General features: G+C 37.2%; 1 protein-coding gene across 3 annotated transcripts; it reads left to right on the forward strand.

Annotated features, from left to right (window-relative positions):
- Nucleotides 1-9,076: 9,076 nt before the first annotated feature.
- Nucleotides 9,077-36,743, forward strand: VSTM2A (V-set and transmembrane domain containing 2A). Of its 3 annotated transcripts, none has more exons than XM_005609150.4 (5): nt 9,077-9,933; nt 11,716-11,882; nt 13,078-13,128; nt 16,278-16,614; nt 34,848-36,743. In XM_005609150.4, the coding sequence occupies exons 1-5, from the start codon at nt 9,855-9,857 to the stop codon at nt 34,934-34,936; spliced, it is 723 nt and encodes a 240-aa protein (XP_005609207.1). In that variant the 5' UTR covers nt 9,077-9,854; the 3' UTR covers nt 34,937-36,743. The 3 variants fall into 3 exon arrangements, with proteins under 3 accessions (XP_005609207.1, XP_001498695.2, XP_014594479.1); XM_001498645.7 differs by having other exon boundaries at nt 9,299-9,933; nt 34,726-36,743; XM_014738993.3 differs by having other exon boundaries at nt 9,312-9,933; nt 34,588-36,743.
- The last annotated feature ends 35,346 nt before the right edge of the window (nt 36,744-72,089 follow it).

The raw sequence follows: 72,089 nt of genomic DNA on the forward strand, positions 1-72,089 counted from the left end.
TTTTATTGGCAATGCATTAGCAAGTACCTCTAGTACAATGTGGGATGGTAGTGAAGATTGTGGGCATCTTTTTCTAAGTCCCAAACTCAAAGGTACACATTAACATTTTGCTATTATGATATCTAATATTAGTATTTAATAGATGTCCTTTATAAGATTAAGGGAGTAATTCTCTTATATTCCTTGTGTGCTAAGAGATTTTTTTACAAGAATCATAAATGGATATTTAATTGTATCATACTTTTATCAATTCATCAAAATGGTTCACTAAATGTGATCCAGAAGTTAAGACGCTAGAGTTAGAAATTAAAAGTGATTTTAAGAATTTATTTGGCTAGGTGGCTAAAACTTGGATTTAAAGATGGCCTACATTCAATGAGGTCAAAATGATGAACTTCCATAGTGTGATGTGGAGGAAGCTATCCAACGTTTAGGAACATAGGAATGCTGTATGTATTTATTATGTGAAATACATTAACCTTCCTACTATCCCCTGGGAGGGGTCAGAAGACACCCCATTCACTAAGACATTGAAAAATACCTTAGTCCTTAGTGAAGTGTCGCCATCTTCCATGGTGTGGGTCTTTTGTAGGGCACCATTGCAATGAGCTCATTTGTTGATGGGAATGATTATGTAGTGGCAGCACTTAACCACAAAAGTACAATAATAAGCCAAAGGAATGCCATGGCAAGCAGAGGGCTTTGACCTCCAGGGAGCTCTGGTTGTGACCAATAGATCCTGATGCTCCTAAAAGTTAAATAAATGACTACAATTTCAAAGTATTACTCAATCTATACAACTAGGGAGGAGCAAAAAAAAAGAAAATCTTGTGTCTGTTGAACAGAAACATGACTTAAGTCATTACGAAAAACAAACAAACAAATCCTCTCACCAAGTTCCCAGACACAAGGTAGATCACAAGTGGGATTGCCATACATATTGGAGTCATGCCAAAGCCTTTTCCCTAATATAACTCTGTGCTAGATAGAACATAGCTAAACAAAATCAGAACTCTGAGCTGTTACATTGGCCCCCTTCCCATACATGTCTTATGAATACAGTTTCAAAGCTCTAGTGTATTTTTTATTTAGTTTTCTTGTTTCGAAATAACTCTAGTTTTTCTCCAAATATCAGTTCTTTATTCCTCCAGATTATACATCACCACTCAAACCACTTGATTGTAGGAGTCTCTGGGTCCCCTTGTGGAAGTCCACTGACTCCTCAATTCATGGGGACCTAAAATGCCACTAAAGTTCACCAGATTTAAGGCTTATGGAAATCAGGTCATAAATGGAATCCTGGATCTGGTGAGTCCATAGAACAATGCTGTGTTTTTTTCCCCTTGTTTCTAAATGAATGTTAGGATGGATATACCCAAAAACTTGCAGAATCCTTATATTGGCTCCCTGACATAACCAAATGAGGCCAAGGCTGGTTAAAGTGATAACACATTGAATTTAAGTTTGAGAGGAAAAGAAGTGAAGACAAGAGTAAGAGGATATATGTAGAAATGTCAGAAGAGAAACTGGCATGGATTTTGTGAAATAACTGGCCAACTAAGTGGGAGTAGAGTAATAAAATAACTGAAAGAATAAAAGAGTTTGGTAAGTGATAAGGTGTCTAAATTAATTATTTCCAAGGTGCAACAATTCTAGAAAATGTCAAAGTCCATAACAAGACAATGGAAGTGTGCGATTGAAGTAGAGTGAACAATATTTTTATTTTATATGAAACAACAGATCTGACATATCGGTATTTTGAAAGCATCATCCAAATGAAGGTTGAGGTAACTAAGGGATGAGGGCAGGTCATGCGTTAGAGATTAAGAGATGAAGTGCTGAATCCTCAATAAATTATGGAGACAGTCTGTAAATAAGAAGAAAAATATGTTCTAAGTTGAATGACATGAGCTTCAAAGGGACATGGTTAAGTTCAAGGTGGAGAAATCAGATTGGGAAGTTCTGATCTTTAGTTACCTTAAGTGTGAGAGGAAAAGTGGTCTTAGGCAAAGAAAGCTCCTGGGGTTGGGATGTCAATTGAGAGAACCAAGCTCTTATTAAACACTGAATGTGTGACAGAGAAAAAAATGAAGAGTGAAGAAGAGTGAATTCTAAGGCACAATGGAGAGAACCAATGGAGATTGTTGGTAATAAGACTTCCTTAGAGTAGAGAAAGCTGCCTACATCCTCTGCAGGGAACAAATGGACACAGCCTGTGTGATCTAGTAAAGTCATCCAGCTGAAAGATTACAAGAGAATGAGTGTCAGCTGCAATTTTCCCTTTAATCCTATATTTACTCAACTTTCCCCGGTTCCATCCCATCCCTGAATTTCACTGCTGTAGCACACCATGTATGCATACGCACACACATGCACACACATACACACACACACACATACACCTCTACTCTCAATATGAAGTAGTTAACACACCTTTCACAATTAGTATTCAAAGCCTCCAAATATAGAAGGAATCCCAGAAATTCTATAGACTTCCGTTATCTTTTCTCCTTTTTAGATTGCAAAGCATTTTCTAAAGTATAGTTTCCTGCACTCATGTTTCCTTAAATCTAAAGCCTTTTTGCTCCTTTATAACAATTATCAACATTAATTGATGATTCAGCCCAACCATCAGGGGCTACTCCCACAGAGCCAATGGCTCTCTCCAAAGAAAATGTGAGCTGACTCCTATTCTCTGAATTTAGAACACTGACTTGGGATCAAAATTTTCCATAATCTAACCTCAAATAAACTCACAATTAAATCCTGGCCATTTAAAGGAATCTTAGACAGTCTTCCATCTTATACTTTGCAAGTTATCCAGTCATGATCCTAAACTTGATACTGATCCAAGGGCTTCATATCCCTCTTTAACTAGGGTGATCATATCATATATCATACTTTGAAAGCAAAAGTATGTGCTATTAATAATTGTGGTGAGACAACTGACATGAATCAAGACCATTCCAGTGTGGTCAGTGTATTTTAACCAACTTAGGACTTGTGTGATGATCCCTTAAAAGGCCTAGGATTCTCAGTTGGGGGGATACACTAAGTTTTTATAATGATGGAGATCCCATATCTAAGACATTAAGCCCTTCATACTACAGTCTGACTAACTACAATTGAGCTTATTACCATACAGAATCACTTAATAGCCATTTATTGACATACTTGGCTTAGTTTACTTGGGGGTGGGTGGGATTTCCATGTATACTGGAGTCAGACCAAAGCTTTTTCTGCAGTATAACCCCATGCTAGAACACAGCTAAATCAATTATAGAACTCTGATGGTTGCCTTGGCCCCCTCCTCATAACATCTCATGATTACAGACTCAAGGCCCTTGTGTATTATTTTTATTTAGTCTCCTTGTTTTGAACTAACTCCAGTTCTTCTCTCAATTTTTTATTCCTGCACTACAAATGATTATAATTTACCACCATTTGCCTCTGGAGAAGCTCAGAATATTCCCATACATTCCTCCTAAAACATCACTATAAGGTTTAACAACATTTCCTTTCGCATTCAATCTTAATTTTATAAAATCTCAAGCTCATGAGTCAAAAATAGGAATAAATGACAATAAAATAATAGCTAGTTTTTTATTAAGCACTTACTGTATACCTGTCATTGTCCTCAGAGAGTATGAAAGAGGAGCGGTTATTTATGGAGAAATTGAGTGACATCTGGGGAGGACAAGTCACTTGCTTAAGGACATAGAGATAATAAATGCTGAAGAGAAACTTGAACTCAGGCTATAATATTTAATAACTGGGAAACGTATACTTAAAGGTGTTTTTAATTGGGAAACATATTTTAAAATGTAAGTCTGGTTATATATTTATAAATTGCTTTATTTCTTGAAAGATTTTCAACAGCATTATCATAATCTATTATTTACTTTCATTCAAATGGTAAATATAAGCAAAGAACCATAGACAAGCTTAAAAATTATATACTCTACCAAAAATTACTTCTTTTCTTGTATTTTGGTCTTCTTTTCCCAAATAATTATCTATTGCATAAAAATAAATATAAAATGTAGTTATTCATGTCTATTCTAACCCAAAGGATTTTTAATAAAAAAGCATATATTGAAATTACTAAAACCACAAATTCTGACTTACAACTGCAGCATAATTTTTTTTTTTTTTTTTTTTGAGGGAGATTAGCCCTGAGCTAACTACTTCCAGTCCTCCTCTTTTTGCTGAGGAAGCCCCGGCCCTGAGCTAACATCGTGCCCATCTTCCTTTACTTTATATGTGGGAGGACGTCTACCACAGCACAGCACGCCAAGCGGCACCATGTCCGCACCCGGGATCCGAACCGGCAAACCCAGGGCGCCGAGAAGCGGAACGTGTGAGCTTAACCGCTGCACCACGGGCCGACCCTGCTGCATAATTTTTAAGCAAGAAGAAAGGCTCTAGAGATAGATTCAGCTACAACATCCTCAGCTTTTCTTACTTTGTGGCTTCTAACTATAGGTTATTTACTAGGTGATGAACACATAATATTCATGTTAACTTTTTGCTAGTGGAGAAATTAACAGACACAACTTATGTTTGATCACAAGCCCATTTTAATCTCTCATAAGAGAAAAAAATGAATGTAAGGGCCCATGAGATTCGTAGAGGGCATCTAAGCAGATCGGAATATTAACTTTCATAGAAAATGTGAAGCTTCCCTTTGCCATTTCCAGAGGTCACCTCTAGGACACCTGTGATAGTTTTAAAATGACATAACATGACCTCATGAATAATTTGACTTCTAACTTTGTGAACTTCAGTTACAAAGTTACATAGAGTTCCACAGAATACGTGCTAGATCTAACTAATTTACAGTTTAGCCGTGTATAAAAGGAAACGATAAAGGGAGAAATGCCATCTGGAAGATTAAAATGAACAGTAGCCATGTAATGGGCAGTTAGAGTCCACATAGGCCACCTGGCTATTTAAAATGTTTGATCACTTCCAATGACCACCAGTTGTTCTCGCTCTCAGAATTGTTTTCTCTATAAGACACAAGATACGAGACAAGAAGAAGTTGTGTGGAGGAGATGCAAAAACTATTCTCCAAGTCTGGCATTTCAAGGGGCTTATTTACTAGTGTCTAGGAGAGCTTGGTTTCAATTAATTTTATTTTTAATGATCACTTTAAACAAGTTATGTTTGCTTGCCTTAAAATATTTACTCTTCTACTCTCCATTTTAAGCAGTTTAGATGTTAGGAATTTGAAGAAATAAAGTCTTGATTCTCTTTTGTGACACACATGACTTGCTGTCACTAGCAGCCTCTGGTCTCTCACACGTGGTATGAGTGGTTTGGATTAATTGCTTCCTAAGCTCTACTCCAGCTCTGAATTTCACTAATTTTACTGACATCAGATGTACATGTATGGAAAGAGATATTATTCATGTATTCATGTTGTTTCTTCTGTTATTACCACGTGTCCTTGTAATGTGACATGTAGAGAAGACTGGTAAACCCAGCACTACGAAGGCATTAAGTCCTATAATTCAGTGGAAAACAAATTTTTGAAGCTCACTCAGCTTTGCTTGATATGATTTAGTAGCTTTCTCCTAAACTCTTATTTTCTTCAGTTGAAATAGTTTCTCTGTGGATTTTTAACACTGTTTCCATATTTAAAGACTGTAATATTTCCTTTTATTTCCCCATGTGAGAAAAAATTAATAAACCAGGCATGAGGTTACAGGTGAAAATTTTCTTCAATACTCTGAAATAGTCTCTCTAATGCAATTTTGAGCTTCTCTAAAGAACATGTTCAACAACACAGTAGGATGCACTTCTGGTGCATGGATGGAAAAGCACGTGAAGCTCAACTAACCCAATGAGATGCCTTCAAAAGAGATAAAGAAATAAAGCTTATGCTTCCAGATCTATAAAGATGATTTTCCAAATCTTTAGACGGTTTTATTTTAAAGATTATTTCTTAATAAAATACCTAATTTTATGCCTTTCAATTATTCAGAAAATAAAAAATTTACATTGGGTATGTAAACCTCAATTTAGGACAGATTATGAAAGTGTAACATGGAAAGTCATTCTATCAGGAGCCTATGTGAGTGAAATATTGTGATCCCCATCAAACCCAAGATGCACAAATGTCCAAAGCCCTCTTAGAAGAAAGGGAGGATGGAGTCTATCATCACAGAACTTGGAGATTCCCCTCTCCAGATTGGTCTTGGTAGATCAATGATTCTGAAAGCTTATGTAAAAGTCTACAGACATCATAACGTAGCAGTGTTTGAAAGACAAAGTTAAACACATTTTCATGTACGAAAAAGAAGTAAAATGCAATCTGAATAAGATACTAAAGGAAGACAATGGAATAAATTCAAACAGATTGAATTATTCCTGAGGAAGGAGCATATTCAAGTAAGTATTCCTATTATAAATTTTAGAGGAAAGGTAGCTGTGGTGATACATATATTTAAATTTTTTAAAAGTAAACAAAAAATGACAAAAAGCTAATCAGAGAGCAAGAAAATAATAAGAAAAAATTAGATGGTAGTATTTTATTTTTGAAGGACTAATTCATAAGTTTTTTAAGAAGAAATTTGCAATTATTTTTATAGGATAAGGCACCAGCAATTATTTGGGGGAAGAAGAATTGAATAGGAAACATGGCTCCCATATCTGGATGCAGAAATGTTGTCTTTTCTGGTAAGTTAGCTACAACTTTATAGGAGAATACAGTGTTTTACAAGGCTTATTAAAAATAATGAGACTTAGGGGCTGGCCCCGTGGCCGAGTGGTTAAGTTCGCGTGCTCCGCTGCAGGCGGCCCAGTGTTTCATTGGTTCGAATCCTGGGCGCAGACATGGCACTGCTCATCAAACCACGCTGAGGCAGCGTCCCACATGCCACAACTAGAAGGACCCACAACGAAGAATATACAACTATGTACTGGGGGACTTTGGGGAGAAAAAGGAAAAAAAAAATCTTTAAAAAAAAATAATAATGAGACAGTCTCAGAACTACGTCATTTGATATATTGGATATATTTAATTTTTAATTAAATTCTCTTATCATTTTAGGGGCTGGTCCCATGGTCTAGGGGTTAAGTTCCATCTGCATTCTGCTTCAGTGGCCCAGTTAGTTTCCTGGGCATGGACCTACACCACACATCACCTGTCATGTTTTGGTGGAGACCCATATACAAAATAGAGGAAAATTAGCACAGACATTAGCTCAGGGTGAATCTTCCTCAGCCAAAAAAAAAAAAAAAGGGAAATAATGCAAATGTGTTTACTGGCACTATTTATAGTCCGTGAGATGATACAGCAGAAATTTAAGAAAAAATTTTTGGTCTACATTAGCAAAACTGAAAGTAAAATATCTATCAGGCTCTTTTCTTAAGAAAAAGAACATAAATTCTTTTGCAGTTTTATCTTCCTTCTTCATTTTTTATTTCTTCTTTTCTTTGTTTCTTTTCCTTTTCTTCTTTCCCTCCTTTCTCCTTCTTTCTTCTTTTTATTGATTAAATGCTTCTAACTTCTTATTTTAAAGTAGTTTGATGGTTTATCTGTCCTATAGAAGCTTTTCTCACACTCTACTTTTCACACTTCTAAGCTTATTTTTATTGTACTTCTGCAGTTATGGTGATCAAGTTCTCCTTAAAAGCAGTTGAAGTGCTTTGCTAAAATAACACAGAACTTCCCTTGCTTGAAATGGATGCCCTTTTCTTTATATCGGAAACTGTTCTAACAGCAGATAACCTTGAAGTCAGGTCATTTTCATGACATATTAATCTCATGTTTATGTTAAATGTTCAGATAAGACTAAGGCCTTGTGATAAACACTGAGCTATGCTTGTTAGGCACAATATTTAAAGCTGGAGATGACTAACTACTGAGGATCTAACACTGAAAAGTTTTCTTTGTTTTCTAAATAATGTTTAGTATGGGGAAGGTGCATAACTTGGATTTGTTTCTATATTCTGAACACATTCTCCGTGAGAGAGTGTTAGAGCATAAAGAGACTTATTTTCTTGGAATGACATACCTCAGAATCCTTTGCTCAATACGAAAAGGATACAGGATCTGGTTAGCCTAAACATGAACAAACATAAAATGTCCCCCTTGCTTTCTCCAAATCTTATGTTCTGTCTCTACCTGGAGTGGCAAATGAATACATCTTCAGAAAATAAATATTGGTCTGAAGTTATTGTGTCTTTGTTTCCTGATCTTTTAAGTTATTGATGCAGTCAGCAGTAGAGGGATAAGTGGTTTAAAAATTCAACATCCATGTTAAGGTTGATCTTTTCTAGTCAGAGAAAGAATTAGCCAACTACAAATCTTTTATCAGTAAAATGAAAATACGTATACTGCTTTGGTTTCCTGACAGCGTTATTAAGACTGAGTCATATTTCCAATTCATACTGAAGATTTATAGTATAGTTGCATAGAAATAATAATAGGAATAAAATATCTGGTAGTCTGCTTAGATGGCAAATGATTTTAATTTTGTTAAAAAGACAAATTCACTGACTAATGGTTGGGCTTCATAAGGGCAGAATCTTTAACGTGATATACTGTTTTCAGACTCTTACTAAGAAATAGTATGTACATCTCAAATCTTCTCCAGTGCAGATAACTAGATTTGTTCCAAATTCTAAATCTTGTGCTTTTTGGTCCCAAAACCATATTTCTTATTCTTATAATCCTAGGGAGCATTAATTATTGTTATGCAAAAGAAAAGCAAATTAACAAAACAGAAACAAATCATACAATGAAGACCATAATGGTATTTAAAACCCCTCCTCCACTCCTAAATACCTGTGAGATGGAGGTAGGGAAGGCAGAGGGATACATGAATAAAATAAAATAAAAGCAAATGTAGTATGGTGGGCTTTCCGTTCTGGAAAATTCTCTCAATACGTGACTTTTTGTACTTTTCGTCTTTTCTATTGCCAGCGAGAGTGGTATGGTGCCTGCTGCATGAGCTGCTTCTCTTCCACCGACTGTTCGGCAATAAATTCGTAGGGAATAATAGCATGTGATCATTCTAGTTAGAGCAGTTAATAACTGGTTAAGCGACATTTCTCTCAAATAGCTGTTTTCATCGCCCCAAGGCAGTCTCTTTCACCCTATTCCCATCGTGCCCCTCCTCTTCAACAATGCCCCAACTTCTTCCTCAAATCTCTAGCAACTAGCCCCCAGCAATCCTGCACGGCAATCCTACAAACGTGCTGTCCTCTTAAACACAGAGCAATCCGATCCGCCAAGGCAAGAAAGAGTCAATTGTTGGGGGGAAAAGGCAAACTGGAAAAAATAGATGCTCTTGCTCTCCAGAAGGAAAATGTAGACGGAGCCGCCGGGCCCGGGCCCTCTGCCGGCTGTGCGGCCGAGTTCCCGGCGGGTGGGGAGCTGTCCGGCGCGCAGAGAGTTAAAGGCATCATCGCAGCCATTAGAGGGAAAAGTTGCGGCGCGAAGCCCGGCGGAGTCCTCCTGCCCGCCCCCCTTGCCCACTCCCCACTTCCCGAGCCAGCTCGGCGTTTAGGGAGGGCAGTGATCACGCCAGCCGCAGCGGCAGGCTGACGTTGGACGAGTTGCCAGGTAGCTTAGAGCAAGCATCGAAGCAGCGAGGACACTTCCCAGCGTTGCAACCCGGGTCTGGACTCGCAGCCTGATCGAATCCGAGCCAGCTGGTTTTCACCTTCGCGAACTGCATTCCCCTCTCCCAAAGCCAATCCTCGCCCAGGAAGCAGCAGGATGTTTGCAGTGCCGCGACCAGGGCGCTGAGACGAAACCTCTGATACATTTGCATTCCTTTCTTTTAGGGCTTTTTGGCTGTTGGCAACACTGATGTGACCCCCCCCCCCTCACTTTTGGAATGATGGGGATCGTTTTGGCATACGTTGGATTTGTTTTCTTTTCCGTTTTATATGTACAGCAAGGTCTTTCTTCTCAAGGTAAGTCTGTGCTCACTGGCAAAATATATATGGGCTTGTGGTGTGTTGTGCGTGTGTGTGCAAATTCTCTACATTCAAAGAATGGCCAGGCAAATGTAGTGAGGTTCCAAGCAAGCAATAGTGAAATAACGTTTTGTTTGGAATTTTTCTTTAAAGTTTATTAAATAGTAGGCAAGCTAGATTTGAGAGCAAATCTGGTGCCTGACAATAAGGTGGGTTCCTCGGTGAGCACAACACAGGGTTGTGTGTGTGTGTGTGTGTGCCTTCTATGTGTGTGCATGCACAGGGTAACCACTCACGCATACATAATCATCGCAAACAAACACGGAGCTGGGAATGGGGGACTCTCCATTGCCAGTCTTCCTTCCCAGTGTCGGCAGGATCGGTTTAGAGTTTCCTTTTTCTGGGTCCGTGTGACTTCGTTTGCATATGTGTTTATCAAAGGACAGACTCCTCTGAGGATCCATAAAAAAAGCACGACTTGCATTACAAGCAGCAGGAGCCTGCTGAATCCAGTTTTTCAGGACTTTGCAGGCTGCAGTGAACATTTCAGCACCATGAACAGATCACATCTCTGCTGCCAGAAGACTGCATCACTTCTGCAAGCAGAAATGCCGTAAACCTCCTTCCAGCTTGAACAGAAAAGTCCTTTTCAGATCGGAATGTCTTTTTAAAATCTCCTGTTTTCTCTAAGTATAAGTACAGTTCCATTTCAATAGGTCATTTTGGGATTTTACAAAATTATGAAAAGAGACACTGATGGTGTCTCTCTCTAAAAATTGTAGGAAAGTGCACCCACCCTAAATCAGTCCCGCAGCCCCCTCAGTTCTGCGCTCCATGAGTGTACACTGTAGCTGTGCACTTCCATCAGCCAAAAATCTCTCTAAGACTCGTTTTAGGGAATCATCAGCTCTTTGCAAAGTGTTCCTTAGGCAAGACAAGAACAACCATCCAAAGCATTCTATGTTCAAGTGCTTTTGGGAGAAAGGGAATATCTTATTTTTGTGACTTTCACCGTGACTCCACGAATCCAGCAAACTAGCAGTGTCAAGGTTGGTAATGAAGAGGCTGAAAAAAAATCTGTCTAGAGACTTCAAAACAATCTTTAATCTGAACTAAACCCAGGTGTGTGATTCTTACATCCCATGATGTATGGCAATTTACAATACAATGGCTTGATGGGAATAAATGTGAAGATTAATTTCGAAAGAAAGAAATATTCACAGCTGAGAAAGTGTGCAACTTGTTTCATTGCTATAGCCATCAAATCACAATTGCTAATAATCCTTCTGATATGTCAAGAATGTACATTTTGACAAATAATCATGATCCATTCACTATTACATGAAAGTCATAGATTGTTTAGAAACTTGGAGGCAAGAGGCTATCCTCATATATCAACTGGACAGATTTGCCTAAAATGTACCTCACTGAATCCCTCTGTAAGTTTTGGGGAATACTGCAATCTGACACAAGGTACTTGGATCTAACTGGACAGCTTGGCTAACAGAGGGTAATAATTGGCAAGCTTGTTAACCTTTCCACTATCTGGGCTTGATCAACAACAAAGTGGTTTAGGCATGACACCAAAATTGAGATAGGAGAGAGGCAAAAGACAGGAGGTTGGGGAGCCAGGCAAAGTCCGGGATGTCACAGAAGGATTTTGTTTCTGTTTTTTTTTTTTTTTTTTTAAGTCCAAAAAAAGTGTAGCGAGCTCTCAGGGAAAGAGATGCTAGCAAGAATGGTGTGGATATTCCAAAAGGATGCGTTTCTATTTTGTAGCAAAATTTACCGAGTTCCCGCGGAACGTGACGGCGACCGAGGGGCAGAATGTGGAGATGTCCTGCGCTTTCCAGAGCGGCTCCGCGTCGGTGTACCTGGAAATCCAGTGGTGGTTCCTACGGGGACCCGAGGACCTGGAGCCCGGGGCCGAGGTGGCCGGTGCGCAGGTAGCGGAGTCGCGTAGCCCGCAACATTCCCTGCATATGTCCCACTCGCTCCCTTAGTCCTTTGGGTGTCCAGGCAGTGGGTCTAGGCCCGAGATGGTGCCTGGGCGCCGCTGAGGACCTGCCTTGCTCTCCTGGAGTGAGTGACGCCTAGAGATGCCAGGGAGTGAACTAGAACGCGTCCTGGTGCCACGACGTTAAAACCCAGGAGGAAGTCCATTGTTATCAAGTCTTTCTCGATTTAAACTGGGAATGGCCTCCTCCCTGTAGCGCTGGTTATTGTCAAGCCATCCGTGATGGCACCGCTGTGTTGGTACATCCCAGGACACGCGCTGTCCCCTTTCCAGGACCTTGGAGCAGGGGAGAGTAATTCTGTCGGCGTCTCCATCACCCCTCCCCCAAAGTCAGTTCCTCTTGTGTCTGAGGTTGGCAGAATAGAGATTGGTGAGAGGGAGCGGGGATGGGAGGGAAGGAGAAAGAGAGAGAGAAAGGAGGAGAGAGATAGAGCGGGGAGAGACCAGGGGGGAAGACTGAGAAAGAGGGAGGAGAAACAGGGAGCAGGGTAAGAAGGGAGAAGGGACTAGAGACTGAAGGCGGGGGGAGGGGGGAGGGCGACTTGAGAATAGACCGGAGAGGAGGGTGGAGGGGGACCGGAGAGGAGGAAGGGAAGGGGAGGAGGGGAGGAAAGGAGGAGGGGCCGAGAAACGGGGGGAAGAGGAAAATGGAAGTGGAGGCAGAAGAGGGACAGGATAAGAGGGTCAGAGGGGAGGTTGGACACAGAGTTCAGCAAAAGGCGGCGGACGCGTCAGAGCAAGAGAAAGAAAATCAGCCTAAGAGCCCGGGGGAGGGGACGCAGGCCGGGTAGAGACGCGGAATCCCGTCCCAGCAAAGTCGCCCCGCGCGCCAGCGCCCGCGCCCGCCTTCCCCGAGTCCCTGCCCTCCCGGGAACCGTGCGTCCGGGACCATCAGAGCGCGACCGGCAGCGCCCCCGCGCGGTCCCGTGCCGCTGCAGGGAGTCCCCGGCCACCGGACTGGGTCGGGCACGTTCCTCCTCCTCCGTCTCTTTTCTAAACCGCTCCAACTGAGATGTTTCCACAACAAGCACTTGGGTCGTGTCACGCAGGCTCTGCAGAGTGCGCCCGGGGCCGGACCGCGACCGGCCGGGCTCCAGTCTGAGGTTCGTCTCCTCCTCCTGCAGGTGGAGTTGGTGCCTGACCGAGACCCGGACAACGACGGAACCAAGATCAGTGTGAGTATCACAGCGACAGGCGACAGGGGGCGCGGGCCTCGTCAGCTGCCAGGCAGGCCCAGGTGAAAATCAGTTAACACGAATCTGAGGTTTTTAAAAGCCTTTTCATGTGGTCCCTAAAAAGGCAATTTCGCAAGTGCAGGCGAGGGCCGGTTTTCCTTTCTTCTTCACTGGTTACATGAAACTTGAGGCAGATTTGGAGTTGATAAAATAAAATTACTTATTTTAATCACGTAAATATTTAAACAGTTACTAGAGAATCATTTTGCCACCCAAAGCGGTGTGTGACACTTTTTTTTCTTGCTCTTTTTAACAGTTACATAACTGTAAAAGCAAGGGGCTGCAATATAGAAAGAATTATCCTTTAATAGGAAGTAAAACACTAACATATGAAAATCTTCCTAGGCAGATTAGGCAGAAAACATTTAAAGCATCCAACAGGATGTTGAAAATGTAATGAAAACAACTCAGTTTTCAACGTCATTCATAATGCATGCAATGTATTTCTAATACCAATGTTCAAAATCATATAAATATAAAACCAATAGCCAATATAAATATAAAAACATAATTGGAGGAGGTTAACCTATTGAAAATAAGAGAGGTGGGTTTCTACTCTACTGGTTATTACTTTTTACAATGTGTGTGAAATTAGAAAAAAGAAGAAAATCTTGCGTCTTTACTATACCTCAAAGGGAGCCACATAGAAGCACTTTATATTAATAGAACTGGTTGACTTGTTGATAAGTAGTAAACAAGTTTCCATTACTAGAAATGAAATAGTTATATAATAAGAAAGGAGAAGACCTACTAAGTATAAATGTATTATATATAATATAGAAACACACATGTATATGTCTTAGGAATCTAAAAATCCAGTGACGCATTTAAAAAGGAAATTTATTCTGAAGCTTTTAAAATAGGGTAAAGCGGTGTAAGATTGGAGTTACATCATAACTAAAAGTGTAAATATATATTGTAACTAATAGAATCAAATTCTGTAATCTAAATGTATAATCTCAACATGAAAGAAAATATCAAATGAAAGCAAGATATAAACCAGAAACTCAAATTTATATTCATAAACTCATTGACATTTTAGAACATTTCAATTCAATTATTCTTATGTCACAGAAACTTGCTTTCAGACAGGGTTAGAAAAGCTTGTTGGTAAGATCAATAGTTTACAATTTTTTCTTAAATATTTCACTTTTCATACACACATATAATTGGATAGATTGTTTATTGACTATTTGTCTTTGACCTTTCACCCATGCCCACATCCTCCAAAGACCAGCAGTGAAATAGCCTCACACATGCTGACCTAGAGAAGCAGTCAGGTAGATAATCATGCACACAGCTGCTGACAGTACTATCTAGGCCAATAGTTCATAAAATGTAGTGGATTGGAAAGAGTTCTAGATACAAACTGAGGTAGAAAGTCATTTGTTCCCAGTTTACCTACTGTGTGACCTTGAACATAAGTCCTAAACAGGCAGTTGTTGACTTAGAATTTCCAGGAGACCTTGTATAAAATACTGATATGGGCTTCATGCCCCAGAGATCTAGACTTAATGTCTCGGCTTTAACCAAGTGAGAACATTTTCTAAGAGCTCCTCAGATGATTCTAATATGCAGTGTTAAGAATCACCAGCCCAGGGGCCAGCTTGGTGACATAGTGGTTAAATTTGCATGCTCTGCTTCATTAGCCCGGGGTCCACAGGTTCAGTTCCCGGTGCAGACCTACACGCTATTCATCAAGCCATGCTTGTGGCAGCATCCCACATACGAAATAGAAGAAGATTGGCACAGATGTTGGCTCAGCAACAATCTTCCTCAAACAAAAAGAGGAAGATTGGCAACAGATGTTAGCTCAAGAGCAGTCTTCCTCACCAAAAAAAAAAAAAAAGAAAGAATCACCAACCCAAACCTCCTAGGCCTCAGTTTACTGTAAAATGGGATCATAATAATATAAGTACTCTGACTACCTCAAACTTTATTAGGAGACTCAACTAAGAATATATTTGAAATTATTAATTTCCATTATTTTTATACTATTAGTATATTTATATGTAATTTTTCATACACATAAATATATACTTATGGTTATGGTTAAAATGTTGGAATCTATTTGTATACATGGCTCTATATGTAAAAACAGATGAACACTTGCCACGTTTTCTTAATTATTTACCGCCATTTGAAAGTGTAATGGCCGGTAGCAGAGTAACTTTTGGCCTTCTTCACTTCTTTTCTCTATATTTCAAAATCACCCAGATCTTTAATTCCTGAATGACTTATGCAACCCATCATCCTGTCAATCATGGATAATATATAATATATATCAAATCTAGCTGTTCTGATAAAGATGCTTATGGATATGTATACAACATATTATATAAAATTTTATGTTATACATAATCTTATATGTTAAATATAAATATTATCCTGCTATTAATCTGGCATAAAAATTATTAGAAGAAATATAATTTCAGTTTTGAAAATCAAACCAGTGTTTAATTAACGGTGTCTCAAGTTCCAGTAGCATAAAGACCCTGGAATGTCAGGGGTGTGTACTCTGGGCTGTGCGACTTCAGGTGGTAGTGGTCTGTACCCTGAGCCATGGCCCCCATGACTGCAGGTCAGATCACACCAAGTCAATGCAGTCAGTACCTTAGGAGTCATCCCAATGTGGGGATAAAAGCACGTTCTCACCTAAGCTCTATCGTAGCCAACAAAATATTTTTGTGATTGCTCAGAGTCGTAGCTGCAACATAGAGAAGAAGCTATATAACTATACATTCGACCCCATTAGGTTCCTGTGTCATTCGGCTGAGCTAACCAGGAGAGGCCAGTCCCATGACTGGAAAGTGGCAGAGCTGCTGCCAGAACGTGGGAAACGGGGGTCACAGGCTAGGCTAATGGAATGGGCACTGGCTGGATTGAACCATGATCTTGGGAATCCAGTTATTCATAGACTAGAATACATAAGATCTTCAGATTTGACTGCTAAGAAAATAAAAAGCTCTCTCACTGTGGCTATGAGGCCATTAAGACCCTTTAATTTGCCAACATTAGCAAACACAAGACAATGTATGAGAACAAAATCATTTGATGTAGCCCTGTATTTTTTAACTGCAATTTTTCAGACAGTGAAAGTCCAAGGCAATGACATCTCTCACAAGCTTCAGATTTCCAAAGTGAGGAAAAAGGATGAAGGCTTATATGAGTGCAGGGTGACCGATGCCAATTACGGAGAGCTTCAGGAACACAAGGCCCAGGCCTACCTGAAAGTCAACGCCAACAGCCATGCTCGGAGGATGCAGGCCTTTGAAGCCTCGCCCATGTGGCTGCAAGATATGAAGCCTCGCAAGAATGTCTCTGTGGCCATTCCCAGCAGCATCCACAGCTCTGTCAACCAGCAGATGCGCCCCACCTCCAGCCCTCAAGCGGTAGCCAAAATACCCAAACAAAGTCCACAATCAGGTATGGAAACCCATTTTGAGCTTTTCATTTTACCACTCACAACCCCTCCACAGGAAGATCAGTCAAGTAGAGTAGACAGATGTATGTATGATGTTTTTTAAAAATGGAGACCTAGTTCAGTTGAAGTAAGAATAAGACAGGAGACATGGAGCCTGAGGCTGGCTTCACAGAGGATGTGAATTGGCCTGTTAGTGGCTGGCAGTGCTTCATGTCCAGAGGATCTAAGAGCTGGACTTTTTCTTTTTTCTTCTTCTGTATTTACACATTATAAGAACAGTAAATCATGTGACGTTGGTTGCATTATAAAATTCATGTTCATTTTCTCTGCAGATTTATGTATTGAGAATGACCCAAATTAAGCAACTTTCACTTAATCAAAATGTAAATGAAAGAGAAACACCACATTTTCAGCCACCCATAGCTTTAGGCAGGACTGTTCTCCAAGGGCTTTTGATTTAGAAGGAGAAACTTCAGCTGCCTGTGAGGAAAGTGATGATGATAATGGGAGGAAGTGAGGGGGGATAAAAGGCAATAAGTAGTGGAGAGATAAGGCAACTCCTGTAAATGTGCCTTTGATGCTGTTTCAGAAGCTTAGTCACACATTTCCTAAGTCAGCTGTGCAAGTTAAAGCTGTTCTGAATAACATTAATTTATGCAATCATTCAGCCAATGGAAACTCTGGAAGTTTTAACCTTGATGTGGGGTAGCGGCTTCTTGGAATGAGCAATACTCTGCATGACCCCAGGAATATTCTGTATTTTGCTCAGACACTTCTCATAATATTATAGGACAAAGGGAACATAAAAATATTTATCATTCTTTAACTTTTGTCTTTACATTTTATCATTGAAGAAGTATTGATACTACTATTGGTAATAGAAAATTATATGGCCAACATTCAAAGTATCTTTAGCTATTAGATTAAAAAGTCTGGTCACTTTATCAGGATGATTCATAAGGATCTTGGCTTAGGGTCCCTGCAACTTGGCACTGCTTTTAAATGCAGGTGAGCAACTATCCCAGCATGCCTTGGTCATGGCAGTTTCTGTCAGTCTGCTAAGTAGAGAGCTTACCCTCTGAAGCCCAGTTTGTTATGGCTATGTCTTATTTTTCTTTTTATCATCTCCCTGGTTTTACAAATTAAAGAACAAAAAAAGCATAGCTATAAAACGTGTATGTGTGTGTGTGTGCATGTATATAAACATATACCTATATAACAAACACATATATATGTATGTACCTAATGGTTATAATTTTTGTAACCATTATTTGATAAAGATTTAATGTCTTCGAAAGCGTTGCCCTCTCCACTTCAAGCTGTTAAAAGAAGAAACTAGACACTATATGCAAAATTACAGAGTAAACTCATCAGATAATTTACGACCTAATTAATGAGAACTCCAAATCATGGGAGTGAAATTATTAGCCTACATAGAATATTCCATTCTGTGGAATAAAATCCCACAGATTACATATTCTAAATGAAGATTCTAAGCATGGAATGAAATATTCTATTTCTAAACTATTTATCTTTTTGGATTAAATGTACTCTAAATGTACTCTAAAAATATCTTTTATTTTATTTTAATACCTCTTTCTTAGCACTGTGATGGGAACTAAATGGTAAGCTCTAGATATCTTCTAACAATTTTCAAATAAAAATCCCTGCTCATTTTCCACCCTGCCACCTGTCTCACTCATTGCCTTCTCTAAAGTGAAGGTAAAAGGAAGGAAGGGGTGCTGACTCATGGAAGCCTGTGTTCATTAAAAGCCCTTTCTACTAAAAGTTGTCTGCTTATAACAAAGATTAATCTGAAATATATCACGATTTTTAATTTCTATTTTTTTCTGCCAGTGAATTCTGGAAAATATTTCATATACTTTTCACAACATTTTCTAACTTTTAGTTCAGAAGCTGGGGTGCCACAGTCACCCTTTCTGTTCATGTGTAAGTGTCTGTGCTTGCACAATGATTGTATAAAACACAGTATCTGGGATGGATTTTTATATATTATATTTATATTATATATTATATTAAATATTATATATTACAGTAAATATTATATAATTATACACACATTCTGATTTATAATTTTGCTTTATAATTTCTCAGGTTATATTCAAATAAATAAAGCTGATTTCAATACCCATGCTTCATTTACTCACTCATTTATTCATTCTCCATCCTCTCAAGAGCTTATATACCAGGTATAGTGGTGCAAAAATGGAAGATACATTTCTTCTCTTCAGAGAGTTTATATTTTAATTTGTGAGAAAGCAAAATATCTATAAATCCCATTTATCATGCATCTTTTCTTACTCTATTAAAGGCAAGATATGTTGAAGACGCAGGGATTAAAATCTTGCTTATTTTCACTAATACAAGGTGGCATGCTTCATCCTTGGAATACATGACACTGTTATATCAACCTGTGTCACAAAAGACTGGTCTATCTGGCCTATTGTTTTCATCATAGCCTTTCACTTCGTTGACTAAATTATACTCAACTCTTAATTCATAGTATTTTCCTCTCAAGAAGTTCTGTGTCTCTGTAAAGTATTAGCTGAAAATAACTTTGTATACCCTTATATAATGTCCAAATTTTCATACAATTAACCAGTTTTACTAAAGCAAAAGTTTTCATGGAAAAAGGTAGTCTATTGCCATCTACATATCACAAGATAGAGAAAAGATTTAGCTATTATTTAATATAGCCAGTCCTATATCTTTTTCAAATATTTTTCCAAAAGTTAGTGAGCATGTGATGGTCCCCTCCTGCTTGAATCTGTTTTTCTTTATAACATCTATTTTTAAATTCCTTTAACTCTACCTCCATTTCTACCTCCAGTTAGAACCAAAATAATGAAGAAAAATTATAAAGCAAACAGATAAACAGAACTTGGCTTTTGCAATCCCTTAAGAGTTTCCCATGCCTGATTCTTTTGAATTCTCTCCAGTTTTGTGTACCCATAACTAACGTTGAAGATGTGAGGAGGAAGAATTCCTGATTCTAGCATGGAGTGGTTTAGTTCCATCTTCACAGAGAGCACAGAGACTTACTTGAGCTTCCTCACCTCCACCACATCCCCAAATACCTCCATGTACTACACCATTCTCTACTCATTTCTTCCTTTCTCATCAAGTATCTCTGCTCCTTTCAGAAGCCAGACATCCCCTCCATACACCACTTCTCCAGTCCTTCCTTTGTTCCTCTCTGTCTTCCTTCCCCTCTACTGGTCTCCTTCCTGTGCTCTTACAAATAGGCAATCAAAACTGTGCAAGGAGGCTCTTGCCCCTGCCCTCCCTCAGCCTGGCATTACACGCCTCCCCCGCCCCAAGGTGCACACCCTCCTGCAGAGGGCACCGTACATGTGCACTCATCTCTCTGTCCTTACTCTTTAGTCCCTGCATCTCTCCTTCCCTGTCAGCCCTGCTGGAAATGCTCTATGGCTGGTCATTGGTCTCCCAGTCTAGGCACCTCTCAGGTCTTGTCCTCTCAGTTTCTAGGCAGCATTTGCCCACTTGTCCTCTGGTTATTGGTGGTTAGTGTTTCCCTCTCTCTTTGTTGGCTTCTCCTCTTAAATTCCTCTCTTAAATGCAGTTCTTTTCTCATTCTTAACTCCCTAACCTTCTTATCCATTTCTGTGGTGTTTACTGCTAACTTTTCCTTAGAAAACTTCTCCGTTCACATTTCTAATTCTGATTTCTTTCTGGAGATGCAAACTAAGATTTGCTGTTGTCCCCCAAACATCTCCACATTCTTGTCTACAAGCACTGTGGCAGAGTAGAGATGGCTGCACATTTGTTACATTCCACTCATTGAACTGTGGTGCCTCTTTTCTGCCCTTGAAACTGGGCTGGCCTGTGTCCACTTTGACGGTAAGCTATAAAGAAGTAATGCCAGGCAAGTAATTATAGCCTTTAACAGGACTGGCAGCTTCTGGGGTGGCTTCTTAGAAGCCAACCACCATATAAGAAGTGCAGCTAGCTTGAGATCACCTTACGGGGAGCAAAGCCCACACATTGTTAACTTCAGCCGCAGCTGCTATTTCCTAGCAGCAGGAGAGATCCCAAGCAACACTGCCCAGCCAAGCCCAGCTGACACACAGACTCGTGAACGATAATAATACATTTTTGCTTTAAGGCGGTAAGTTTTAGGGTGGTTTGTTTCACAGCAATAGATACCCAAGTCAGGCACCTAAACTCAAATATTCAAAACTGAATTTATCTTAGTTCTCTCACAGAGAAGAAATGTTCTTCTCATGTTCCTGAACTCTTTTAATAACATCATCATAATAATAGATCTGATGGAAACCTTGAAAATGTTCCTATCTTCTCTTCCCTTGGCAGTTCCACACTGAATTAGTCATTGATTTCTACTAAATGTCTCTTTAAAATATCCTTGAACAGCTACATCTTTTGCATCCCACCAACGCTGGCATAGTTCTCAACATAGGCCCTCTGCACTATTCCAACATCCCCAATAGTTTCCTTGTTTTAACTCTAATACAAGGACCAGATCACAGCAGAGCAAGTATTAAATAATTACTATCTCCAAAGCACTATCACTAACTTTTATTGTCTAATTTCCAGCCCTGTTTCACAGAGTTCCTAATCTTCACACATAATCTTCCTAATTGGTATTTCCTGAATAGTTTCAGAGACTTCTTACCTCTATGACTTTGCAAATGCTGCTTTCTTTGTGTGGGTCTTTCCCTGTTTGGCGAGTTCCTACTCAAATGCAAATTATTTGATGAAGCTTTCTTCTGTTGTCTTAGAAGTGGTTGTTTCCTCCTTCAGATCACCACAGCAATTTGTTCACACTTACTTTGAAGCTATCGTCGTGCCTCATTATTACAGTAATTTTTCCCTGGGGCTTTCCTCCTTCTGGTGCTGGAGTCCCACATTCTTGGAAACCTCCTAGTCTCAGGCACAACATGATAGTTGGCCGCCCTACTGGAAACTTCTTGGCTACAAATATTAGAACTTGCATTTGCAATTCTCTAAGTGCCTAGAACAAGTGGAGCTCCTGTTTGGGGGAGAAAAGGAAAAGAGAGAGGGACAGGATGTCTCTGTTTTGATCTCCTTTTTTTTATAATTACGTTTGCATAAATATATAATATTGCCACTATTTCAAAATTGATCAAGACTCGTGAACGGTGTTTCTCAAAGTGTGTAGTGCAGATGACCTATGCCAGACTCACCCGGGAGCTTATTAAAAATTCATATTCTAGGACTCCACCCAGCACCTGTTGAATCCAAATCTCTGAGTCTAGAAACAGAAATAGATATTTTTATGTGAATTATGAGAATCATTAGCTCTAAAAAGTTCTTAAGAGTGAGAAAAGGTTTTTTTTTTCTCATTTACTATGAGATATATGTGCATGTGTGCATGTGTGCGTGATGTGACAAAATATGTTTACAGAAACTGGCCTTTTGCTGTTATTTCTTTTGCAGTATGGGGATGGACTTTTGCAAAGCTGTTCTCTTCACTCCTGTGATAGACAGCTGACACTTATGAGAAACTGGCCATGGTTAAGGTGTAGTTATGTTTCCACGTGTGGAGTCTCTAGTTGCTCAGCAGGAATGCTGATTCTCTGAACTCTGAAATATGATTGTTGTGTTTTCACCATGAGGTGAACCTGAGCGGTGAGAGGCAGCTGCTGCTACAGCTGCTGGAAGCCAAGAGCTCCAGAAGCTCCTCTGCTGCTGATCAACACGGCAGCTTTCCAAAAGTGGCCAGATTTAGCAGGAATGATCTTAAACAGAATTTGAAGCTGGTAGAGGGGAGGGAGATGACGAGCTGAGAGTCCTGTTTTCCTGACTCAAAATATGAGGAAATAGTGCACTGCACCTGGGTATGGAGCCAATCACCAATTGTACTATTTAGACCTTAATGTTGATTTTGGTTTAAATGATCCAACTTGGCTGCTTACACAGATTAAATGAATTTGATCATTGTAATTCTGTCAGTTAAAAGACTGCTATGGAAATCAAGTGTCTATGAATAAGATGAAAAACAGATTTGAGGCAATACTTTGGATAATACAGGCCAAGGAATCTGCTAGAGCTGTGTTTGAACCAGAATTATGTATATTAAGAGTCTATACTGGCTAAATTCTCCGGCAAACCATGTTTAACTTAACTTATTGAAATGCAGTAACTAGCTGGGTCTGTAAAAACAAGGCCCAGCTGTATGCTGGAAGAACTTTTCAATATGTGATTGGCCACATTAAGGTTCACTTGTGATTACCAGGAGCTCTGTAATTGAGGAGACATGAAGCGGAATTTGCCAGTGTTCTAAGTCTTTAATGATTTCATGATCCTTGAAATCTCAGGAAGCTGCCAGAGGAGCAGCTCTCTGGATAGATGACCAAAGGGTTGAGAAGTTGCTGGAAGGACTTCACTCTGTTGGTGAAAGTGACACACATCCTAAAAGAGAAAAGAAGGACAAGGGCTTATTCTCCCAAGGAGCACTGTAGCCACCTGTAGCCTGACACAGGTATATTCACCTCAGCTGCAAAAGGCAGAAATTAAACAGGAAGATGCTCCTTAGACCTGCCTCTTGCTCTGGCCATTCACAGGTAGAGGCAGTAGGCATAGCAGTTAAGGAGGAAAACTGTTCACATCTCATCTCCATCACTCATAGCTGTGTATGTCTCTGTTTTGTGTGTTTGTCTTATTTATCAAGCAGGAATTGTAGTACAATCCTCACAAAGATTTGAGAATTAAATGAAATTATATACATAGAGGGCTTGTCACTGAATAAGCCCTCGATAAATGGTGACTAGTTGTATAAATATTACTCTTATTGCATGAGCTTATGTGTTATTATTATCGGCAGCAATGAAATGATGAGAGTAAATGGTCTACACTATCGGCTCTACTGTAGCAAATATTTTCCTTGTTGAGTGCATGTAAGTGCTGAGTTAAGAAAGATTCAGTCTTCGTTCCTGGCCTATGTTTTATTGTTTATAATTTCAGAGCTGTCTTTTTTAATTCTGTCACAATGCCATTAATTGATGATAAGCTTCCTCTATATAACCATACCATATTAGCCACCAGCTGTCTTGCCCAAGGTTGAAAATAGATCCGTATTGTAAAACATATTAAGATTTCAAAGGATTTTTAAGAATTTGAACTGTGTGACCTGAATAAACAGGTATTTGGAAGCCACAATTATACAGACTAGCTGCTTTCTTAATTAAATTCAAGTTTTCAAAAAAACCCTCAGAATTTTTAACATCATAAAATAATTATAGATACATCTAAAAACATAAATGAGTGAGAATGTTGTTTAAAGCTTTCGAAAGAGAGAAAAATAAAATGGATTGGGACCCCTGTAATAAGATCAGCCCAGTTTGTGGTCGTCGATGGACACATGTGACTCCTATTCACTCTCTACCAGCTTGTGTGTTGAGTGAGCTGCGCACAACATCTCTGTGAACCTCAGAGTCCTTATTTATAAAATTGGGGTAGTAACAGCAACGCCCCAAAGGCCATTTTCAGCATTTCATGACATAATGTATTTTAAATACGTAGCAGAATAAACCTGGCTCAGGGTGAGCACAGCAGTCGTTGGTGCTTGTCCTCTTTACCTACCAGATGTTAAAGTATATTATTAAATAACCATCACTTAAGAGGATCGTAAAGGAACATAAATATGAGTAGAGATGAAAGAAAATAAGAATCCTGGAAAGCTCTAAAATTATATAAAATAAGGTAACATCTGATGGATTGAAAAATATAATATTTAAGGAAGGATTTATTTAATTAATAAATGACAAAATGAAATGCATTATCACAATTTATAATAAATACCCCAATGAGTTCCAATTAATTAAAGAACTAAGCAGAAAAGAAAATTAATATAAAGAAGATTAGCATAAAATCTAAAATCTTAAATTTACAAAATATACAAATGAAAATAACATTTTACTATAAATAATTGAAAATATTTGTTTAATTAAATGTAACTAAAAAGTGATACAACGGATGAGGAAATATTTGTGTCTAATACTTACCAAAAGAAGGAAAAAAATGTCAATTTTACAGATGCTAGGATTATGTAATCCACTTCAAATGACTTAGAGATATCAAAAGTGATCATGTAGTATGGATAAAGGAAAGATAGATATAAACTTAAGACCATTCTCTGCATGACAGCAACACCCAAAGAGAAAATATTTGGGGCATAATATACAATCCACAATAGTAACAACAAGCAAAAGGTATAAAATATCTAGGTTTTTTTTTTTTTTAAGACAATAACAAATAGTGGTATAAATATGAAGACCAGAGTTTAGGTCTGAATAAATGAGTAAACACGCTATGTTTTTGGATGGCCAATGTCAGTATTGGAAATATATCAGGTTTTTTGAAAGTATTTATAGACTTGATGCGGTCCCAGTCAAAACCCTAGTCACTTTTTTAAATTTGACACATATAATCTTGGCAAAGATTTTTAAAATCAACACGTGTCATCAAGGCGACAGTGACTCAGGCATTCTGCTGTATTAATACTTGCACAGTGAATTGGTACTTTCTTCTGGAAGAAAATTTGGTAGGAAAGATAAATCACAGAGCTTTGTCCTTGAAGTGAGCCTCTTGGGGGGCAATTCCATGGAGGTCAGTCCTGAGGCAGACCCAGACCCATGCGCAGGGATGCTGATCACAGAGGTCTTCCCATAACTGGAAGTACTCAAACGGCTGAGAGTAGGAAAGTTACCTAATGAATGTTCTAAAACTAGGCAGTGAATATCAAGCAGCTTCGTGTTTTTAAGCTAGAATCATGTTTTTAAATACTGTTTAATGAAGTTTAAAACGGCTCAATACATACTATATTGTGAAAAAATATAGAATACAAAACTTTAAATCAATCTGAGATATGTGCATAGAAAAATAACAAGAAGTAGTATATAATGTGTATCAAAAATCAAGATGTTATGACTTTTAATTATTTTGTTTGTATTGATAACATTTGTACAATGATAATTTTTTACTTTTGTGACCAGAAAAAAAAACATTATTTAAAATTTCCCAAATTTAAAAATAGACCAATAACAGGCCAGCTCATGAGAGACAAAGCAAACAAACAAATAAATTATAGTCCACAAATAAAGAAAAGCAAAGTAAAATAATGGTGTGTGATTGTGTAGCTTCTGACAAATTTAAAAAAATACACCCATGTACCTGTGTGTACATGTGCACATACGTATTCATGCATACATGTACACATGTGTACATAGGTAAAAAGCACTATTATGAAAGTGATGTACTCAGAAATTACTAGAGGCATTAAAATTAAGAACATTACACCTTATGTTCTGGGAGCTAGGGGGAGAATCTGACAAATTACTCTTGTTGTTTTTCTAAACATAATGGATATGATCTTGATAAATTTGTCTCGAATAAATAAATCAGACGCATTAAAGCCTATAAATAAAATATCATGCAATCATTTTTCTTCTCAATAGTATGACTCATTTGGCCCCCATTCGGAGGGAGAGCAAAAGTGATGAGCCATGGTACAGTCATTGAGAGTGTCCGGGAAAGTCAATACACTGGAAGATTTATAAATGATAGTTATGTTTTATTAAATATGACTGCTTCAAAAAAATCTGAGAGAGCATTTCTGCGTAATTCAGAATCCTATATGTATAAAATAGACCCAATATAGGTTAAATTCTTAGTGTTTAAATTAAAGCAAATTGTAGAAGCTAGGAGTTATGATTTTTTGTTCCATGAACAATGACTGCAAAGTTATCGAAAAAATAAAAAATAAGAAATTAGGTAATTTTATCTTCACAGACACAAGCAGTTTAATGAAGATTAAATAATGCGGTGAGATATTCCAAATTTGAGAATGTAAAGGTCTCAAGCGCTGTGCAATAGGGAGTCTATTCTGTGAGTGATTTTTTTCTTGTTTTATTTAGATGTCTTATAGTTACATCTTTGGCAACATCTCCAGTCATTTAGAAAATATTTTATTTTTCATTTTTCTGCTTAAACAAATTTATATATTCTGAAGGCAATTTTTTCACTTCTCTTAACAATGTAAATAGTTAATTGGGAAAATTACATTTAGGGAGCAAGCAGTAGAATCATAACCACTAAATAGAAAAAGAGTACTTTAGAATTTAAAAACTCACTCTATTTCCAATGATCTGAAAATATAAAGGTTGTGACGATGTAAACTGTGTCCTGACACTTCTGGTGTTATTGCAGTACCTAGCACTGTGCTAAGCACATAATTACACTTAAATAAATGTTTAGGGATTGAATGTTATGTTTTGGTTTATGTATAGTGGAAAACACTTATGAGGATAATACCGCTGCTAAGAAGATACTTGAATTTTTATGTAATTTGGTCAAGCTTTAAAAAAACAACCCCAGATCACTATGTATTAGTGGAGAAAGAGCACTGGAAAATAGCACTTGAACCATCCTCCATTACATGCCCAGAACAACAGTAATCTCCATTTATTTAAAATTATATTTAATAACAAATTATATCTAGGAAGTTTGATGAACAGTCCCTGGCAACTGCTTACTTTTATCATTTTATTTGCATTCCTTGATAAATAGGATGCAGATAAAACAACTATTGCTTTGGATATGTCTGTTAATTACTTAACTCTGATGGCTAAGAAGATAGTTTATTATGAAGATAATTTCTAAAACATTCTAATGTAGATAATTTTGAAATAGGTAGATTAAAGAAACGGGTAAGACCATTGGCTCATTGGGAAATAAATGGGTAGTCTTAAGACTTTTTTGATTTAAAACAAGTGCTTTTTCTGAAGCTATATAATTATCGCCTTTGTATATCCTGTTGGCATTAGGTCTTCAAATAATTTTATCCTCAAAAGCAAACATTACTGAACAATTAAAATTATTTTTTTAATTTAAGCAAATGACTATATTTATCAATTAATAGTGAAATCTTTACTTTTCAATTTACATAAGAAGATATGTGAAAATTGAGATCACATAAACAGCTATGTTTCTTTCCTCTTCCTTTTACTTGCATTTCTTGATTCCTCAGTTGCCATGTTTTTAAAAATATGAGATGTGCTTCCTCCTTTGATGAGGAATTTTTCTATGATTTTGGAGGTGAGATCTGTGACAATGCGCAGAAAGAGTGTGGGTAGGAGGAGGTATTCTTTATATACCAATCAGTGAGTGATTGCTCAAATACGGAAATACATCTTTCGTGCCTCTCCACTCATTAATCAACAATTCTAGCTGTGATGCACTTTTTATCAACTTCCTCCCTCAGGGCAAACTATCCCAGCCTGCTCTGGGGTAAGTGTTCTGGGATCACAGTCCCTGCAGCAAAGGCATCCCACATCGGTACCACTTGTCCTCATAATTTCCTTTATTCCATTCCCCAATTTGAATGTACTTTTTTAAGCCCTTAGTCAAATTCAGCATTATTCAACAATTTTGTCAGTGCAACAAAACCGCATGTGTGTGCTTAGCCTTAATATGGAATTTGTGATCATTCCAACAAGGCCTGAATTAATATCTAACTTCACATTAGGAATGAAGAGTTTGCTAATTAATGAAAACATACATGCAAGGGTATATTTAATCTCCTTGAGTAAACAGTTTCACGCCCTTTAGCACCATTGATTTATTTACCAGTAAATGTCATACTAATCCTAAATCATTCTTATTCATGCATTAAAGCAGTTGTTAGATATATGTGGTATTAAAACTTCATTCTTTACAAACATTTTATTTGCCTTTCTACTAATTTATATTGTTCTCCCTTGCATTTTGTCAAAGCCACTCATATTTCCATATATTTTTAATATTAGGCAGAATTGAGAAAGTATAGTTTTCAGGTATGAAGAATCACCAGATGAAGTTATGATGCAAATTAGTTTGTGGAGTCAAACAGAACTGGTTTTGAATCTAAGCTGCACCACCTACCAGCTGAGTAAACTTGAACACATTGCATAACACCTCTCAGCTTCAGGTTCTTAGTCGGCAAACTGATTATAATAATCTCCCACGATCATAGTCCGAGGTAAAGATATAACAAATGTTCTAAATAGCCGCTGCTGTCATTATTTGTTTGCAGGGGATCAATTCTTATTCGGATGAATGAATTACAACGAAAATATGTTGTTTTAAGATGTACTATGGCCTCAGCAGGTAGGGGGCATCAGTACTTTATGTGTCCGTTCTGGAATCACTGAGTCATAGAAACCCTGAAAGCCTGCAGGGGCTAGCTGTAAGCAGGAGAGTCTGGAACATTCTGTGGTCAATGGGATGTCACCCATGCTCCTTGTCCTTTAGACCTGCATACATGAGCAACTGCACTTTTTCCCTCAGCTACAGGAGGCCTCGTAACTGGAAGAGAGGTGTAAAATTGTTGACTAAAGGAAAGCAGGAAATTTAAACAGCTGCTACCAACATGCCAGGGCACGATAAAATAGACTATTTATGTATTATGTCAAAATGAAGCACATTTCTTTTAAAACAATGGATTTCTGGAAGAAATTGGCACTAGACCAATTAGAATTCTAATAAAAAGATATTCTTTTCAAAAAATTATAGGATAAAATCATCTTATTATTTGATCTTCCCCTTTAAATAGCGATTTAGTATGTGCAAACCTGAATAAAAATTGCATTAAAAGCTAGCTCAAATTTTCTCACAAAGGGCCAGCCCGATGGCACAGCAGTTAAGTTCGCACATTTGGCTTCTTGGCGGCCTGGGGTTCGCTGGTTCAGATCCCAGGTGTGGACATGGCACCACTTGGCAAAAAGCCATGCTGTGATAGGCATCCCACGTATAAAGTAGAGGAAGATGCACATGGATGTTAGCTCAGGACCAGTCTTCCTCAGCAAAAATAGGAGGATTGGTAATACGTAGCTCAGGGCTAATCTTCCTCAAAAAAAAAAAAAACATTTCTCACACAGCTATTTTCATTTCTTAAAGCTGGCATCTGTAATAAAAGAGAAGTGTGTCAAAGGAGGCCATCTGTTCCTAGAGCTGTAGTGGACACACCATTCTTTATAGGCTTAGCCTCTTCACAGACAAAATATTTATTTGACTGTTGCTTCTTTTATTATTGGAGGATATCCATTTTTAGGTTTTTTCATATGATAAACATCACTAATGCTCACTTTTACAAAATAAGTATTCTGGAGTCATACTGTAGAGCCAGAGCAGGAGAGAAATTGTTTTCTTTCTCTTTTCTTGCTAGTTTTGATTCTTCTAAATACTCAAACAAGAAAAAGAAAAGAAAAACCATTCAAACATCATACCTAAATCTACAGAGATTCCCCATATGGTGACCGTTCCCCAAATCTAACCAACAAAAAGTTTTACCATATAGAAATTAACCCATCAGAAAATATTCATAGCCAAAAGAAAGTGAATATTGAGGAGCTGGTAAACCTTAGAAGGGATAAATTGTCTAGATAGTTGTCTTAATCCTCTGAATTCAATCCCCATATCCTCCTTTGATGATCTTTTCTGGGAGCCAGGAAAGTGACTGAGAATGGTTATCCTTCTTTCCCTGTCACTAACTAATGGTGGCACTTTGAACAATCAACTTAAGCTTTCTTGGCCCCAGGCTATCAAATTTGAATCAAAAACTTGGAAAAGAGAAGTTCTTAGAAGAGGGACATGTAAGAACAATGGTAAAGCACCTCTCACTCAAATATTTCAGTGAATTTGGAGGAAACTTTGAGCTCTAAAGGTCTATAATATGCAAAGTTCAAAATATTTCTATATCATAAGACATTTGGTGTGCTGTATGGAGCAAAACATACTTTACCTATTATTAATGTTTAGGAAAAATATGAGGCTGATGATGTTTTCATATCCAATATTTATAAGTTCAGAGTTGAGGAAAACAAGTTTTATATCAAATAATTTTTTCTCTAAACTGTGCTATATCCAGTGCATTTTCTCTGAAAAGACTAGTGTACATTCGTATAATAGCCTCACATCTTGATTTACAGCTGTGAAGACACTGAGGCAAGGTTGCTTGCCATGGGGAGTTTCAGAAAGAAGTGCACCCATATTCTGAGTTGCCCTGACCACGTTACTGTTTCTGCATTTCTGTACCATTGCTTTCCTACCTGTTACCCATGTAACCTAGGCTGAGTTATTCCATGTCGCAGAGGTACATCTTCCTGAGCTGTGCGTTTCCTATGCAGGGTTGTTGAGAGGATGAACTAAGACAATGCATGCAAAGAGCTTACCGCATATTCCCTGATGCAGAGTACCTGCCCACCTCATTGTGGTTGTTTTGGAGATAGAGGTGAGCAAAGGGCGGCAGCATTATTAAATGCACCAGTGTCTTCCAGCCTCTTGATCATAGATACAGGGAAGAAATGGTAGTATAGATGGAACAGTCTAAAAAGGAAGGTGCTAAAAGGGAGCTACGTTCTTCTGTCTGGCAGACAGATGAGAAGGGCAAGGCAGACTTTATAGTCTGAAAAGTTATGTGCAGTTAAATGAGGTGGAAAAGATGGTGAACTGAGCTCTCCACAGCAGTACCTCTCTGATGATGTGGTGGTATGACTGCACACCATCTCTGCCTGCTTACTGAGGATGCCAAGGTCTCAACTACTGTATTGTGATTGTTTGTTATTTTGTCTTTTTTTTAAGAAATAGGTCAATTTTTCTATTATACTCTGAAATAATAATTAGAATGAAGATAAAATATTTGAGGCTATTATTTTTCATGTTTCTCCTTGGTCCAGCTCTCGTTGGTCACAGACACTCTCTTGAGAAATGCTTGCTTGTCCACCTCTCAGTGAAGGTGATATGACACTGACTCTAGCATGAGGTGTAAAAGGGGCTGAGAAATGAAAGCCCAGTTTCTGCACTGCTTAGACTTCTAAGAAGACTTCTTAGACTTTTCCATTTGCAAAATGGAGAAAATATCTTCTCTGCCTTCAAAGGCATGGGGAATTGCACCAGAAAGCACTATGAAAATCTTTAAGCATAAAAACAAATGAAAGCCATCATTATTAAGTAGAAATTGAAGGACATCATAAAATGGCATCCTGAGTGAGAGAGAAATCTCTAGGTTCTATTAGGCCACTCTTCACCTAGGCATGCTATCTGCACATTTTCTTCACATAATGTAGATAATAGCATCTCCCTTTCTTCACAGGGTAATTTGTTTTGGGGGCAAAAGTTTAAAAACTTTCAAGGCACAGTTTTAGACATTGAGACTAATAAAAAAAATTGCTAAACTTTTACCTCTTGCCTTTAATGAGCTTATAGTGTAATCAGTGAGATATGACATGAACATAATGAGTTACAAGTCAGTGTAGGCCAAGTTAAGGTCATAGGAGCAGCAAAGCCAAACAATGCTGAAGTTCAGAGGAGAGAGAGATTACGCTGTGTCTGCTGGGAACAGACACTATAGACAGCAGGCCATTTGAGGGCAAGAGTTACTTAAATGCATGGTTGTGATAGGTGGACCATAGGTTATCCTGTTGGGCCTGGGCACTGAGCAAGAGAAACCAAATAAAACAAAATAGGTAATTCTATTCCAACACAATGTCTGGCATACTGATGTGAAAAAAATCCAACTATAATACTCAAACAGTAATGCTCATTTTAGAAAACACAGAAGAAATGTCTTTACTTGGGATATTAGAAATGAGTGGCAGCAGAGGAAATTAGAACTTAGAGCTCCTGACTGCAATCCTGGATCTCATTATTTTACAAAAATAAAATGTTTCTATATGTAAAAATAAGAATAGAGCGTGATGAGTCGCCAAAGTTTACTTTTTACAAAATAATTTTTAAAAACTTTCTATAGGGGGCCAGCCCAGTGGCATAGTGGTTAAGTTGTCACACTCCACTTCAGCGGCCCGAGGTTCGCAGGTTCAGATCCCTGGCACAGACCTACACACCACTCATCAAGCCATGCTGTGATGGCATCCCATATACATAGTAGAGGAAGATTGATGCAGATGTTAGCTCAGGGACATCTTCCTCACAAAAAACACTTCCTGTAGAATAGACCATAGCATGTTTGATGAACAATAATGTTATATTCATTGAAAAAAAATGTTATATTCACAATGGTGTACATCTGAGTGAAAATGACTATGATAATTATTTGTTAAAATTACACAGGGCAAATTATAGCATTTTAGATTCTCGATTTCACTAATTCTTTGGTATGACAAAGGTAAGGAAGTACACATCTCACTTACTCAAGGCATAAATAAAACATAGAAAGAAGAGAAAAACAATCAGTGACTTGATGACAAAACAAATTTGCTTTAGAGTTTACCATACAGGAAAGAAAATTCTGTCTGGCCTGACAGAAATAAATTTCATTTAGTTAAAAATATGCTAGGAACTACATGCTCCTGGAGTGGATGAATGATTACAATCTGAAAAAATAAAGTACTTTGTTACAATGATATGTTGTATATCTGACGGCAGTTCAACATTTTAATAGCCTTTTTAAAAATACTCTTTACTGTATGTAATTGAGTTTCTTTCAAATTATACTGCTCATGTAAATTTTGTTTTAACTTGCACATGCTGGACATATTGTGATAGGAAATGATGAATCAAAACGAGTAGCTGTTCCCTTCATATTTTGTAGGAAGGATGGGGTCAGGCAACCCTTGAAGGGCTGCTTACTTGAGAAAGGGGCAGCGTAGTCCACGGTTGCACCAAGTTCGAGCCAATCTGCAGTGCCTGTGCAGAAAAAGAAACTATTATTTCACAAAATATCTTCTTTGAAGAGCAAATCACTTTACTTAGTTTTATTGCTTTAAGAATTTTTTTAAACCTTGATTCAATATAAGACATACTTTGTGTCAAGTCAAATGCCATTGGCTGTTTAAGGAGCCATGTAATCATTTCTTTCTTTCTTTTTTTTTTTAATTAAATGAATCCTTGTCAGAGAAACTCTCTTCAAAAGACAGCAGGAACATATATTTAATTTTGGAAACCTCTGATGCTAGTGGTTCTACATAGATTGTATACATTTTCCTTGCGTGACCTTTGTACTCAGAGCTGCACATGAGCTGTACTATCACTTTTGCATTTTTGAATCTTGTCACCCAGCTTGAATGAAGAAACACTCTCCAGGGACCCACCATTAACCTCTGGGTCTTCAGTCATTAGGTTTCTATAAGGAGATACTGTGTTAAATATATGGCTCTTCCACCAAAGAAAGGCAAATCAGTTGACAACACTAACAAAAAAACAGTAATGTGAGTCTACTCAATGGCCACTTTAGAACCCCCAAAGATTTAATCTGCAGTGACTTCTTGAGACCATATGGCTTTACCTCAATTTTTATTCTCACCACTGTGGACCTGAACATGAGTTAGCTGAAATATTCAAAAGATTGAATTTCCCTACCCTTACCCTGTTCAAATGCTTTTAACCTTTCTCCAATTAAAAGAGAAAATAAATGCTTTGAGCTTCATCACATTTTTATTTTCTTACTAATAAAGTACTAATTTAACGCATATTTGTAGCTAGAAACTTATTGGATAAAATATATGAAGAAAAAATATAAAACTACAATTGAATTCTCTCCCTTACATAGTCTTGATGTTCTTTCAAAAATTTCTATTTCTTGATAGAACTGACTTTTCTCAGATTTCAAGGATAAAAAACTTGAGAAAGATCTTCCTCTTAAAGAAAATGGCCAAATGTACCCAATCCAGAACATATTCTCCCCACCCTTGAGGAGCCTACTTCTTTCAGTGTTGGTTGTGTCTCCTGTGGTTTTACGCTTACACATTAGTAAGACAGGGGATGTGTTTCTAGCTACCAATATAGGAATGACACAGTGACTCTAGGCAATGATCCTCAAAGAATGACTTGAGGGAAATGTATTTGGATTTGTTCCTCTGAGTGTTCCCAACTATGCGATGGCATTGTTTGAAAACAGACAAAACAAACAAGACCAACTTCCTGGGACTGAAATACTTTGTATGTGTTGTTATTTGCAGTGCATGCCAAGACATTCATGAGCACCAGAGCCAAGCTGGCGAGCTAATTAAATATATATATGTATGTGTTTAAAACAGCCTAATAAGGAGCATTGGAAATCTTCAAGATGAGCGAATATCTTATAACTTCTTCCGCAGGTGCGAGGATAGCTACAAGCCATGGACTTTCTGTCCTGCTTCTTGTTTGTGGCTTTGTGAAGGGTGCTTTGCTTTAATCTAAAGTGCTGACTTTTTTCCAATATCACTTTCTCTTCTTAAAGCAAAGAGCAAATCGCCTGTAAAATCTACGGAGCGGACAGCAAAGTTGACCCTAAACTCCAAGCACCACTCTGCACCCACTGTACTCTAATTACCTACACAAGGAGCGCCTGCTTCCGGAAGCATAAACGAAGAGGCTATCACACGCTTTGCTCATAGTATTTTCTTTGGCAAATCACTGATCTTTTATTTCAAGAGAATTAATGTGAAGTAATAGGACATTTTCTAATAGCAAGATCTATTTTTTTCCTTTTCTTTTGGCTACTTAAAGCTCCATCTCACTGACTGCTCAGGGTTTGGCCTGAACATCATCAGTATAGTAAATATTTACCATGGTGACCACTCATTTCCTCCTAAAGGACCCATTATCTGCAGGAAGCAGAGATCGAAAGGCTACAGAAGATCAACTAGCATTAAACAAAATCCTCGTTTTGGAGCAAGAACAAAACTATCAACACTGAGAGTCAACAAGGAAAACATTATTTTAAATAAAAAATAGAAGAATTTTTAAATTTTCCCTTTTTTTCTTGAATTTTTCTCCTTTTTCTTGATTATAGTTCTTGTTCAATGGTGGCAATGCTGGTAACGGCCAATCTCTGTCAATCCTGGGAGGTTTATATAAGTACATTTTGAATGTTCTATATTTCAATGTATTTTAATTCATTTTGCAACTCCTGTATATACAAACTTGACAAATTCTGTAAATTGCTTATAGTATGTGTGATATAACTTCAAAGTAGATAGACTATGACCCACATGCAAGCTGATTTTTATCACTATATATATAAACATATCCATATAAATATCTATCTGTTGGGCTACCAACCAACCTTTTTTTGATAAAGCATTTGTTTTTCACTTATAATTCCTATCTTGTGTGAATTTCGTAAGGCATTGTTTCACTTCCACAGGTTTGACAACTGCAGATGGTCTCTGTTGCCCTCTGCTTCCTTATGGAAAATGCATTTTAAAATTGTATCAGTCTCTGATGAATGAATTAATTTTGTTGTGTGTATGCTGTGTTGGAAATTGCTATGTTCCTTTATATATGGTGTTTACTGAGGTTGGAAGGTCTCTTGACTCTGAAGAATGTACGCTGTCTGGTTTTGACAGCTATCCCTATATTATTATCATCATTATTATTGTCAAAAAGCAATGTTGCTTCTAGAAAATTTACCTTGGAGGTGAATGTGGGGACGGTGGAGTAGTCACCATGACTCCCTACATTTGTGGAAGAACTGTTCTTGCTGTGGCTAAAATTCTGCTTCCTTTGACCTTTATGAATTTTTGTAGCTTTGTCATTCTGTTATTTGCTGCTAATTATATTTTAATGTCTCCTAATTAAAAATTAAAATTTGGTTGTTGGCTAAACATAATATGCAAAATATGACTGTAAATCCCTTACTAAAGAAGACAATGTGTTCAGTTTTCACTAGTTAAGTGAATTATAATTTTAAATATTCCATTCTTATTTTTGTCTTTATGATAATCCAGATTATCTTTATTTAGAACCTGCTTTCTACTCTGGCAAAGAATGATAGGCAGGACTATTAATGTGTTCCATTTACACTATGGAATAGATACGGGTTGAGATAGAAATGACTTAAGTTTTCCTTCCAGAGAGATTGTTCCATTTTCTTTCATAACAAAACCAGAAGGTCATCTCTGTAGGACCATCAGCTCCCATCCTAAGGTCCTAAACTAAAGGTTGAAGATAAGGAATACCTTTGCTTTTTGAAGGTAAATGCATTGATTTTCTGCAATTTTCCTGATATTCTTGACGTTATCTTCTGAGAAATAATGTTTCATGCTAAATCTTTTATTGACATTTTTCTTGTTAATTTGGTTTATTATTTCAGTCTAATGAGAAAAATAAAAGATTTGATTCTGCTATTTTATTAACCTAGAAATTTATTTTCTTTCAAAGTTGAATACTTAAAATACCTAAAACAATGGTAAGATAAATATCATTTATTAAGTCTCTCTGGGCCTTAAAGATCACATACCTTCTAGCATAAGTTAGTATACTGATTCAAATTCAGTCAAGCTGGAAAAATCTACCATGTAGTTTACTTTTACCCAAAGTTCAGCTCATGAGATTGGTGAATTCTAAAGCAAGACAGATTTGTAGCTGTATCAACGGTGTTTACTGTGCTTACTCATAATAAAGGACATGTGCTAGTTTGCGGAGAACTCTCACTGTACTCACTGTGCCAGTGTCCAAAATAATGAAGACTTCTTTGTCAGTGTACTCCCAAGAGTCTGACTCACTGGCCTCTTGGAGAAAGAACGTGGCACATATTTATTTCTCCAAACTCGAAAGACTAATGTGGAGCCTTAACTATTGGGGCAGAAGCTATAACAAATTAAGGAGACTGTTTAGTGGTTTTCACCACATATTGCATCCCTCTGAGACTGTTACTTTGTGTGTAACCATGATTACAGACACAAATAAAGATCAAAAAATAAGTTATATCTGACTTTCTTAACCTTGACTTCCAAGGTTATGTAATGTTTTTCATAAAAGGAAATCATAAAAAATTGAAATTGCTTACCTGAATTCAAGTCAGATTCTTGAGTTCTTTCTTAAAGACTTGTAAATTGCTTACAAATGAAACAATACAAAGGGAAACACTTAAGGATAAAATAAGATAACAAAAATCATCTAAAGACAGAGTACTTAATCTGAGTTAGTAAGTAAACTTGCTGGAGTTCATGAATCCATTGAAATAATTTGCATATTGTATTTTTTTTTTTTTGAGGAAGATTAGCCCTTAGCTAACATCTGCCACCAATCCTCCTCTTTTTACAGAAGAAGACTGGCCCTGAGCTAACATCCATGCCCATCTTCCTCTATTTTATATGTGAGATGCCTGCCACAGCATGGCTTGCCAAGTGGTGCGTGGGTCCACACCCGAGATCTGAGTTGGTGAACCCTGGGCCAACTTAACTGCTGCACCACGGGGCCAGCCCCTGCATATTTTTGCATATGTGTATTTGTTTTATGGAGATGGTCCTTCACATTCATTGATTCTGAAAATGATTTGTTTATGATCTGTTGGCCTAAAAGAAGAATACTTAGATGCTTTTAAGCACCTAAGAGGACCTGATTATTATAATTTTGAAGTAGTTTACCTTAAAATTCTTGGGACATAATACTTATTTGGGGAAATAGGATATACATATTTGGCAAAGAAATCATATTAGTTTTAAGTCCAGAAAAATCTTTCCTTCAGATTTCTCATACATGGAATGGAATAACAGATATGGGATGATGTTTGTTGAATTTTTAGAACCAACACTAAGATCTTAAAATATAATTTTACAACATATACAGAAATACTATTCAAATAAGTGCTCCTGGTATTGATCCTATGTAAAAGAGAAAATATTAAATATAATTTAGTGGTAGTTCTATAAGAAAAAAACAATTGCAAAAGGTAAATATTTTTGGTATAAGTATATTAACTTATGCTAGAATGCATGTCTGAGTTACTACATAACCTCTGATGATTATATCTTGGAATTAAGACTATGAAGCTACAAAATATGTATGCACATAATTTCAAATAGTAAGCCTAAATAATCTTAATTTTAAAACTACTCATTATCTGGGGCCAGCTCAGTGGTGTAGTGGTTAAGTTTGGCAAGCTCTGCTTCAGCAGCCCGGGTTCAGATCCCAGACATGGACATATACCACTGGTCAAGCCATACTTTGGCAGTGACCATATACAAAATAAAGGAGGATTGGCAATAAATCTTAGCTCAGGGCCAATCCTCCTCACCAAAAAAAAAAAAAGATTCAAAAACAAAAAAAACTCTGCTCATTAATGAAGGGGTCAGTCTATCATTCAGGAAGTGTTATAGATGTCACAGTTTCAGCGATGGAATAGACAAGGTCCTTTCCTTTATCTGGAGAGAGACAGGCAGTAATCATTCAAAAAGAAGAAAATATGATAGTGATAAATTCTAAGAAGAAAACCTACCAAGATGATATATAGAGGTGTGACTAGGAGTGGTCAGGGGAGTCTGCTCTGAAGAAGTGACATTTAAGCGAAAACTTGAATGACAAGAAGAGAGGATCTGGGAGAAGAGGCTTCCAAGGAGAGGGAGCAACTTCTGCAAAACTCCTAACGTGAAGTCTGTAACCGAAAGTTCAGTCTCTGAACCCGATGCCAATCTAAATAACGAGAACAAAGTCTTGAGTGGAAGAGGAAAGTTTTTTTACTACGCCAGGCACAGGGAGCAAAGCAAGGGCTCACGCCTCAAAAATTGCTAGCTTCCCGATGAGGAATGGGTAGGGACTTTTATTTGGGGTTTTGGGGAGGGGAGGGGGTGCATGTAGCTTGTGCAGTTTGACATTTTCCCACCAGCCTGCGTTTGGCCTTGAGAGGCTGCTTGCAGCACGGCGGTGGCGGTGGGCGTGGGGGGGTGGCGGCAGGGAGGGGTGGATGGTGAGATAGGAGGATCGCAGGTGGGCAGGCAGGTGGGTGCCCTTCAACGTCGTCTCGTCTTTCTGTTTGAGGTGGGTTGGAGCACCGGGAGTCCGGGAGTTGAGATCTGGGAAGCCTCCGCTCCTTGATATTGTTGAGACAGCAGCTTTCCTGGCAAACTTCAAGGACACATGATTAGCTAAACTTTAGTGTCCCTCCAACTCCAGGCCACCTGGGCTTTTAACAATTTGTAACTCCCATTTAGCTGTAAAGCTCAAGGAGTCAAAGTTTAAAGAAACATATGAGTGGAGCGAGAGAAGCAGGAAAGGGGGTGGTGGGTTTTAGTTTTAACCCCATACGCGCTGGGTTCAATGTGGGGGAACTGATATCAGGGCTGATGTTAAGAGCCTGTAACAAGTCCAAATCTAGGACTAGAAAGAGGGCAAGGGTGCAGTAAGAGACGGGGAGGGCGGCATGAAGTTAAGATGAGGCAAGAGAAAGCTGGAGAAGACCAAGCCAAGGACAGAGGAGTAGAACAATTTGTGATAATTCCTGGGTGAGATCTTCTTCTGAGATCAGGACACAGGCTCTCTCCAGAGCTGACTTCTTTTCCTGTATAGTTTAGCTTCTCAGCAAGATGCCTTTGGGAACGCCACTGAATCTTTCAAATTGTCAGGTTATACTTTTGTATGGAAGCTGCAGGAGTATATTAAACATGAGGGAATTTAACTCAACATTTTAATGCAAATTTACAATGGATAAATTTGAGGAGCAAAGTGAAAGATTGAAAGATAATCAGGACTGCTTTTAGTGTAGCACTGAATTAGTTGCAATAGTTACAAATATAATTCGAAATAAAAACATGAGTATATAAATGGAAAGGACAGCCAGATTGAAAGAAAAGAGACTCACTCCTAGACACTTGTTGGCAAAACATTGTAATTAAAAAGGTAGAGGGAGAGGGCAAAAAACCTCTACATGTAAACAGAAAAAAGAGAATGATCAAAAAATCAGGAAATAGGATCTCAGAATTCTCCACAATACCAATCCCAGAAGACAAAGAAGAAGATTGTGATAAAATAATTTTTACTTAGTTAAGTTATATTTTCATTGTTAAAGAAATAAAATCATTCTGAGGTAGGCAAAGCTCATAGAAAAATAGCACATATCTACTCTTGAAAACTGTGCTTGCCTGTGTGCCCCAACTGAGATAGGAATCAAATATGATGTTAAAACTAAATAGGCATAATATAAACTGTCTTCCGTATGAGCTTTGAAATGGTGCTAAATCTAAAGAATCATTGAATATTCTATTGTATTTCACTTTATATGAAAAGAAACAAAAGTTTCACAAAACAATATTTACCTTTCTTTTGTGCATGCAATGCACTCTAATATTTTGTATTTTGGTCTGTTTCTTTCATTTTTATTAACTGTTTACACAAAACATTAAATTGATTTACGACTCAAATTTGAAAAAGTTGCAGGTACATTTTATCCCCAAATTTAATACAAATGGCAAACATAATTAAATAACAGTATATAATATAAAACAATAATTTGAGTTCTAAACTCTTACCATGTTTTTAAAAACCAGGAAGTCAGAGATGGTCCAAAGAAGGAAAAAATGTATCCATTGTCCTCTGTTGAAGTGACATGACTCATGTTGGGGGCAGGAACGTAATAAGGCTCTTTTACATGTCTGTGGTCTTTGCATTGTCTTAGGTTTCTATCTTTTTTCTTTTCTGCCTTTTCATTCTCTTAACCCCCTTCCTATGTGTGAGATGTCCCCAACTTCTAGTTACAACTGATGAGGTTCTCCAGAAGAAATTTCTTTCCTCAAAGATTTGAGGAATACATTGGAGAGTAGCACACTCTCCTTGGATCTCCCCAGATAGCAGAGAAGTGCTGGCAGACACTGAAGTAGCGATATTTAATCACTAGATGAAAGGCATGAGCAGTGACTTTAATACAAAGTAACCCCAAAAGGGTAATCAGAGCAGTCTGACCCAGTTTTGAAGAGTTGTTTGATCATGAGATCTCCAGGAAGAAAATAGAAGGGCCATCTTCTTGAAGTCACACTTGATTTGTGTGATAACCTTATAAGAAAAATCCTCCATTTCTTGAAAACAAAGTTTTGAGCCACCACACTAAAGTCCCACCCATGATCCAAACCCATCACCAGAGTCAGATTCACTGAAGGGATCACTGGTCCCAACAATAATATTTCATGTGTGTCTTGGGAATTTTACTCTCAGCCTCCCCCAAAGGGAACTGAGACATTTGGTGAATAACTGTGCATTGAAAAAAGAGAACTATCCAGACCTTGCTGTGTTACCAGGCAATGACTCAGAACTAATACTATATCATGGGGTCCTTGAGGTGCACTAGTCCAAGACTTCGGGAGAGGGTGATAAATAGGATATTTGTCATAATCATTCTTGGCCCATGGAGACCACTCTTCCCACCTGCAATTATTCCCCCAGTTCCTCAAAACACCATTGAAGTGTATACTTTTAGCAGTGGAAGAAAATTTCTACATTGGTTCCCCGTCCAGTAGGGTAATGGCTCTAAGTTTTTGAGGGAGCTTGGAGTTTGTTCTGTTTACCAAAATAGTAAATAAAAAACAGTAACAGAAGTGACACTATTAAAGTCATAGATAAAGCATTTACCTCTTTGGTAGTACAAAAGACAGCTGAATCTTAAGTCTGGGTTATTATAATATAGCATAATTAGATGCTGAGTGTGATTGTAGCTGCTAGCTGAGAGCAAATTAGCAGAGCTCCTAGGACGTGTCATGCAGTTAATAATTTGGGAATTTTCTAGTTTATTGCAATTAGAGTAAATAAAAGGAATGTTTTTTGTTTTTTTTTTTACCTTCCAGGGATGAAAGTACCCCTTCACCATCTTGCCTCAAAGTTACATTGACTCCCAAGCGTGAGCCAAAATTTAGTCTTCCTCATCAGCCCCTTGGACATCCTGCTGATCTGTTACATTGATAGCATTATGCTGATAAGATCTGGAGATAAGGAAGAAATAGTGACCTGGAGGCCTTAACAATATACATACTCTCTAAGGATAGAAGATAAAATCTATAAACAATATAGAGCCATGATGCTTCAAGCATACCTTAAAACATTCAAAGAAGAAATAATTCCAGTCTTTCACAAATTGTTCCAATGAATAGAAAACTATGACGTGCTCTCCAATTCGTTTTATGAGACTAGCACTACCTTGCTAGAAAACCTGACAATAACAGTAAGGGAAAAGGCAATTACAGACTAATCTAACTCAGGAATATAGGTGCAAAAATCACCCATAGAATAATAACAAATCCATATACATATACATATATATATATTATCTCACAGGGAATAAACATGGTTTATTTCAGGAATGCAAAGTTGGAAAAACCAACAAGATTCTCAGTGGTCTTAGATTGCAATCCTCAGAAGCAGACACTGAGACCAGGATTCAATTCTAATTGATTTATTTGTGAGGTTCCAGAACCACAAGGAGAGGAGGAAGAAGTAAGACAAAGAAGAAGAGACAGAGTATGTTGTCAATCCAGCTACCACTGCGGACGACTGGAATGCAATCCCATGGGGAAATTAAACAAATGGTATAAAACACACACCTCAGAGTTATCCTTATCAAAGGAGAAGCTGGAGGATTTAAATACCAGTTCCTGCCAGTCATTGGTTGAGGATGGCTGGCCCTGGGGGGAGGAGGAGAGTGGAGGTTCATTTCCATGCACTTCTAGCCTGCCTTGAGCATGAGCAGAACAGCTTTCTGCAGCTTCTAAGAAAATCTTCAGGAAAAGAACTGCAGATGTTGGCAGTGTTCAAAGTATTTTCTTAATTTCAGGACTCTCTATGGGGCCTGTAGAAAATCTTGCTGGAATAATTTCTATGGACATCACTAGACTTTTGTAGGAAAGGCATGTCTTCTGTAAGTTACTCATCTACTTTTAAAAAACCATTTACCCCTGTTCCCAGTGGAGATTAAATAGAGATGGGACACCAGGCAGTTATGCAACCTATCAGGACTTAGTATTATCTGTAAAGTCCAGCACACCACAACAATCTGCCTTCAAGTAGAAGAAAGTATCTGAGAAGGTCCTGAAAATACAACTAATTGCAAAAGAACATTGCGCTCTCAGTTTCCCTATTCCTGCCATACTATCCATCCTGAAGCAACCCACATTATGGTGTCATGAGAAATTAATTCCCTGTAAAGGAAAAAGTTTAAATTCAGCTTATAGATGATTTTGCAACCCGAAAATTCCCTTCTTTTAAGATATCTAAAGAACATAGAAGACTTGACTTGAAATATCCAACAGCAGATCCTTAACAATCAAAATTGTATACAGACATGTTTGTACATATATAATATGTATATCAGATAGCCTGTGATAAAGACAACATTCCAAATCACTGGGAAAAGAACTATTCTATAAGCAATTTGTAATAATTGATTAACTATTTGGGAAATAAATTCAAGCAAAATAAAGTGAGGAAAGAGTAAATTAAATGGAAGTACAAAACTTAAAATTTATGTAGGTAAAAATTCAAAATCAAAAGAAGAGCTAAGGAAAAAACATTTTGACATAGATGATATGCCCAAATTAATATCCTTCTACTCTTTTTAAAACTTAAATAAATCAGTAAGCAAAAGAAAAACATCTCAGTTTAAAACAAAATGGACAAATAATCAACATTTTTCAATAGGAGAAGTTTAAATAGCCAAGATACTTGAAAATATTCAGCCTCACTAAAAGTAAAAGAAAGCAATAACAAGACCAATGCTTTGTAAATATAAATATGAATTTGAGAAAAAAATGGATATTCTTAAATGTTGTATTATAAAACAAGAAGGAAATTGAATAAATTATATTATCAACCCAAGAAGATAAAATCACCTTTTAAAGGCACCAGAGGATAAAAAGAAAAAATAAACAGAAAAATAATGAACAATATAATAGGAAAACCTTAAAGAGCAGATATAAGAGAAAGTTGTCTGAACAAGTCACAAAATAGGCAAAATCCTGGGTGATAGACTCAAGAAAAAACTAGAAGAAAATAAAACGTTAAGACCTATACCAAGAGACGAGACACAAAAGTTACACAAGAATGTAATGTACATGTCTATGATAATCTATAGCAGGTTCAGTGACATGAAAAGCTGAAAATGGCAAATGGCAATCTCAACTTCCAGGTCAGTGAAGCCACTGTTTGTCACCTGATGAAGGCATGCCTCCCTTGAGAACCAAAATTTGTAAATCAGCAGAGTTTGAAAGAAACAGAAAGCAAAACTTCTGTGAGTGGGTAATTATGTTAATAGTCTAAGGAGCCACTGCCACTTCCAGCCTTAGTTCCTGGATCCATGTATACAGACTTTGGAAAAATCAGCACCACATATCAAGTGTTGATTCAAATCATATATTATCTTTCTGGGTATTGATACTAATTAGGGCATAACTGAGTCTTCCCAAGGCTATGTCTTTGTTTTATCAGGCCAGCTGCTTCTGGGTGATGAGGTATGTGGTAACATCAGTGAATTCTATGGGCATGCATCCTTTGGCACACTTCTGCTGTGGAATGATTCCTTAATCAGAGGCAATGTTGGGATGAGAGTGCTGGCAAAAACATTACGTAAGGGAAGAAAATCCATATGCAGAATGCATGTATGTTCCAGACAGGTCATCCCCTCCATGATGGAAGAATCCAGTGTAGTCAACTTACTACGTACCAGGTCTTCCTGGGAATGGTGCCGTGTCAGGGGCTTAGCACTGGTTCCTACCACGGGCAATTTGGGTGCTCAACAGTGCAGCAGCCAGAACAGCCTTTTTGTGGGGAATCCTCAGTCATTGAGCCCAAGCATGTGTATTAATATAAGATAAAGTAAGGTAATATAAGATTGCAATATGACTGAGAAAATAATGATCACCTCTATCGACAATAAATATTTAGTAAAGTTCAAAATTCTTTAAAAAAAACTCTTTGTAAACCTGAATTGAAAGATACTTTCTCAATAAAATAAATTAAATCCATCTTAAACTCACAACAAAACATATTATTAACATTTAAACACTGCAAACACTTTCATTAAGCTAAGAAACGTAACCAGCATCCCTGTTATTGTTGTTTGATATTTAACATTGATCTGATAATCTAGCCAATGCAAAATATGAAAATAGAAATAAAAGCTGGAAAGAACAAAAGAATTATCATAGTTTGGAGGTCAATAATTATCTGCTGAAAAGCACACGAGGGTAAAAGGACAGTTTTTAGGGCTAAGTAACTGACTATAATACTAGAAAAGATAAATATTAATGTACCAAAACAGCACTTTGATCTGTGCCAGTTAGAAAAATGAAGTAAGAAATGCATTCACATTGGGAACATATGCACACACAAATTAAATAAGAATAACGATGTCAAGAAAGATGCCATACCTAAATGAAGGAAACTAAAAATTGAAAAAAAAATCACTGAGGGCACAAAAGAAAATTAATCATTGGAAGATGTAGCATGTTCTAGAATGAGTCTTTATAAAGATGACAGTCCTTCTCGAAGCATTGCATTTCCAAACATATCCCAGCTAGGTTTTTTTTTTTTTTTTAATTTTGCCACATTACTTTAAACTTAATCTTGGAGAAGAGATAAGGCAAAATAGCCAAGGAAAATTTTTTAAGAGTAATGAATGGAGAGCTAACCTCCCAGATAATGGAAACACAATAATTAAAATAATGTGGTTTGGGTCCAAATATTGACAGGAAAAATGGAATACAATGAATGTTCCAGACAGTAGTCAAGTGTATATAGAAAGTAATACATGATAAAGGTAATATGAATAAACATCTGGGAAAGTAGAATTATTCAATCAGTAATTATGATTTGATCAAAAGATGGTTGCATAGTCACTATTCACCATGAATATATGAATATTCTAAGTGGATTAGGTCATTAAATGCAAAAAAGACAAGTAAAAAACTAAGAATAAAGCATTAGAAATAACCAATAATAAAAGAAAGTAATCAATAGATAAAATACACAAAAATATGAAATTTCTGTAGGATAATTTTTGAAAGGCAACTTGACAAGAACAACAAGGTGACAAAATCCCCAAATAAGTATATTATATCCTTAATATTTAAGGAGATCATAAATATGAAAGGACATTTAACACCCCAGCTAGAAAATTGACTAAAGGCAGGAACAGATGCAAGGCAAAAGAAAAAAGGATACTTAAATAGGAAGAAGAAGGGGATAAAGCAAGTGATATAGAGGACATTGAAATTATAAAAGAACACCTTATATAAACCTAAGCATCTGTATTTGAAAATGTAAACAAGGAAAAAATAAACACGTTACATGCTCTGTCTATCAACTCAATGCCATGTAGACACATATTTCCCAGGTCATTCTTGGCATTTATTATTGTGGAGAATATGTCTGCAGCCAGACTGGATTATACATCCAGGTCGGTCAAATGCTTTTTCTCCAGAAGCTTTAAGGACTTTTTTTTTTAATCCTTAATTTTAAATTTGTTGTGAAAATATTTTTCTCACCTGAACTATCTGTTCAACCTTAGTTCAAATATCACTACTCTCTGTCATTTTTTTGCTGGAAGTTATGATAGAAGTTTTGAAACCTTTTGGTTGGAAAAATGCTTTTAGCTTAAAGTCTGAGCTCAGGACATATCCCAAAGTGTGCAGGAACCTATTTAGCCATACTGCCAAACTACGAAGCACCTGTCTGACAACGCACAGTTTATAGAGAGCTCCATTTCACCTATTTTTACACAAAGTTCCAAAAGTGATTTTCCTAGGTCCTGTCACATAGTAGAAGAAAAATAAATATTTCTTTCCATTGTTACTTTTGATGGCAAGGTCACTTCATGCAATGGCCCAGATTTCTATTTCTGTGCCATCAACATGATGTTCATTTTCTGATATGGTGGTTAATCTACATATAGGGAAGCACAATATAAGTGATAAAAAGGATAATTCAAGTCAATAATTAAGACAAATATTGGCAAAAGAATAGGCTGAGAAATCAATGGAGCAGAGTAGAGAGCCCCAAAATAGACCCACACAAAGAGAATCAATCGTCTTTGACAAAGGAGCAAAGGCTATTCAATGGAGAAAAGATACTCTTTCAATAAATGGTAGTGGAACAACTAGCCATCCAGGTGAAAGACAATGAATCTAGGCACTGACTTAACACCTTTCACAAAAATTAACTCAAATTATATCTAAATATAAGTCCTAAAAGTAAAACATAAAATTATAAAGCTCCCAGAAGAAAAAATGAGAGAAAATCTAGATGGCCATAGATTTGGCAATGTTTTTATTTTTTTATTTACTTTATTGCAGTAACATGGGATTATAACATTATATAGTTTTCAGATGTACATCGCAATATATTTCAAATTTTGTGTAGATGACATCATGTTCACCACCCAAAAATGAATTATAGTCCATCACCTCACAGGTGAGCATAAGCACCCCTTTTGCCTTCCCCCCTTCCCCTTTCCCTTATGGTAACCACCATTCCAATCTCCGTTGCTATGTGTGTGTTTGTCATTGTTTTTATCTTCTACTTATGATTGAGATCATATGGTATTTGACTTTCTCCCTCTGATTTATTTCACTCGGCATAATACCCTCAAGGTCCATCCATGTTATCACAAATGGCTGGATTTCATCATTTCTTATGGTTGAGTAGTATTCCATTATGTATATATACCACATCTTTATCCATTTGTCCCTTGATGGGCACGTAGGTTGCTTCCAAGTCTTGGCTATTGTGAAAAATGCTGTGATAAACATAGGTGTGCATGTATCTTTATGCCTTTGTGTTTTCAAGTTCTTTGGATAAATAGCCAGCCTTGGGATAGGCTAGCTGGATCATATGGTAGATCTATTCTTAATTTTCTGAGGAATCTCCATACTGCTTTCCAAAGTGGCTGCACCAGTTTGCACTCCCATCAGCAGTGTAAGAGAGTTCCCTTCTCTCCACATCCTCTCCAACACTTGTTTCCTGTCTTGTTAATTACAGCCATTCTGACTGGAGTGAGGTGATACCTCATTGTAGTTTTGATTTGCATTTCGCTGATAGCTAATGATATTGAGTGTCTTTTCATATGCCTGTTGGCCATCTGTATATCTTCTTTGGAGAAATCTCTGTTCAGATCTTTTGCCCATTTTTTAACTGGGTTGTTGTTTTTTTTCTTGTTGAGATGTATGAGTTCTTTGTGTATTTTGGATATTAACCCCTTATCTGATATATGGCTTGCAAATATCTTGTCCCAATTGTTAGGTTGTCTTTGCGTTTTGTTGATGTTTTCCTTTGCTGTGCAGAAACTTTTTATTTTGATGTAGTCCCATTTGTTCATTTTTTCTTTTGTTTCCCTTGCCTGGTCACACATGGTACTTGAAAATATGCTGCTAAGACCAATGTCAAAGAGCGTGCTGCCTATGTTTTCTTCTAGAAGTTTCATGGTTTCAGGTCTTACATTCAAGACTTTAATCCATTTTGAGTTGATTTTTGTGCAAGGTGTAAGGTAATGGTCTGCTTTCATTCTTTTTCATGTGGCTGTCCAGTTTTCCCAACACCACTTATTGAAGAGACTCTCCTTTCTCCATTGTACGCTCTTGGCTCCCTTGTTGAAAATTAGCTGTACATAAATGTGTGGGTCTATTTCTGGACTCTTGATTCTGTTCCATTGATCTGTGTGTCTGTTTTTGTGCCAGTACCATGCTGTTTTAATTACTATGGCTTTGTAGTATATTTTGAAATCAGGGAGTGTGATACCTCCGGCTTTGTTCTTTTTTCTCAGGAATCCTTTGGCTATTCAGGGTCTTTTGTTGTTCCATATAAATTTTAGGATTCTTTGTTCTATTTCTGTGAAAAATGTTGTTGGAACTTTGATAGGGATTGTGTTGAATCTATAGATTGCTTTAGGAAGTATGGACATTTTAACTATGTTAATTCTTCCAATCCAAGAGCGTGGAATGTCTTTCCATTTCTTTGTGTCTTCTTCGATTTCTTTCAACAATGTTTTATGGTTTTCGGTGTACAGATCTTTCACTTCTTTGGTTAAGTTTATTCCTAGGTATTTTATTCTTTTTGTTGCAATTGTAAATGGGATTGCATTCTTAATTTCTATTTCTGTCACTTTGTTGTTAGTGTATAGAAACACAACCACTTTTTGTATGTTGATTTTATATCCTGCAACTTGACTGTATTCCTTTATTATTTCTAAAAATTTTTTACTGGATTTTTTAGGGTTTTTTAGATATAAAATCATGTTTTCTCCAAAGAGTGACAGTTTCACTTCTTCTTTTCCAATATCGATCCCTCATTTCTTTTTCTTGCCTGGTTGCTCTGGCTGGGACTTCCAAAACTAAGTTAAATAAGAGTGGTGAAAGTGGGCACCCTTGTCTGGTTCCTGTTCTGAGAGGGATAGCTTTCAGTTTTTCTCCATTAAGAATGATATTTCCTGTGGGTTTGTCATATATGGCCTTTATTATGTTGAGGTACTTTCCTTCTATACACATTTTATTTAGAGTTTTTATCATAAATAGATGCTATATCTTGTCAAATGCTTTCTCTGCATCTATTGAGATGATCATGCGATTTTTATTCTTCATTTTGTTAATGTGGTGTACCATTTTGATACATTTGTGGATGTTGAACCATCCCTGCATCCCTGCGATGAAACCCACTTGATCATGATGTATGATCTTTTTATTGTATTGTTGTATTTTGTATCTAGTATTTTTTATCTGGTATTTTGTTGAGGATTTTGGCATTGATGTTATCAGTGATATTGGCCTGTAATTTTCTTTTTTGTGTTGTCCTTGTCTGAATTTGGTATCAGGATAATGTTGGCTCTGTAGAATGAGTTTGGAAGCCCCCCCTTCTCTTCAATTTTTTGGGAGAGTTTAAGAAGGATAGATAGTAAATCTTCATTGAATGTTTCGTAGAATTCACCAGGGAAGCCATCTGGTCCTGGACTTTTATTTTTTAGGAGGTTTTTGATTTCTGTTTTGATCTCCTTACTGGTGATTGGTCTATTCAAATTCTCTATTTCTTCTTGGTCCAGTTTTGGAAGAGTGTATGTTTCTAAGAATTTATCCATTTCTTCTAGATTATCCACTTTGTTAGAGTATAGTTTTTCATAGTATTCTCTTATTATCTTTTGTATTTCTGAGATATCTGTTGTAATTTCTCCTCTTTCATTTCTGGTTTTATTTATTTGAGACTTCTCTCTTCTTTTCTTGTTGAGTCTAGGTAAGAGTTTGTCCATTTTCTTCATCTTTTCAAAGAACCGGCTCTTGGTTTCATTAATTTTTTCTATTTTTTTTTAGTCTCTATTTCGTTTATTTCTGTTCTGATTTTTATTTTTTCCTTCCATCTGCTGATTTTGGGCTTTGCTTGTTCTTCTTTTTCCAGTACTTTTAGGTGCACACTTAGATTGGATTGTTTATTTGGGATTTTTCTTCTGTCTTGAGGTAGGCCTGAATTGCTATAAACTTCCCTCTTAGAATCGCTTTTGCTGTATCCCATAGATTTTGGCCTGTCATATTTTCATTTTCATTTGTTTCCAGGAATTTTTTTATTTCTCCTATGATTTCTTCATTGACCCAATCATTGTTCAGTAGCATTTTGTTTAATCTCCACGTTTTGGGGGCTTTTCTGGTTTTCTTCCTGTAGTTGATTTCTAGTTCCATACCCTTGTGGTCAGAAAAGATGCTTGGTATTATTTCAATCTTCTTAAATTTCTTGAGACTTGTTTTGTGGCCTACTATGTGATCAATCCTGGAGAATGTTCCATGTGCATTTGCAAAGAATGTGTATTCTGTGGTTTTTAGATGGAATGTTCTTTATATATCCACTAAGTCCATCTGCTCAAATGTGTCCTTTAAGGCCAGTGTTTCCATACTGATCTTCTGGTTGGATGATCTATCCGTTGGTATAAGTAGAGTGTTAAAGTCCCCTGCTATTATTGTGTTACTGTCTATTTCTCCTTTTATGTCTGTTAATAATTGCTTTATATATTTAGGTGCTCCTATGTTGGGTGCATAGATATTTACAAGTGTTATATCTTCTTGTTGGATTGTTCTCTTCATCCTTATGTAGTGTCTTTCTTTGTCTCTTGTTACAGTTTTTGTTTTAAAGTCTACTTTATCTGATATAAGTAATGCTACCCTGCTTTCTTTTCTTTGCCATTTGCGTGGAATATCTTTTTCCATCCTTTCACTTTCAGTTTGTGGGTGTCTTTAGGTCTGAAGTGTGTCTCTTGGGTCTTGTATTTTTATCCAATTGACCACCCTATTCCTTTTGATTCGAGCATTTACTCCATTGACATTTAAAGTAGCTATTGATAAATGTGTATTTATTGCCATTTTGTTACTTTTTTCCTGGGTGTTTTAGTAGTTCTTCTCTGTTCCTTTCTTTTTCTCTTGCTCTCTTCCCTTGTGATCTGATGGCTTTCTTTAGTAATATGTTTGATTTCTTTTGTCTTACTTATTTGCTTACTTATTATAGGTTTCTGATTTGTGATTACCATCAGTATCTTATATAATATTCTATGTATATAACAGTCTATATTAAGTTGATAGGTTCTTTAGCTTGACTTCTTTCTAAAAGCTCTACTTTTTCACTTCCCTCCTCTCACATTTTATGTTTTTGAAATCAAATCTAATCTCTTGTTTCATATGTGTCTATCCATTACCTTCTTATTATTGAAATAGGTAATTTTAATACTTTTGTCTTAACATTCGTATCGTCTTCACAGGTGGTTAATCTGCAACCTTTACTATATTTTTACCGTTACTATTGATTTTATTGCCTTGGTTTTTTTAGGGATTTTTTTTGATAATTTTTTATCCCTATTTGTGGTCATCACTTTCCCACTTAAATAAGTCCCTTCAGCATTTCTTGTAGAACTGGTTCCTTGGTGATAAACTCCTACAATTTTTGTTTGTCTGGGAAGGTCTTTACCTCTCCTTCCATTCTGAATGACAATCTTGATGGATAGAGTATTCTTGGCTGCAGCTTTTTTCCTTTTAGCACTCTAAATATGTCATGCCATTCTCTTCTTGACTGTAAGGTTTCATTTAAGAAATATGCTGATAGCCTTGTGGGCTTTCCTTTGTGTGTCACTTGTTGCCTTTCTCTTGCTGCTTTTAGGATTCTCTCTTTATCTTTAATTTTGGACATTTTAATTATGATGTGTCTTGGTGTGGGCTTCTTTGGGCTTATCTTGTTTGGAGCTCTCTATGCTTCCTGTACTTGGATGTCTGTTTCCTTACTTAGATTAGGAAAATTTTCATCTATTATTTCTTCAAATAAATTTTCTGCCCCTTTGTCTCTCTCTTCTCCTTCTGGGACACTTATAATACAAATGTTAGTGAGCTTAATATTGTTCCAGAGTTACCTTAGACTGTTCTCATTCTGTCTAATTATTTTTTCTTTTTTTCTGTTCCACTTGGGTGATTTACTCTAGTCTTACATCTAGCTCGCTGATCCATTCTTCTGTATCCTCTACTCTGCTATTGAGTCCCTCTGGTGAACTTTTAATTTCCACTATTGTATTCCTCACTTCTGATTGGTTCTTCTTTATATTCTCCAGTTCTTTGTTGATGAGTTCACTGTGTTCATCCTGTCTTCTCCCAATATCTGTGAGCATCCTCATGAGTTTTTGTTTGAACTCTTTGTTGGGTAGGTCGCTTATTTCTGTTTCACTTGGTCCTTTTTCTAGGGTTTTGTCCTGTTCTCTTGCTTGGAATGTATTCCTTTGCCTCCTCATTATGCCACTTTCTCTGTCCTTATTTCTGTGTATTAAGTGAGTCAGCTATGTATCCTGATCTTGGAGAAGTGGCCTTATGTAAATGATACATTTTGAGGCCCAGCAGTGTACTTCCCTCTCATCACCAGTCCAAGTGATCCAGGAGTGACCCATTTGTGAGCTACTTGTGTCCTTCTGCTGTGGTAGGGTTGCTCTTACTGCAGTACATAGGGAGTCTAGTCTTTCCTTCCCTGGCCAGCAGTTTATTAATCCGGTTTGGAGAGCCTCAGCACCATTGGCTACAAGGTCTAACAGTGCACTCCTGTTACAGTTTTCCTCTTAATTGGGTAGGTGCCCAGTGTAACTGGTTGCTAGGCTCAGGGTCTTACAGTTGCTATAGGCCTCAGGCCTACAAAGCTGTTGTCAGTTCTCTTAGGAGTGCAGCTGAGTGGGGCTGGCCTTAGGCACAGGAGGGCTCAATTGTTTCAGGTTTTGGAAGGTGAGGGCTGATCCTTTTTATGGCTATTTGTGAAGCACAGGTCTTCTGCAGCTGATAAGCCTCACCCCCCCGACAGGACCACACGCACAATCAACAGTGCTGGTCCATGCACACTTCCCAATGTCCTGGAGTGTACCCCAATGCCCCACTGCCAAGGCCCCCACCTCTCCACCAATACCCCCCACAGTTCACCTGGTCCTCACACAGGCCTTGCCTCACAGAGGCAGACACACTTGCCTGCTTATAGAGGATCAAGGCACCCAGTCAATGCAGGCCAACAAGTAGCCTCAGGGCTTACTGTTGGGCAGGGCCAGTCCTTAGGGCCAGCTGCCTGCCCTGGCTGAACTGTATTAAATCTGCACTCTAGTAGGTGTGGCAGATACCTGGGCTAACAGGCCAGGGGAAGAACCTTAATGGCACCCACTGGGTTCCAGAGCAGCACACCTGGACCAGGTCAGAACAATGGCCCCCAGCAATGTCTCAGTCTCTAGAGAGGTCCCTCCTCTCACCGGGACGCACCCAGAGCCCACCAGTTGAGTGTCTTTTTACAAAAGGGCTGTCAGCCTTCTCTCTGGTGATTTTAGTTGCTGACATGGGTGAGTTTGGGTGTGGGCCCTTTAAGACTCGGGTCTTTTGGCTTTTGTCTGATACCTTTTCTGGGGGTGCTCCCTGCTACAGTTAATAGCCAGTGAAGCCAGATAATAAGACCCTTGTCTCAGTTGTGCTGGGTCTGAGGGATGCTTATAGCTGTATCAGCCCCCCCCGGACCTCAGTCCTCCAGAGACGGCTGCATACTTTAGGGTGGCTCTCGCTTGGCAAGCTGAGAAACTCTGCTGCTCCTGAGCATGGCTTTTTTTCTCTCCAGCAGGAATTTCTGCCTCTTCTGCCTTAGTCAGGACTGCCCCTTGTAGTGGGGGTTCTTTTTATCCAGTTTTCGGTTTTCTATTCAGGGTAATTTTTCCAAAAGTAGTTGTAACCTGGTTGTGCTTGTGGGAGGAGATGAGTTCAGAGTCTGCTTATGCTGCCATCTTGGCGAGATCTCTCCTTGTGATGAGTTTTTAGATACAACACCAAAAGCATACTCAATGAAAGAAAAAAAATGATAATCTGAACTTCACTAAAATTAAAAATTTCTAGCTACCATATGATCCAGGTGTTCCACTGCTGAGTATTTATCCAAAGAACATGAAAACACAAATACATAAAATACATGCACCCCATGTCCATTGCAGCATCATTCACAATAACCAAGACTTGGAAGAAACCTTGGTGCTCATCAAAAGACAAATGGATAAAGAAGATGTGGTATATATACACAATGGAATACTACTCAGCCATGAACAATGATGAAATGTCACCATTTGTGACAATGTGGATGGACCTTGAGGGTATTATGCTAAGTGATATAAGTCAGAGGAACAAAAATCAAATACCATATGATCTCACTTATAAATAGAAGGTAAAAATGACAAATAATCACATAGAGACAGAGATTGGATTGGTGGTTACCAGCAGGTAAGGGGGCAGGGAAGAGGGCAAAAGGCTTGGTTAGGCACATGTGTGTGGTGATGGATTGCAATTAGTCTCTGGGTGATGAACGTGATGTAATCTACACAGAAATCAAAATACAATGATGTATACCTGAAATTTATGTTACTGCAATCAAAAACGTCAAGGGGCTGGCACCATGGCATAGTGGTTAAGTTGATGTGCTCTGCTTCAGTGGCCCAGAATTTGCAAGTTCAGACCCCAGGCACAGACCTACACACCACTCATGCTGTGGCAGTGTCCCACATACAAAATAGAGGAAGAATGGCACAGATTTTATCTCAGGGCCAATCTTCTTCACCAAAAAAAAGTCAAAAAAGCCAATAAATAAATAATTTACCAATAAATAAGAACATCCCCCTAAAAAAAGTCTGTTCTGTGAAAGATATTGTTATAAAAGAACATAAGGACAAGCCACAGACTAGGAGAAATTACTTGTAAAGCACATATCTGACAAACAAGTAGTATCCAAAATATACAATGAACTCTTAAAACTTAGTACAGTCATGCGCTGTGTAACAATGTTTGGGTCAATGACACATCACATATACAACAGTAGTCCAATGAAATTAGTACCATATAGCCTAGGTGTGTAGTAGGCTGTACCATCTAGGTTTGTCTAAGTACACTCTATGATGTTCACAGAACCACAAAATCATCTAATGATGCATTTCTTGGAATTATCCCTGTCATTAAGCATGACTGTAATAAGAAAACAACATATTTTAAAAATGGGCAAAAGAGCAGACACCACAGCAAAGAAAAATATACTGATGACAACTAAGCATATGAAAAGATGTTCAACATCATAAGTCATTGGGGAATTCCAAATTAAAGCAATGAAATACCACTACATACCTTTTAGAATAGCTAAAATCCAAAACACTGACAACACCAAATGCTAGCAAGGATGTGGAGCAACAGAAATTCTCATTCACTGCTGGTGGGAATGCAAAATGATCCAGCCACTTTGGAAGACAGTTTGATAGTTTCTTACATAGCTAACTATAGTCTTACCATATGATTCAGCAATCACACTCCTAAGTATTATCCAAATGAGTTGAAAACTTGTGTCCACACAAAAACCCGCACATAAATGTTTATAGCAACTTTATCAATAATTGCCAAAAACTGGAAGTAACTAAGATGTCCTTCAACAAGAGAAGGGATAAATAACTGTAGTACATCCATGAAAAGGAATATAATTCAATGATTTAAAAAAATGAGTAATACAGCCATGAAAAGACATAGAGGAAACTTAAATGCATATTGTTAAGTGAAAGAAAAGGCTACATACTGTATGATTCCAACTATATAACATTCTAGAAGGGCAAACTATGGAGACAGTAAAATATCAGTGGTTGCCAATGTCAATGCAGATAATCCATAATCAATCTATAAATAAAAATTGGGGTGATTTTATTATGAGCCAAGTTTGAGGACTATAGCCCAGGACCTTCCTTCCCTATGGAAGGAAGGGCACCAAAGAAGTAGAGTGTACAGAGAGGTTGTATATGATCTTGGAACAAAGAGCATACATCGCATATGTTAGGAATATCTCTTTGACTACTGTCACAAGCTGCTCAGCTGGCACAGCAGGTCAGTGGTCACAAGGTGAGCATAGCAGGTTGGTAATTAATCCTTAGTTTCCAGGAAGAGATACTTATCCTTAAAGAAATGCAGATATGAGGGTAAGTTACATACCTATCTTTAAGGGCATCATTCTTGTCTTGGGGACATAGCAAATGTTTAAAGCAGATGTACTCTCAATAGGCCACATCAGGCCCTTTTGGAAAAATAAGGTCAGGCCAAATTAGCTTCAGACCAAGTGGCTTCTTCACATACCCCAATATATCCTATTGCTTTTCTTTTATTTATCACCAGGGTCTTAGGGGAAGAGGGAGAGATGAATGAGCAGAATGCAGGGTAATTTTAGTGAAGTGAAACTATTGTGTATGACACCCTAATAATAGTTAAATGACATTATACGTTTGTCAAAACCCACAGAACTGTATAATACACACAGTGATCTCTAATGTAAACTATGGACTTTAATTAATGATAATACATTAATATTAGTTCATCAATTATTACAAATATACCACAGTAATGGAAGATGTTAATAACAGGGGAAACTGAGTGGGAGAAATAAAAAGTACATCTTAGCTCTCTACCATCTGCTCCATTTTCTCCAAGTCTAAAATTTTCCTAAAACATAAAATCTATCAATTTAAAAGAAAAAGATGACTCAGGTGCTTTAAAATATGTCAACACACTTTACTGTGTTTCAAAGATAATTCAAGTTACTCTAACTACAGATTGACTAAGCTTGATTGAGGGCAAAGATTTTGACAGGGTTCTAACAATCACTCTGCTTTATTTATGTCTTTAAAATTGTATGCCAGTGTTAATAATTAAGTCATGAAGTCAGTATCTTTAACTAAAAATCAAGCCAAATAACGATTAAATCTTCACACACCAAGATGCAAAATATACATTAAAACCTTACACTACTAAAAAATTTATGATAATGATAATTATGCAAAGAAAACTATAATTCAAGCAATGAGCCCTTAAAGCACAATATAGTATGTATTGCTACATCATGCATAGTTAGGGATTTATTTGCTATAAGATTGCATTCTTCCTGCTTCTCATATTTAAATATTTGAAAATGTAAATCGCAGATCTTTGAGGAGAATCTAGCAGTACATTTCATAAGCCCCATGAGTTGTATCTCTGTATCCCCAATAGCAGTCTAGACTCTCGCTTAGAGTAGAAATGCAATGCTTGCACGTAAATAAAGAGAAAAGAAGGGAGGGAGGAAAGAAAGACAAGAAAGATGAGAAAAGAATGAAGATGCACTGATTTGGTTGTTTATGCAAATACCTGAATCTGTTGTCCAAACTTGATGGAGCTCTGATATTCTAACTCTTTGCACACATCACCAGACTTTTGACAGTCCAGGAACTTGGGGGAATCATAAAGATAGTCAAACTCTTCTATATTTGACTTATATTTCAAATTTCTGAGACTGTGCAGAAAGTGTTAGATCCGCCATTTGTTGCCTTGAAACTAATCTCATTTCTACCTATACGTCATGCAGATTTTACTTAAAATATCTATTTTGTGTACATATTGCTTCAGTGACAGTTATGGACAAGGCTGACATATCTAAAATGTTTTAATATACTAAGATAAGAATACCTAATTTTTTTTATGAGAGCTTCATTTCATTTTTAAATTGGCAGCAACAGTACATTTTCTCATATTCCTCAGCATGGACACATAACTCTTCCCAGCATGGCTGGAATGGTCAGCACTGGCACATCATTCAAATGTTTGTTGTGATGCTTCTTTGCATTTTATTATCTGTGGCTTGGGGGTCGTGAATGAAAGTAATTTGTACAAGCTTTTAAAATCATACCTAACTGTAGAGACATTAAATATGCTTTTAGATAAGAGTGACAAATCTTTCTGTTTCATATTAATTTGATGATCCTTCTTCTCCTTACACTTGCAGGGAGTGAGAGGGTGAAAAATAGAAACTCTCATAAATTTCAGAAGAATGTGTGTTTGGGCATTGGGAAATAAATTTATGGAAATAAAATTGCAAAGATAAGAATATGCTTTTGGCATTGGACGATAATAAAGATAGTCCCGGAAGACCAATCTTAAAGTACCTTAGGAAAAAATTCAGTCAAAAATCTCTAGAAACAAAACAATTACATTGATAGTATGAGAACTAGGAAAGATAACATTACTAATGCCAGCATTAAACTCTTGGCAAAATTAGGCTCTGAAATAGATACTGATGCACTGCTTATCCAGTGCACTCTAGATCCAGTGCTGCTCTCTTCACAATATACAGTAGGGAATGTGAAGATTGGACATGAACTATTGCCTTACAAGACATTGGCCTATATTTTATAATGTCTACATATTTATTGTAAATATCTAAGGAATGTACACACAATTATATTATATATAAACTATATATTGTAAATAGTTTGGAATTTTAAAAAGTCACTTAAATTGTTAAATCTAGTTGGAAATCAATGAATGCATCCAATGAATGCACAGTAAGACTTTGCTCAAAACTTTTCAATGTCTCTTATTTGCCAATAGAGCATAAATTACACAAACAGGCAGTCAGAAGTCGCTGAGACCTGGATTCACCCTACCATCTCAGCCCCATCCCATAATGATTCTTTCTAGACATCCTCTGGTCCAGTCAAAACTTTATTCATCGGACTCCAATACACTATAATAAAGAAACACATCACTCAAGTCTTGCAGCTACATATCTCAGGCTATTTCTAACGTTTCTCTCCCCAAGTGACACCTGCCCATCCTATTCTTTTCATGAAGTGGCAGGTGCTATAGCAAAGGGTCATAATGTCCAGGACTGTAACGTCCACACATTCCTCACCACTAAAAATGCCATAGGTCTGTGATTGATTGTGCACCCAAATGAGTGTTCCAACAAAGAAAATAAATATAAATAATAACAATAAATGTTGACTTTCCACTCCATTTTCATCATTTTTATCCCTTGTCTTGTTTCTTGTCTCTATTTGTTGGCTCCAACCCTTTCCTGCTCTCCCCACTCTCTGCTCATCACATTCATTATTTCAAGCTTCAAATTATCACTCTGGGTGTGTACATAGGTGTTATTGTTATTTGATGTATTTCACTTTAGGTGTTTCATTTAAAGACAGAGACTTCGGGGAATTTAAATGGCATGGCCAAGACAGTGCAGGAGATAGGAAAAGACAGGACTGTATGACATTCTGTTTTCTAAGCTGGTGTCTTTTCTCCAGTACCTTGCTCCTTTCTACAAAAATGATGCCTTTCACCAGAGAAGAAACATGCCTGTGGTGAGCCACTTAACCTCCCTGATCTCCAATTTCCTCATCTGTCAGTGGAAATTATGAGTGCTGCCCTGCCTATCTCACATGGAAGCTGCAAGAAGCAAATAAGGTAATGTATGTAAAGGAGTTTCTGAAGTGTTAATAAAAAATTTAAAGTGTCATTTTATTATCTTCACATGGAAGACAGCTGAAGAGTACTGGGATTAAAAATACCAGATTTAACTTCTTACTACCTGTGTTTTATTGTTAGTGCTGTTGACTCAATTCTGACTCCTAGCCACTCTGTGAACAGCAGAGGGGAACCCTGCCCAGTCTTTTTGCACCATCCTTTCTCCTTCTGGCGCTGTACTAGACAGTACTCTGCTGCTATTCACAGGGTTTTCATGGCCACTACCTGTATTACCGATGGCAAATAATGAAAGCTGTTTGGACCTAATGTTTTTCCCAACTATGAAACAAAAATGGTGAACTAAATGATCACACAGGTGCCTATTAGGAAACGAATCAAAATTTGGATTAAACTGATGTCTGATTCAAATTTTCTCAATTTCCAATTAACATAGCCTTTAAGATGTCAAAATAAGTATCAAACTTGCAAAAGACTGAGAGTGTTTAAGAATTCTTAGAAACATTTTTTCTTAGAGTACAATGCCTTAGGATTTTGAGTAAGGAAATCAATTGTGAAAGTTCCGAAATAATGTCTATGAAGACTGATGAAAACAAATTCCATTTTAAAGACTAAGATTGATGGTTAGTGTGTTGCCAGAATTTGCAAGGATTTTACATTAACTGTAACATCACTGAAGCTGGATTTAGAATTGCCCTCAGAGGTCTGCCACACTGACAGAGCAGCCATCCAACCCCCTTTGCTTCCTGTTGCAGCTTACAAATACAACAACTGGGCCTGTGAGGAAAGGAGCAAGGGGTCCTCCACTGAGCTGTGGCTGCTTGGGGGCTGGCTGAAGAACTTTGCTTCCTAAATCAGAAGAATTGGTTGGAGAAGATGGACCAAGTCCTGATGTGCTAGCAATCTAGGAACTGTGGGTTTTATCTCTGCCACCACCTCTTCAGTGTCAATAGACAAGCCAGGTGGCCGTGAAGGATGATCTCACTTCAATCTAGCAGAACCACTCTAGATCTATCCCTGGACATTTATGAAGGGGCTTTGCGCATCCAGCAGCTGCAGACTGGAGATGGGAATTCATAAAGGACCAAGGTGGATGTCAGAGGACTGAGACCAGTCCAAGCACCCTGAGAACAAACAGTAGGCCTTGATAGAGCTCTGTTAGTTCAAATTTTGCAAAAAGAGAAAACTCGTGTATATACAAATTAAAAACAAATGAACCAAAAACAATATAATTTACTAGAGAGGGTTCATGTTGATCACAAACATCAACCAGGTACATATGTTACTGGTATTTTTAAAATAAATGTTGTAATATGTAATGTTTTAAATTATTTGTAACCATTTCTAATAGTTTACTCTAAACAAATGACCTCAAATATGGGAAAAATAATCTATATATCAGTTCAATTGTTATATAATCAATCTACTATTTTGATGACAGCTAACATTATTAAGTAATCATAATGTGTCAAGCACATTTCTAACATATTTACATATATTAAGTTAAATCCTTCTCATAAGCATATGAAGGCAACACTGTCTTTTTCAATTTTCTTGGATGAGGAGACTTTGGTTCAAAGAGTTTAAGTGACTTGTGAATTATTCAGCATCATAGAGAGACAATGTGGCAGAATCAGGATCTAAAACAAGTCATTCTGGTTCCAGATTCTTCATTTATAATGACTATGCTATATTAACGATAACATATATATATATGCACATAATTAAGCCTGGAATGATATAAACCAAAATATTATTGGTCATTGTGTTGAACGATGAGATTCAGGATATTTATAGACCTTATAGAAATTTCTAATTTGAAAAGAACAAACTGCTGCTTCCAAAATGTGAAAGTAAAGTCATTTTATTAAAAAAAATTGTTACCTTACATCTGCACAGATGTAAGTGATAGAAAGAACATACACAATATAAAAAAAAAAACACACACAATCTGTATAATTGAGTAGCCAAATCAAAGTGATTTTATTTATCTTAAAGAAGTATGTTGGCTCAGCGATGAGCTGTCACCAAGCTGACTCAACTTAAGGGACTCATCTTCCCATTCTTTTTATTTAAGGCTTCTTTATTCTTCTGGTTGTATTTTTTAAGTGGTCTAAAATAAATATATATTTATATATATTTTAAATATCAGGAAGATAATGGTAAATAATGATTTTAAACCAGATAGGATAAAAGGGTAAAACCAGTAATAGTATTCAGATAAGTGGAACCAGTAAAACCTAGAAGAAAACTATGCAAAATTTATTCAAGATTGTGCAATTAATGTGAGTTTAAACTACTCATTTCTTAGGTAATTTTAACAAAGAACATACGTTATGAGCAGAGGTTCAGGCATCCACACTTTGGTGTCAGTCTGGAGCCCCCACTGACCACTTGGTCTGGGGAAGTTTCTTATCCCTGTGCCTCAATTTGCTCATCCACAAACTAAGGATATTAATAGCACCTACCTCATAAGCTTGTTGTGAAGATTAAATAAAATGCAGTGTTCATGTGAAGTTCTTAATTAAAATAGCACTTGCTATATACCAGGTGTTCAAGAGATGTTAGCTACTATTCTTATTAGAAAATAACGTAACACATAATTAAAATAGGCAGCACCATACCTTCCTAATAATGTTCTCCTTTAAAATAGTAACTCTTGTGGACAGAGGATAAGTCTATCTTAGATAAAAAGGAAAAGACTAGAGCCTTGTTACTCAAACTGTATTCCTTAGATTAGCAGCATCTTCATCACCTGCGACTTTGTTAGAAATGCAGAAGCTCCACCCCCAGTGTGAGTCAAAATCTGCATTTTAACAAGACCGCTCAGGAGACTGGAAGGCACTGTTCACAGAATAAGTGGCTTGCTTATTGTGTGCCTCATCCTAAACCCCTGAGGTCGGAGACTTAGATCACATGCCTCTCTTTCTTGCCTGTATTCTTTCCTCGGCCTCTGACTTCAGGAGCCCCAGCTTCCCTTGGTGAAACATTCTCTTGCCCTGTCTAAGACAATCATCTATCACTGATTTTTTTCATAGTTCAATTTCATTTCCAATGCTAAAGAAAATATCTACCTGACAGACAGTAGGCCAAAGAAACAAAATACAGAGACCAGAAATAAACCAACATACGTATGGTTAACTGACCTTGATCAGGGATGCCAAGACTACACAATGTGAGAAAAACATAGTTTTTTCAATAAACGGTGTTAGAAAACTGGATATTCACATGCAAAATAATGAAACTCTACTCATACCTTATACCATACACAAAGTCAACCTAAAATGGATTAAAGACTTAAACATAAGCCTTGAAGCTGTAAAACTCCTAGAAGAAAATGTAGGGGTAAATCTTCTCGACATTATTCTTGGCAATGATTTCTTGGATATGACACCAAAAGCACGAGCAATAAAAGCAAAAATAGATCAGTAGGATATCAAATTGAAAAAGTCCTGCACAATAAAAGAATTAACAGAATGAAAAGGGAACCTACAAAATGGGAGAAAATATTTGCAAATCATATATCTGATAAGGGGTTAATATCCAAAATATTTATGAAACTCATACAATTCAACAGTAAATAAATAACCTAATTAATAAATGAGCAAAGGACTTAAATCAACGTTTCTCAAACAAAGACATAAAAATGGCCTATAGGCATATGAAAAGACACTCAACATTACTAATCACCAAGGAAATATAAAAACTACAAGGAGATATCACCACACACCTATTAGGATGGCTATTAGGAAAAAAAAGTGTTGAGGTGGTTGTGGAGAAATTGGAACCCACTATTTGCAGAAATGTGAAACGGTGTCGCAGGTAGGGGAAACAGTATGGAGGTTTCTCAAAAAATTAAAAATGGGGGCCAGCCCAGTGGCGCAGCAGTTAAGTGTGCACCTTCTGCTTCAGCTGCCCCAGGGTTTGCCAGTTAGGATCCCAGTTGCGGACATGGCACCGCTTGGCAAGCCATGCTGTGGTAGGCGTCTCACGTATAAAGTAGAGGAAGATGGGCATGAGTGTTAGCTCAGGACTAGTCTTTCTCAGCATAAAGAGGAGGATTAGCAGCAGATGTTAGCTCAGGGCTAATCTTCCTCCAAAATAAGAAAAAAAGTTAAAAATGGAGCTACCACATGATCCAGCAATCCCACTTCTTGGTATATATCATGATCGTGAAGAGCTATCTGCATCCCATGTTCATTGCAGCATTATTCACAATAGCTAAGAAATAGAAATAACTCAAATATCCATGGACAGATAAATGGACAAAGACAATTTGATATATATATTTTTTCAAATATATATATTTAAAGTATATATACATTTGAGCTGTATATATAGTATATACAATGGAATATTATTCAGTCTTAAAATTGAAGGAATTGCTGCCATTTGCAATAACATTGATGAAGCTGGAGGACATTATGCTAAGTGACATAAGCAAGTAGCAGAAGGACAAATACTGCATGATTCCACTTATATGAGGAATCTATAATCATCAAATTTATACAATAAGAGAAAACAATAGTGGTTAGCAGAGATTGGGAATGTGGGAAATGGGGAGTTGCTGTTAAATGGGTATAAAGTTACAGTTATACAAGATGAATAAGTTTTAGAGATCTGCTGTGCAACACAGCACCTGTAGTTAACAGCACAGTATTGCTTACTTCAAAGTTTTTTAAAAGAGTATATCTCATGTTAAATGTTCTTACTGCTCACAAAGAAAACAAACAAACAAAAACCCATAAAGGGACACAAGGAAACTCTGGAAAGTGTTGGATATGTCTACCACCTTGACTGTGATGATGGTATTGTGGGTGTTTGCTTATGTCCAAACATCAAATTGTACACATTAAATATGCGCAGTTTTTTGTATATCAATTATACCTCAATAAAGCTGTTTAAGAAAAAAATCTGAAACTGGAGATATATGAAACTGATTCTATTTTATTTCTATGGCAAATTGCTTCCACCAGAACCTGACTAAAATAATCCCTGCTCTTTCTGAAAACGATCACTAGCCACCATAAGGGCATAGTGTGCCTTACTAAATTATGCTGTCAACTGGAAATTAGCAATTGATCTGTGGATGTCTTTTTAATAAGAACATCCCTGCTGGTATTGATTTATAGGGAACATTATTTCCTGTTGCAATATAAGTAATAATAATTTTTCCTCGGAGGCCCCTTATGCTTTTAAGAGTTCCTATAACAAATGAGATTTTAACAAGGCAGGAGTGATTTTATGTGATTGGAGGCTGTTTGTTATGCACTGGTGATTTGTTTAATTGAACACGATCTAGAAGACTCCAGTATTACAAATACACATCAGCAATAACTGCTTAGCACATGTCTGAAAACAGAAATGGAACCTGAGATGATGGAAATATCAGGGCACTTTTAAACTCAAGAATAGAAAAGGCCCATCGAAAACTCCCCAAAACATCTTCAATGTCCAATAATATTGGAATGAGGCACTCTCCTAGTCAATATTTAACTTGTCTATAGGTTGATTGTTCTGTGTGGACATGAACAGGTGTTAAACTCCTTGGCTGATACCTTGTGTCCTGATTTTCTGCTATTCCTCGATGAGCCAGCCTCTTAGATATCATTCTGGTTTCCTTGATCACTTCATTCACCTGTAAGAGATAGTCTCATTGAAATGGATGAAAGCTATTTCTGTTTAGACAAATGTTTTGTTAATCCCAAGCTTTCAAAAGAGAATATCAACTCTATCCACAAGTCATTATCAGTGAAGTCACAAGGGTTGGTCCTCATTAGGAAACATAGATTAGGTACACCCAAGCTACATGTCAGGGGCACACAACCTTGAGCTCATCACTACCCAGAATTTATCAAAAACTTTGTTGAGATAATTTACACTTCAGAGGAAGGAGTGCCATTTCCTCTGAAGATATTTACCTTTAATCTCTAAATCAAAGGAAATCTGAGAGCTGGATACCTGGACCATGTCACATTAGCCACAAGAACTCTTGCTTTTATTGTTTTTCGCTTTAGCGCCCTAGCATATACATCTAATGAGTGTCAGTATGAAAACTAAAGAAGCTATAAACACATTAATAGAGCTTATGTAAATGATGCTGTCAAGGATAATTTTATGTACAGCATGCAGTGATTATCCCTGAAAGGATGTCTCATTGGTGCTCATAAAAGACTGGTGGTGTGTCTTCTGAAAATTTAGTTTAACTTTCAAGAAACTGAATTATATAATTAACAGATTTTTCTTCTGCTTTGTCTGCTGAAAAGCTCATGGCTAATCCAGTTCATTCCATTTTGCCTCCTTCACAGCACCACTTTATGTTCCCATCTTTGGTTTGTTTTCTTTTTGTCACTTTCACTTTTAACATTTATCATTTACTGGGTTTTAGTTTTCTTTGAAGGCACCATAAGTCTTTTATGGAAAAAGATGCAGTATAAATAAATAGTAGGGCCCAACGACTGCCATCAGGGAGAGCACTCTGCCCTCCTGAAGCTATTCACACCTTAGAAACCACCATCCACGTCTGCTCTGTGCTTTAAATTCTCATTCAGCAAAATGACAAAATGAAATTGCATTAATCAAGTGAGAGGAAACTTTCCTGACCACAAAATGCCTTATTCCTGAGACAAATAAGCAAATGGGAGAAAACAAATTTTAAAGGAAGTAAAATAACTGATGCCTATTCATCTTCTCCATTTATACAAACAAAGATAATTTCTATTTATAAAAAATAGCCTCTCTTTGATAATTTCTTAGAGGTACCTGACTTCTAGGGAATTTTTCCTCAAGAGATTCTACACTGGTAGAAACACTTTCAGATAGGGATTAACTTAAACCATTCCAAGAAACCAAGTGAAGAAACTTTTTTTCTCCTGCTTTATTGAGATTTAATTGACATAAAATATTGTGTAAGTTTAAGGCCTACAATGTGATGATTTGATATACAGCTATGTTGCAAAATGGTTGCCACAATAAAGTGATAAAATAACATATCTATCACTTCACATAGTCCTTTTTTTTGTATGTGTGGTGAGAACATTTAAGTCTACTCTCTTAGTAACTTTAAAGTATACAATACAGTCTCATTGACTATAATCACCATGTGGTCTATTAGAGCCAAAGAAATTATCCCTCTTATAACTGGAAGTTTATACCCTTTAAACCAGAGAGCAAGTTGTGTTACACGATGCTGTCATATATAGAAAGATAAGGAATGAGAAATTATCATTGGAATGGGCAACTTGGAGATCACAGATGACCTTGTCAGTTGAGATTTTGGTGGAATAGTAGGAGTGCAAGCTTATTGGAGTGGGTTCAAGAGAGAATGAGAGAACATAAAATGGAGACTGGCAGTACAGGAAATGTTTTCAAAAAATTTTTCTAAATGAGTAAGCAGAGAAGTGAGACATTGCTGGAGGGAGGTATGGGGTCAAGGGAGTTATTTCTTTTAAGAGTTTTTTGAGCATAAATGTATGATGATAAAAATGGTTCAGTAGAGGGGAAATTTAATGATACAAAAGAGAGAATTTAAGTGTGTGCTTGAGTCAGAAAGCAGGAATGGAAGTAACTATAGAAATGGAGGAGCCAGTTTTAGGAGGATAGAGAGTTCATTCAATGTAATAAAAGGCAAGGCAGAATATGTATATACAAATGCAGGTAGATCAGTGTGGGAATTGTGAAAGTTTTCACTTAATGCTTATATTTTCTCATAGATATAGAAATACAAAAAAATATTATCACATGAGAGTGAATAAAGGGAAGGAGGTCTTGGAAATTAAAGAAGACTTCTGGGAGAGTGGGAGGTTGAAAAGATAAGGGAAATGTGATATGATTGGCAGGAAGCACCAAAAATTCTCTTAGGTGTACTGGTCACAAAATTAACTTGAAACCAGTCAGTATCACTGTATGTTTTTCTCTGGTTACTTTCACCTTCTTGGTCACAGGTGTAGAGTTTATGGAGAATTGGAATTAACTAGGAGTGAGATTTTGCCAGTAGTGAAGAGAAAGAGTAGCAAGGGATATAGAGATGCTTACAATCATGGACCAGGAACTCCAAGCTAGGAAATAAAGGAAGTGAACCATAAGTAGAATTTGAAGGACAATGGCAAGGTCATAGGTCAGTTTATTGGAGAGCCCATTGGGATAAAATTGTTTATATTGGAGTGTAGAAGGAGTGAGGTGGAATGATTTGCAGTGGTAGTCACAAAGTGGAATACTTAAAATTGAGGTTATGAAGGGGTTGCAATTACTGGTAATGACAACCTTGAGGGTAGGAACATCATTGCTTGACATTGATAATGGACAATTTTATTAGAAGTGGAAATCTCAAGGAAATGAGGGGTCCCAGGGTATTGGAAACATTTTCTATAAGAATATTGACATAACAAGAAATATGAATCTTGAGTTGTTAGAAAAGAAGGTGACAAATTAGTAGCTAAAATATCTGAGGGATGAGACATAAGGATAGCAAGAAATAAGAGTAATGTATGATATACCGAAAGTGCATGAGCTTCAAAGATTCTTGAGTTTTATGAGGAAGAAGATGGGATAATGACCTGGAAACAGTAGTGAAAAATGTTAAAGACCTTTATTAGTTATTTATTGTTGCATAAAAAATTAACTCAAAACTTAAAACAACAATAATCATTTACTATTTCTTGCAGTTTCTGTGAGTCAAGAATTCAGACAAGCCACAATGGGGACAGTTAATCTCTACTCCATGCTGTCTGGGGTCCCATCCAGAAAACATAAAGCCTGGGGGCTAGAATCATGTGAATTTTCATTCACTTCCTGATGTTGGCTATTAGCTGCAAGCCTAGCTAGGACAATCAGCTGCAGCATCCACACACGGCTCTCCAGGGGGCCTGGACTGTCTCACAGTATGGTGGCTGGGTTCCAAGGGCAAGCACCCACAAAGGGAGAGAAGGCTAGGCAGAAGTTGCATCACCTAGCCTTAAAAGTCATTTGGCAATACCTCTGCCACATTCTACAGATTGAAGTAGTTACGAAGGTCTAAGTTCAAGAGAAGAGAACATAGACCCTACATCCCAATGATAGAGCATCAATATAATTATTGGACAAAGAGCACATGGGATAGGATATATAATGCTGTGGCCACCTTTAGAAAATGTAGTCTGCCACAGCTACTTACTTTAACTCTAGGATCAACTGTAGGAGAAGTGTGGAAAGAAAACATACACCATTTAAGAGCGCTTAAGGGAAAACAGTAAATGTAATAACATCAAGAAGTTGAGTATATGGAACATTTTACCATCTCTAGACCATGGAAGAATTTGTAAGGATGAGGAAGATCAAAGTCTGAATCATGTTAGGAGATGTATAACCATATAGAAGAGCCTGGGTGCTAAAGACTGATTTAGAAGATTTAGGCTTCTTTTGATAATGGAGATAAACAGAAGTATAGGACAGAATGGAATTAATCCTGAGGGTGATGAGTGCTGACAAAGAGAAAGGAAGAGGTCTTGTTAGGGGCAATTGGAGCCCACTGGTGATTGATCCAAGGCATACAAAGGCAGTACTAAGTCCAGCAGAGGGATGGGAGTACCAAGAGCACTCAAGGTACACTACGACCAAGAAAGATTGATCCCAATATAGCCACGATGTACCAATGAATATAATCTACTCTATCAACATATACTATGAAGAAAAATTATATACTCATCATAACACATGCTGGAAAAGCATTGGATAATATGATACTTATTTATGATAAAAGCAAAACACTTAAGAATCAAAGTGAATTTTTTGAACCTAACAGTGTATCCACCTACCAAAGACTCCCAGCAATTAGCCTACTTAATGTTACAGTAGTTGAAGCATTCCCTTTAAAGTCAGGAACAATTCAAGGACACCTGCTAACACTGCCTAGTCATTAATGAAAAGGGATAAAAATGAATAAGAGGTTTATAATTATTAAGGAAGAAACAAAATTGATATTTGCAGATAATTACTGGTAATGTGATTGATTACGAAGAAAAATCAAAGAAACTCCATAAAATAATCATTAGAACTTAACAGTAACCAATAACTTTGGTAAGTCAAAGATCAATATATAAAATTCAATAGGTTTTGTGTGTATACTCAATAACCAATTATAAAATGTACTCTTAACAAGGTGCATTCCCAATAGGAAGAATAGGAATACCAAATACTTAAGAATATATCTAAAATAAATGTAAAGCTGCTCAAGAGGGAATGATAAAACATTTTACTGCACAACATAAAAGAAGATCTTAAAAATGGAGAGAGATTTATTCTGTGTTCATGGATGGAAAGACTAAATATTGAAAAGATAATGCATTCCAAATTAATCTATAAATTCAATGTAATTATCATAGAAGCTCACCAAAATTCTTCACAGAACATGGGCAGGTTGAAAATGAATGAAAACAGATCCACATGAAGGATCATAATTGTGGAATTTCAGAACATCGAGGTTAAAGAACAAATTTTAAAAGCCCCCGGAAAGAAAAACAGGTCACTTTGCAAAGGACTGACAAATGGTAGAGCACTTGACTTTTCAGCAGCATGTCAGAAGCCAGAAAACAATGTAGCAATGAGTTCAAAATTGAATATCTCAAAGAAGAAGAGGAAGAAGAAGAAAAAGAAAAGGAAGAGGAAGAGGAGGAGGAGGAGGAGGAGGAAGAAGATCTCTTATCCACTCTTTCTCAGGAAGTTACTGAGAATATTCTTCACTGGAGAGAAGTAAAAAATAGACAAAGAAATGGGAAGACATGGGATTTGTGAGAAGAGAAGGGAAGGAAAATCTCAGAGAGGCAGCTATGAGATTTGCCTGCCATAAGTTTTGCTGCCAAAAAAGAGCCTGGTAACCTTTGTGCCTAAATCAGTGGTTCTTGGAGTAGCCCCCAGTCACTTGAGAACTTGTTACAGACATAAATTCTCAGGGTGCTTCCCATACTACTGGATCAAAATCTCTGGGTTTGGGGGCCCAGAAATCTGTATTTTATCAAACTGTGTAAGTGCTTCTGGAGCAACACAAGTGTGAGAACCATTGGTCCAGTGTGCCCTGATACTCAGTTGTCTTTCAGATCACAACTATTTCCTTAAATTCTGCTAGAGGCATCAAACATGGATCTTTATTTTTTAATGAGTTTCATTCTTATTTTTAAACTAATACATGTTCTGTGTTGACATCTTAGAAAATATAGAAAAGGATAAATGAGAGAGAAAAATCATCTACCATTCCACAATACAGGAAAAAATGTAGTCAGTTTATATTTATTTATTATATTTATTATATATACATATACTATATATGTATGTTTAGAATATTGCTATGTACATTTTATATATTATTCTTTTTATTTAATATTATATAATGAGTATGTCTCATGTTATTGAAATATCTTCCGAACTCCTTTTTTACTGGCTGCGTATTTCATAATGTAGTGGTAGTATGACTTATAAAAATGTGCTTCTATCAACGGAAATTGAGGCTTTCTCTAATTCTTTGAAATAATAAATAATTCTCAAAGTATTTCTTCATAGTTCTTTCCTGCAGTTTTGCGTCATGGTTATAAGTACAGACCTTGAAGTTGGAGACCTTGGTGATACTCCCAGATGTGCTATTTACTACTGCATGGCTTTCTGCATGTTAATTCATCTCTCAGGGTTTTAGTTTCCCCGTTTATAAATGGAGATACTAACATGCTTCATATGGAATTGTTGTGACTATTGAGCAGAATAATATGTGTAAAGCACTTAGCACAGTATCCATCTAAAACTAATGCTAAAACTACCCCTTAATCACTGCTGGTAGAAAGAGTAGATTGTTACAGCCACTTTGGAAAGCAATGTGTCATTACCTTGTAAAGCTGAGCACTCTCCACACACTCTACATGTCAGCAATTCCACTTTTAGGTGTAGCCCCAAACTCTTACACATATGCACAATGAGACACAAGAACATTCATAGCAGCA

This window comes from Equus caballus, chromosome 4, assembly GCF_041296265.1.
Source record: "Equus caballus isolate H_3958 breed thoroughbred chromosome 4, TB-T2T, whole genome shotgun sequence".
Classification (NCBI taxonomy): Eukaryota; Metazoa; Chordata; class Mammalia; order Perissodactyla; family Equidae; genus Equus; species Equus caballus.

Bases quoted from the DNA above. Each gene is read 5' to 3' on its own strand.
- VSTM2A (XM_005609150.4), top strand. From the start codon at position 9,855: ATGATGGGGATCGTTTTGGCATACGTTGGATTTGTTTTCTTTTCCGTT. The intron at 11,883-13,077 runs GTAGCGGAGTCG...CTCCTCCTGCAG, and splicing joins CCGAGGTGGCCGGTGCGCAG to GTGGAGTTGGTGCCTGACCG. The intron at 13,129-16,277 runs GTGAGTATCACA...GCAATTTTTCAG, and splicing joins ACGACGGAACCAAGATCAGT to ACAGTGAAAGTCCAAGGCAA.